Source organism: Cnephaeus nilssonii (assembly GCF_951640355.1).
Source record: "Cnephaeus nilssonii genome assembly, chromosome: 5".
Lineage (NCBI taxonomy): Eukaryota > Metazoa > Chordata > Mammalia > Chiroptera > Vespertilionidae > Cnephaeus > Cnephaeus nilssonii.
In genome coordinates this window covers 5,906,900-5,976,979 of record NC_137076.1, presented here as the reverse complement: position 1 = coordinate 5,976,979, position 70,080 = coordinate 5,906,900, and the positions used below count along the sequence as shown (strand labels likewise).

Here is a 70,080-nt window from a genome sequence, read left to right as displayed (position 1 = left end):
CCAGAGCGTTATCTCAATACATTGAGATTCTGCTTCCTGGCAATTGTTGACAGTTTGGCTCAAATAAACTCACAAAAATTGCAGCTTTGAATTTTTTTATGTTAACACTAGGGGCCCAGTGCACGAATTCATGCACCTTGAAAGGAACTATGGGCCAAGAGGCTGCAGTGGGCACAGGGGCGGGTCTCGGCCCATCCTCCATGCCCCCTACCCAACCCTTCCCGCTGCGGCCCCCAGCCCCAGTCTGCCAGCAGCCCCACTCCCACTCCCATGCTCTGACGGTGCGGAGAGATCCAGGCTGGTGCCAGCAGAGGGTGCAAGCAGCAGCTGCTTCCCTGATCACCTCTCAGGAGAAGGGGGAGGTGGAGAAGCCCTCAGGGGCGATTGGGGCTAGCAGCCGCAGCTTGCACCCACTGATGGCACCGAGCAATCAGGGCCAGCACTGGGTACCGGCAGCAGGTGCGAGTGGCGGCTCCGGAGCCAGCTGTGGGTGTGAGCAGGGCCGTCGTTGGCAGCGGATTCGAGAGGCAGCTGCCAGCCCTGATCGCCCCTCAAGAGCAGGGGGAGGTGGAGAAGCCCTGAAGGGTGTTTGGGGCCAGCAGCCACCGCTCGTACCTGCTGACGGCACCGAGTGATTGGGCCAGAGCTGGGCACCGGCAGCGGGTGCGAGTGGCGCGCAGGACTGCAGCGTGTGGGAGCAAAGAATTTTCAGTAACCACCAGAAGCTCTCCCTGATGACAGCAACTGGCACCCCACCTTGTTCTGGCGCCCCCGCTCACCTGCTCCACCATCCTGCCGCAGCCAAATGCCCTCCATGTTCTGCACTCTGCCACCTGCTGTCAACGCCCTCCATGTTCTGCGCGCACCCTCTGGTGGTCAATGCACATCATAGCAACTGGTTGTTTGGTTGTTCCGCCGTTTGGTCTATTTGCATATTAGGGTTTTATATATATAGACTAGAGACCCGGTGCACAAAATTTGTGCACGAGGGGATGTCCCTTAGTCCGACCTGCACCCTCTCCAATCCGGGAGTCCTCAGGGGATGTCCTACTGATGGCTTAGGCCTGTGGGCCTAAGCTGCAGTCTGGCCTCCCTCTGCAGGAGGTGACTGGGCTGATCAGGGGAAGGCGCTGCCCCTATTACCCCACTGCTGCTGCCACTGCCGGCTGCCGTAGCCACCAAGGTGTTTTCATCAACACGGATTCCAGTTCCTTCTCCACAAAAAAACAACTTTCTTTAGGCATTTTCAAGATGTGTTTTTCATAGGATATGACCTACCTTTCTTTCTTCCTTCCTTCCTTCCTTCCTTCCTTCCTTCCTTCCTTCCTTCCTTCTTTCTTTCTTTCTTTCTTTCTTTCTTTCTTTCTTTCTTTCTTTCTTTCTTTCTTTCTTTCTTTCTCCTCACCTGAGGATATTTTTTCATTGATTTTTAGAGAGCATAGAAGAGAGAGGGAAAGACAGAGATAAACATCAATGTGAGAGGGACACTTCGATTGGTTGCCTCCTGCATGAGCCCTGACCTGGGCTCTGGCCAGGGAGGATCCTGCAACCTAGGTACATGCCCTTGTTCAGAATCGAACTCGGACCCTGCGGTCAGCAGGCCGAGGCTCTTTCCACTGAGCCAAACTGGCTAGGGCAGGATATGACATTTCTTAGCCCCTCCAGAAGCAGACCTTAGTTTTTTCCTCCAGGAGTGAAGTGGAAAAACCCTAGATCACCTTCTTGGATTCTTATTACCCGAGTTACCAAGAACACTGTGAGTGGCGTACGGGGAGCTTAGCCAATGAGCGGTCAGAAAAGGTGTTTCCTCTGCAGCTCACGCACAGAGGCGGGACTGCCGGTGTGTCACAGCTGGCAGGCTCTGTTCTCTGTGGGCTGCTCCATCCGTGGCTTGCCTCATTGCGCACAGTCCCCTCCCGCCCACCTGCACGCGCAGCCTCCTCCTCAGCAGTTGTGACATTATGGCATCCCAGACAATTTGCATATTACCTCTTTATATATATATATAGATTACTTGGCATAGTCAGCAAGATTCTAAAGAAGCTCACCCAGGACCATTCCACGGACCCAGACCCGGTGCTAGGATCCTGCAAGGGGCCCATTGAGCCTGCCAGTTCTCTGCCCATTGGGTGAACTTTGGTGAGCTGTTTCTTGGATCCAGGACCTTCCCTTGCTTCTTGATAGAGGGTCTGACTTTATCTGAGCTGTATATTTTTTAATTGATTTCAGAGAGGGGGTGAGAGAGAGTGAGAGACAGAAACATCAGTGATGAGAGAGAACCATTGGTTGCCCACCTTCTGCATACCCCACCCTGGGGGTTGAGCCCACAATCCAGGCATGTGCCCTGACTGGGAATCGAACCGTGCCCTCCTGGTTCATAGGTCGATGCTCAATCACTGAGTCATGCCAGCTGGGCTGAGCTATATTTTTAAAATCCTGGAGGTGGAACTAAGGTTAAGGGTTGACAGAACCCAGGCTAAGGAGAGAGTGGAGGAAAAAAATGGGTGGCTGGATTTGATTTTGGCTTTTCGATTGGAATGTCTTTCTGAGAGTCTGAGCAAAACAAAAACAAAAAACCCCATAACAACACGTTGCTGTATAAATGAGAGCCGAACTCGTTTAGCTCCAAAGATAAAGGGGTGCGTCTGCCCTCCAGCCCGACTCTCAGGTGTCCTTAGGCAACTAAGAGTCTCTGTGGAACGGCCATAAGTCATTCCTCACGACTGCAGGAGCCCCATAGGGCAATACCAACTCAACTGTAATCAGCTGACTGGCTCCGGGGGCCCCATAAGGGCCCCGAGCCCTCCCAGTTGTCTTAGACAGCAGGGAGAGAAACTGAGACACGTAAGAGAGCTGAATGTGAATTGAGGGGTGAGAGCCTGGTGGAGCTCAACACATAAGCAGCACACTCTGACCCACAACGTAACATCCCCAGAAAAGCTTCTCACACTGCAGCTCTCCGAAAAATAAAATAATAATAATAATAAAAAAGAACATGGGAAATGGTGCCTGTAAGGCCGGCAACTCCCAAACCCAGCCCTCATCTGATAGTCCTGATAGGAAGCCTTGACTTGCAAGTGCTATACAGAACGGGAAGATTTAACTAGAAAATACCAACTTTAAAAAATGGCCAAAATGCAGTTGTCTTTGGGTACCTGCGTTAATGTTCTGCCTGCAGAAAGCAGAGAAATGCCGGCTCTAAAATGAAACTGAATGAATACGTAGGAAATTAGAGCTTCCAAGGAGAAGCACAGAAAAAAAAATTTCCAAAAAAAAAAAGGAAATCAGTAAGAGATTTTGGAGACTGCTTTGGAACTATTCTGAAGCTAATGAATGCCAGCACCCCACCCCCCTTCTATAGCTCCTCCTTGATGTCCTTCGCTCTCTGAGCTCCCTTGTCCGGACTTGCCCTTTCCCCTCCCTTCTTCCTTCCCTTCCGCCTCCTCCACCACCACTGACTTGAGGGAAAATGAGAAGAGGGATTCCAACAGCTCCCTTTGGAAAAAGCTGGTCTCAGCTAGAGGGGAACCAGCAATTGTTCCCAACTTTATCCCGATCCCTGAGGGATTCCCACAATGTAACTGTTTTTTTTTTTTGTTTGTTTGTTTACAGATGACTTAAAAATAACGAGTTTATTTAAATGATTCCAAATGCAGAGCTTTGCCTTAGAATAAGTACAAGAAATTATTAAGTTTTTTCAGAGATGGTAAGTACTAACCAATAAGAGTACATTTTGTTCATCTTAAATTACATTGCATTTTAATTGTAAAAGTACAATTATTCAGTCATCTTAATAATGCTGTGTATGGTAATTTATATATTCTACATTAGAGATCAGAGATTAATCTATATATATAAAAGGCTAATATGCAAAATGTCCCCTCGGGAGTTCGACCAAGAGACTGGGAATTCGATCACTCGCTATGATGTGCACTGACCACCAGGGGGCGGCGTGGAACAATGGAAGGCCCTGGCCAGCAGCCGGCAGCCAGGGAAGGAAGGCCCCCGCCCAGCTGCCGGAAGGCCCTCAATGTAACTGTTAGGATGTGTAATCCTGGCTATTCTGACCTGTTCCAATGAACACACCCACTGGTTCCTGAGAGCAAGGCCACAGAGTTGCCCAGGAAGGTGTGCTGTGCAACGTAGAGGAGTCTTTTGCTGTAGAAGCCAGGCCACCAGAAGAAGGATTGTAGAAAAACTGAAATGGTTTACAAAGAGAAAACCGAAGTAAACAGGGCTGCTCCAGGACGGTGAGAGGTATTTTCCCCTTCTCCTCGCTTATACTTTAGGGCAGTGGTCGGCAAACTGTGGCTCGAGAGCCACATGCGGCTCAGGAGCTGCGGTTTGCCGCTCTGCTGACTAATGAGTTTGCTGGCCATGGAGTTAGGGGCTTAATCACAAGGAACAACAACAGCCTGTAATTATTGGAATCAAGAGTCTAGGCCAGTGGTCGGCAAACTCATTAGTCAACAGAGCGGCAAACCGCGGCTCGCAGGCCGCAGTTTGCCGACCACTGCTTTAGGGGAAGTTGAAATTTATCATAAAAAGGTAAGTTACTAAGGCCCTTGTAGATACCTTATCTGTTATTAACCCTACCCACCTAAGTGTCCCTCCCCCTCGGAGTGAAGCTTATGGTGAGGTATCTAAGCAACCGACGGCTGTTTTAAAATCAGAACCTGTCCCCTTTCAACTGGGGCATGTTATGGGCAACAGATACTTTCCTGGTCAAATCGGCTCCAATTCACCTGATAGGAAGAGGGTTTTGTGTTTTGTTTTTAATCAGTGATGCCCACATATATATATATTTTTCAGAAGGATAATATGTATTTAGAACTAAATGAACCAGATACTGAACCAAGAGGAAACTAACTTTGAGGCTGACCGAACGTTTGCTAACCACCTTTTCTTCACGATTAACTTCCATGAGAGCCTGAGAGACCACTTAGTGGGGCCGCCCCGCCCAGAATGGCCCAAACGGAGGCTGGCAGAGGTGCCCCCGCCTCTCTCTCTCTCTCTCTCTCTCTCTCTCTCTCTCTCTCTCTCTCTCTCTCGGCTCGCTACCCATCTCTCTGTAGATGGGGAACCAGGCTGCAGTGCCTTGAGAGTCCCCTTGGTGGGGGTACATGCTCTCTAACTGGGAGAAACTGGACTCGGGGTCCCTCAAGAAAAAGGCTAATCTTTTGCAACATCACCTGGCCCCACTATAAGATGGACAATGGAGAGGTTTGACTGGTTAACGCACCATTAAGTTGAATGCCACCCTGCAGCCAGACCGGCTTTCCCATTCCCAGGGAAGTGAATGGAGAAGGAGGCGCTGGGGGCTGCAGAGGCGGGTGCCTCCGGGACTGGATGGTGTCAGACATGAGGTTGTAAATCTTTCCATAATGATAGCGAGAGAAGTTAGCTTGACAGGCAGGCAGACAGGGCAGGGGTCCAGTGGAAACCAGGCAGGTGAGGCATAGGCAGGGCAGACGTGGCAGTTGGAGCAGCCTGACCACAGGAACCGACCAAGCAGAAATAATAGAATGCTTCTGGACTCAAAGCGGGAGGCGTGGGAAACCAAGGGAGGGCCTGCAGCAAACCAGATGTAGGAACACGGAGAAACAGAGAAAGTTCAGGAGAGGAACAGAGAGAGAACACACAGAAACAGGGAAAGTTCAGGAGAGGAACAGAGAGAGAACACACAGAAACAGGGAAAGTGCAGGAGAGGAACAGAGAGAGAACACACAGAAACAGGGAAAGTTCAGGAGAGGAACAGAGAGAGAACACACAGAAACAGGGAAAGTGCAGGAGAGGAACAGAGAGAAAACACACAGAAACAGGGAAAGTGCAGGAGAGGAACAGAGAGAAAACACACAGAAACAGGGAAAGTGCAGGAGAGGAACAGAGAGAGAACACATAGAGACAGGGAAAGTGCAGGTCCGTTGCTGGGCAAGAACAATTGAGGGAATCAATCAGGTGAGGACACAGGCGACATAGAGCAGGCTTGTAGCAAATATATACCCTGGGCTACACGGCTTTAACGGGCAGCCCATTACTGGGCACCTCCCCCCCCCCCCCCCCCCGCCCCGTGGAGAGTCTGAATCTACTTGTAATGAATTTCCACACTTTTGCTTAAATCTTCTGTTCCTTGTAGCTCATTCTTAGGCTCACCGTTCAGGTTATCACTAGGCAGTTCTCGGGACCGGAGGATGGACCGCATTGCAATGTGAGCTCCCTTGCCCCAGGGAGTACGACTCCCAGCCAAGTGAGAATGTGCTTTCTCTAATCAGAACAGAACCATCGCGGTTAACAGCATGATTAATATTCCTTATAATTGTAGCTGGTCCCCAATATTCTGTTTCTGCCCCAAACAGCTACAGAGCCTGAGAGGGGAAAAAAAATACTCAAATGGAAAGAAACATTTCAAAAACGAGTGAATGAATTTGTTAGTCTTTTGCCAACATTTGCCAATCCTTGAGGAATTAAAGTACTGTCCTTGTTTTACTACCCAGTCTTTACAGGTCAGAGGTGTGGCTCCAGAATATCAAAGCTCACTAAATCCTTTTATATTCCCCAAAACCTCCCCTGGTCAGCTCAAAATGCTTAGAGATAGTTGACTTTCAAACCAAAGTCCCAGAACCTTTGAAATGCAAATACCAAGAACTCTTGCCTGTGCCATTTTTTAAAAAAATATATACTAGAGGCCCAGTGCACAAATTCGTGCACCAGTGGGGTCCCTCAGCTTGGTCTGCAGGATGGGGCCGAAACCAGCTCTCTGACATCCCCTGAGGGGTCCCAGATTGTGAGAGGATGCAGGCCAGGCTGAGGGACCCCACCAATGGACAGTTGGGGTCCAGGAGGGACGCAGGAGGTTGGCCAGCTGGGGAGGGATTGTGGGAGAGCTCCAGGGAGTGTCTGGCCCATCTCACTCAGTCCCAATCGGCCGGACCCCAGCAGCAAGCTAACCTACCGGTCAGAGCATCTGCCCCCTGGTGATCAGTGCATGTCATAGTGAGCGGTTGAGTGGCCTTAGCATATCATTAGCATATTATGCTTTGATTGGGCAGAGACCACAAATTCCTTCATTGTTATTGTTATCACTAGAGGCCCAATGCACAAAATTCGTGCAAGGGGCTCAGCCCTCGAAGCCCTGGCTTCGTCCAGAAGGTCGTCCGGAAGGACATCCAGAAGGTCGTTCGGCTGTTCTGTCTAATTAGTATATTAGCTCTTTATTATATAGGATAGTAATTGTTGACCCACCCAAGTAAAAGAAGCTATGTTTATTATTTTACTTTTTATCTAATCCCAGAGGTTTCCCTGCTTTGCTTTCTCCAGTGGGTTTCATGTAACCCACCTACATCTCCTCCTTTGATTGTAAGGTATGAAACAAGGTAAAAAAAACCCACCATTCCCTGGAGCATTAGCTCAATGCATTGAGATTCTGCTTCCCGGCAATTATTGACAGTTTGGCTCAAATAAACTCACAAAAATTCTTTACAGGTTTGAATGTTTCTTACGTTAACACGCTAAGACTTCTTTTTTCAGATTAAGCTTCAGCTGCCTTTGTTTACCCATCCGACACTCTCCTCCCTCAGGACCCCGCTCTGTGCCAGGCCAGGCAGGCACCCTGCGGAACAAACCCATGGCATTCTGTCTGCTACTCGCGTGTCTGCTCCAGAAAACCGAAGAGATCTCGGGTCAGCTCAAGCCAACTCCATATTCAGACCTGGAACAAGTGCAGGTTCAGAGCCACTCAAGCTGTGGTGGGTAAATGAGGACCAAACGCACGTTTCTGAACTCTCAGAAGGCAGGGCTTGTGCCGGATCACAGTCCCGGGCAACATGGCACCAGGCAGCACACCAAGAATAACGGGGCAAACCAGCAGAGGAGGGGTCTGCGGCCCACTGCCCATCTCCGCGAACGCCCCATTGTTATATTGTAAATCAGAAGAGAACTTAATCAATACACCAAATTTATTTGGAGTCCTGTTCGCTAGCGCTAGCGGGCCCAGAGGAAAATCTTGATTCTCAAATTCTGGGCCCAATATGGTGGAAGTCTCCCAAATTTATACGTTTTTCAGCTCTTTGTCTCCTAAATTTGGAAGGAGACTTCCGGACCTTCTGGGAAAAAGTCCTATGTGCTGGGACTGGGCTGTGAGATCACATCTCAAAGCCTGGCCTGGCGCCAGCACTGACAACTCTGTCTGGGGCATAGTTTATGGCCTCTCTGGAATGGGGAGTACTCTTATTTTTCCCTATTATTTAAGCAAGCAAGCGTTTACAGAAGCCAGAATAGCAGGGTTACATTTTATTTTTATTTTATTTTATTTTATTTATTTATTTTTTTAAAAATATATTTTATTGATTTTTTTACAGAGAGGAAGAGAGAGGGATAGAGAGTTAGAAACATCGATGATAGAGGAACATCGATCAGCTGCCTCTTGCACAACCCCTACTGGGGATGTGCCCGCAACCAATGTACATGCCCTTGACCGGAATCGAACCTGGGACCTTTCAGTCTGCAGGCCGACGCTCTATCCACTGAGCCAAACCGGTTTCGGCAAGCAGGGTTACATTTTAAACAGCAGTTTTTACCCAAGACGGAGGTTACTCTGCTTCACCATCACCCCATCACTCCATCGCTTAGACTCGGACCGTCCCTGACCTGGGCCTCCGGAGGATGTCTGTTTCTCATCACTAGGCCCTGGGGTGTTGTTTTGGTGATGAAATGCTCACCCCCAGAAGTGAGCTGCTTCCCCCTTGTGTTTGGTTGGTCATATTTTTACCTTCAAAGATGTAACTCTATGGATGCAACTTCTTTCCAAAACTGAAGGATCCTTAAAGGACCAAGTAATATTCAAGGTGGGACCACATGACATAGCAGCTGTATCATTTACTCTGAAGGAAGAAGAGAGAATTAAAGCAGCATTACTGGTGTGAACATTTTGCCAGGAAATGCACGAAAAGGTCATGTGATTTTTAAAAAATAAGCTTTTAATTTTAGAATAGTTTAAGATCTACAGAAAAGGTTGCAAAGGTGGTACAGAGCTCTCTAGCCCCTTCACCCAATTTCCCCTTTTATTAACATCTTACATGAGTATGGTGCCCACGACACAATGAAGGAACTCACACTGACACATTATTATTCACCAAAGTCCTTTCTTTATTCAGATTCCCTCTGTTTATCTCCTGTCCTTTTTCTGCTCTGGGATTCCATCTAGCACACCACGTGACACGAGTCATCACGTCTCCTTAGGTTTCTCTTGGAGCGGCAGTTTCTTAGCCTTTTCTTGTTTTGTCTTTCAAATCTTTATTGTTGGAAGTATTACATATGTTCCCTTTTCCCCCCATCGACCCCCTCCAGCCTACCCCACCCCCGCCCCAGGCCCTCACCACCCCACTGTCTGTGTCCATGTGCTATGTACATATGCACACAAAGTCTTTGGCTGGTTACCTCCGTCCACCTACCCTTCTCCGCCTTCCCTCTGAGATTCCGAACTCTGTTCCATGCTTCCATGTCTCTGGATCCACTCCATTCATCAGTTTATTTTGTTAATTAGATTCCACATATGAGTGAGATCATGTGATACTTGTCTTTCTCTGACTGACTTATTTCACTTAGCGTGATACTCTCCAGGTCCCTCCATGCTGCCTCAAAGCCTTTTCTCGTTTTTGATGACCGTGACCACTTTGAGAATTATTGGTCAAGGGTTTTGTCTCTCAGAGGACCTGTCTGATTTTTCCCTTGTGGATAGACTGGGTTTATGGGTTTCTTGGAGGAAGACCACAGAGGTAAAGCATACTTCTTGACAAATTGTATCAGAAGTTGAAATGCGGAAAATTGAACTGGAACGCATGGTGTTCCTCTGGGCAGGATGATTCCGGTCCTTGTCCAGGTGGAGTTGAAGAATGAAGCCACGGACAAAAGGTGGTACTGAAAAAGATGGAAATTTATTGAGAAACAAGCACAGACTCCCACATGGGGAGGGGGGAGAGTCCCATTAAGTCCCTTTTTTCTAAGGTTTATAAAGGCTGCCGTTCTTTGTGTCTTGATAGTCCCTCTGATTGGTCCCTGTAGCAGCGTCAGAGCTCAAGCCTCACCTGAGGTTCCCCTCTTCTCCCTATTGTGTTCCTGTTCCCTTTGGCTTTCCTCTTCCCTCTGGGAATGAGTGGCTTCCTCCCCTTTATTCTGTGAATGTGTACCTTCTGCAGCTCCCAGCTCCCTTATTCTATGGAAATGTGTACCTTCTGCAGCTCCCAGCTCCCTTATTCTATGGAAATGTGTACCTTCTGCAGCTCCCAGCTCCCTTATTCTATGGAAATGTGTACCTTCTGCAGCTCCCAGCTCCCTTATTCTATGGAAATGTGTACCTTCTGCAGCTCCCAGCTCCCTTATTCTATGGAAATGTGTACCTTCTGCAGCTCCCAGCTCCCTTATTCTATGGAAATGTGTACCTTCTGCAGCTCCCAGCTCCCTTATTCTATGGAAATGTGTACCTTCTGCAGCTCCCAGCTCCCTTATTCTATGGGAATGTGTACCTTCTGCAGCTCCCAGCTCCCTTATTCTATGGAATGTGTACCTTCTGCAGCTCCCAGCTCCCTTATTCTATGGAAATGTGTACCTTCTGCAGCTCCCAGCTCCCTTATTCTATGGAAACGTGTACCTTCTGCGGCTCCCAGCTCCCTTATTCTATGGAAACGTGTACCTTCTGCGGCTCCCAGCTCCCTTATTCTATGGAAACGTGTACTTTCTGCGGCTCCCAGCTCCCTTATTCTATGGAAACGTGTACCTTCTGCGGCTCCCAGCTCCCTTATTCTATGGAAACGTGTACCTTCTGCGGCTCCCAGCTCCCTTATTCTATGGAAACGTGTACCTTCTGCGGCTCCCAGCTCCCTTATTCTATGGAAACGTGTACCTTCTGCGGCTCCCAGCTCCCTTATTCTATGGAAATGTGTACCTTCTGCGGCTCCCAGCTCCCTTATTCTATGGAAATGTGTACCTTCTGCGGCTCCCAGCTCCCTTATTCTATGGAATGTGTACCTTCTGCGGCTCCCAGCTCCCTTATTCTATGGAATGTGTACCTTCTGCGGCTCCCAGCTCCCTTATTCTATGGAATGTGTACCTTCTGCGGCTCCCAGCTCCCTTATTCTATGGAATGTGTACCTTCTGCGGCTCCCAGCTCCCTTATTCTATGGAATGTGTACCTTCTGCGGCTCCCAGCTCCCTTATTCTATGGAATGTGTACCTTCTGCGGCTCCCAGCTCCCTTATTCTATGGAATGTGTACCTTCTGCGGCTCCCAGCTCCCTTATTCTATGGAAATGTGTACCTTCTGCGGCTCCCAGCTCCCTTATTCTATGGGAATGTGTACCTTCTGCGGCTCCCAGCTCCCTTATTCCATGGGAATGTGTACCTTCTGCGGCTCCCAGCTCCCTTATTCCATGGGAATGTGTACCTTCTGCGGCTCCCAGCTCCCTTATTCCATGGGAATGTGTACCTTCTGCGGCTCCCAGCTCCCTTATTCCATGGGAATGTGTACCTTCTGCGGCTCCCAGCTCCCTTATTCCATGGGAATGTGTACCTTCTGCGGCTCCCAGCTCCCTTATTCCATGGGAATGTGTACCTTCTGCGGCTCCCAGCTCCCTTATTCCATGGGAATGTGTACCTTCTGCGGCTCCCAGCTCCCTTATTCCATGGGAATGTGTACCTTCTGCAGCTCCCAGCTCTCTTATTCTATGGAATGTGTACCTTCTGCAGCTCCCAGCTCCCTTATTCTATGGAATGTGTACCTTCTGCAGCTCCCCGCGTTGCAGCCCTGTGGTTTTCCCATGGACCCCCTTACTTCCTAAAATTTCCCAAACCTGCCTATTTTACCCCTAAAAACTCCTTTCAAAGTGATGCTATCGCCATGACCTACAACTGTTGATGTTGACCTTGAGCCCCGAGCTGAGGTTGTGTTTTTCAAGTTTGTTCCATAAAGCTACTCTTTCCCCCTTTCCATGCTGCATTCTTTAGAAGTAAGTCACTACACGAGCCCACACGCCTGGTGATCCTATGGTGACCCCATGACCCGCTCTGAGCGACTGTGATGACATGTGTGAAGTCTGATTTCATTTGCTTGTGCGTATGGATGTGACATTGCTGCAGCTCCGCTTAAAGGCTGCCCTTTCTCCGTCGCATTGCCTTTGAGCCTTTGTGAAAACCAGTCCACCATGTCTGCGTGGGCAGTTCATTTGACATTGAGGGTACACTGGACAGTGACTCTTGAGGAAATTAGTTGACTTTGATTTTACTTGCACTAGTTTGTGTAACTAATTTTGAAACATCCATCTTATATAAAAACTGCTGTTTGAAATTTTAACCCTGCTATTTGGCTTCTGTAAATTCTTCCTTGCTAAGACTACTCCCACTTCAGAGAGGCCATAAACCTTCCCCAGACAAGGTTATCAGTGATGGCACCAGGCCAGGCCTCTGATTGAGGTCTCAAGGCCCCAGTACATACGGGTTCTTTAAGAACTTGCAAAAGGGGCCAGAAACACTCCATATTTGGGAGACAAAAGAAGGTAAAAACATATAAATAGGGAAAATTCCTGCATGTTGGGGCCCAGAATTTGAGAGACATTTTCCTCTGGACCCTTGCATAATAAATGTAACTCCATCTCTCTAAGTATTGCTTTGTTCTTCTTTGGTTTTCTGTAACAATTTCATTAATGACTTCTATCTCCATATGCAGCTGTCATCTCAGCCGTTGGAAGTGGCACTTCTACATAAGAAACAAAAAGTCTTCACTTTCTTCTCCCGAAGGCAAGAGTGATGGACACCAGGGTGAGAATGGACGTTAGAACCCTCCTCTAACCATATTGCTCATCCTGAGAGAAAAGGCAGGACGTGAGTGACTCGCTCCAGGCCACACACCCGGTAAGTGACAGGCACACTTGTCAGTGCCCAGTGGCCCACTGAGGAACCCAGCCAGGCGTGTCACTCTGCGTGGCCTCTCGTTTAAACAGAGCTCCTGCCTTTTTAGAGCTCTCAGCCACACTCGTTTGTAGCGCCAGCCTTCGCGGGTGACTCAGTGTGGTGTCATCCACACGGCTGAGCAGAAAACCAGCCCCGGGGAATCAGAGAAGCCGGTTGCCGAGAGCAAGGCACTCATTAGGCCAACTCCCGAGTTCTCACGTCCCAGGAGCCAATGCCTTTAGTTTTGAACGATAGCCAAACTGTTCCTATGAAACCTCTTCACCAGCTTGGAAAGGTTAACTCTGGTCACAAAAGAAACGCGGTGAGAAAGTGCTGGATTGTATGTACAACCCACTGCTGTTATTGGAAAAAATGGCTCAGGGGGCATATCCTGCTGCTACTGAGCCAGGAAGATGGGTTTCATCTGAGAAAGACCCACCCCTGTGTGCTGGGCATGTTAGGTGATTGCTTTGTTCTCAAGTAAATAGACAGGGATTGTGGGTCACTCGATAAATGGAGAGAGATTTTAACTACAGACTTGACATTCCGATTCCACCGAATTTCTTAAGTGCACGAAGTAGATTTGTAAGATTGTGAATATGTAGGCCTGTAGGCAGGACAGTTAGCACCCAGGATGCTCCAAGCCCTCCATCCGTACCCGAAGCGGCGGAGGCTGCAGGACCAGGACATCTAGCTCTGTGAATCGAGGGGCTGATTTTACTCTTTTACCAACTTTATTCGGACCTACCACCATCACCATCCTGCCGGTTCTTTTCAAATACATTTGATTCCTTTAAATTTCTCCATTACTGCCAAAGCCATTACAGTGTATTATAAAGCCAGCTCATTTATTAAGCACCTACTGTGTGCCTAATATTATCCTTTACATATTTATGTTCATAATTCTCATGCAATCCCCACAGTAATCCTATGAGGTAGGCTACATAATTGTTTTCACTTTGTAGTGATTGAGAAAACAACAACAACCCCATGGTTGATGTTCAAAAATTGTCATGACTTGTGCTTACCACACCCCAGTCAAAGCTTCAAGTTCCCACTGCTAACGGAACAACATTCAAACCTGTAAAGAATTTTTGTGAGTTTATTTGAGCAAAACTGTCGACAATTGCCGGGAAGCAGAATCTCAACGGATTGGGATAGTGCTCCAAAGAATAAATGGTTTTCTCATCTATTTTTATACATTGCAGTCGAAGGAGGGGATGTAGGTGGGTTATATGAAATCCGTTGGTGATAGATTAGAGAGGCGGGAGAAAGCAAAGCAGGGGACCCCTGGGATGGATAAAAAGTAAAATGATAGACACACACTTAGGTGGGTGCAGGATAGTTAACAGTCAACAATTAACATGATAACAGTAACAATGATGGAATTTATGGTCTCTGTCCTGGCGCCCAGGGCATTTGGTTGTGCCCCTGGGGTAGGTGGGTGGGTGGGTGGGGGGGAGATAGAGACAGTACATTTCATAGGTATGTTATCTTAGATGCAAAAAGAAATAGGCTCAGTTAAGGCAAAAAATTGACCTCTGGGAAAATACCGGCCTAGGACATGACTACCCGCCATCATTGCTTTTAGTTAAAGTTTAATTTCAAACCATCCTTGGTGGTGACTTTAGGTCTCTGAGTTTGCAAGGCCGCCATGCAGGCCTCCCCTGAGCTTGTCAGGTCAGCATGTGGCCTTTTTATTTTGTCCTCACCAATGTCCCTGATCACAGGGAGCTGCCGGAGAGACGTGGTCATTTCATCAGCTCACACGGAGGTAAGAATGATGGCCAGTGTTTGGTTTCTCCCTATAGAGGGGTTTGGAGAAGGGAAATGGAGGGGCAGGTTTTTCTGACAGTGAACAGGCATCGCTGGGAAAGGGGGTGTGGGAGACAGAGAGGCTTCCTGCTGCTGACACCACTGTCCTTTCTTTTTTAAAAAAATATTTTTATTGATTTCAGAGAGGGAGGGAGAGAGAGAAACATCAGTGATGAAAGAGAATCATTGATCGGCTGCCTCCTACACACCACACACTGGGTATTGAGCCCACAACCCGGGGATGTGCCCTGACCAGGAATCGAACCAGGACCATCTGGCTCTCAGGTCCACACTCAACCACTGAGCCACACCAGCCGGGCTCCACTGTCCTGTCAGTACATTCTTCAGACGGCGCCTGGCTAGATGGCAGAGCAGGCGTGGGTGGCTGTCCACAGACCAGTGCGTGTTGGGGTGGAGCCGGCTATTCTGGGAGTGCCGGTGGAATTTTCTGCCGGGGACCCGCCCGGGCGGGGTCAGTGAATGAATGAACTGTGGTTCTTGCAGCCAGGAATTCAGAGGTGGTGATTTTAATACTTGCAGTGTTCAGGCGAAGTTTACAGAGTAGAGCTTAGACGGCGGTCAGTGCTGAGCACTGTTTTTGGTCAAATGCTACATGCTTGTTTTTATTTTCTATTTTCAGTCTACTTAAAATCACACACTTTTCTCAGTCTCCCACCCCTTCAGCAAACTTTGGGCAGCGTGGAGTCAAGAACACAGTTTAGGCTGAATGGAACTCTTACTTTCTTGTGAGAAAACAGCAAACATCTTGGTGACCTAAATAATTTGGACAGCCTGGGGTCTGTGTCCCTTTAACCAAACATTAGGAACCTCTGGCCGTTGTGGTTGTGGGAGGAGCACGGCATTAAAAGCGAGGGCTCTGCGCTGAGGACCTGAGCTCAGATTCTCCCTCCGCCGTTTACCAGGTATTTGAGTCCTTAGCCCTCTTGTACAAGCTTTTCCTCATTTGTAAAGCAGGAGGAGGGCAATAATCCTACTTGTTTCAGAGAATTGTTGTGAGAAATCAATGATCACTTGGAACAAAGCCTGCCTGGCACAAAATGAACATTCAGGAAGCCCGGAATATTATTATTCTGACCTTTTTGATATACGCTGCACTTCAAAGCTCATGTCTGTATTTAGTTTTAACGGATATGTTCTTTCCATCTATTTTTCCTGAGCATCTTAACCACAGGTGAATGTTTCTCGATAACTTAACCATCTGGATCAATGTATCCGCTTACATTTTTTCTGTATGGTTTTTAGTAATCGTTTCTGTCTCCTGGAGTGCCTGGTAGGTGTTGAACCAATGCCAGACATTGTGGTTCAAAGTTTATAGAGGCTTTGGGGTGCAGTCTTCCTCCAGGGGCTGCACCCCCTCCTCTGCCAGGGGGCTGGTCACCCCAATCCCATCGGAGATGGAGCAACTGTAGGCAGATTGCAGGGTTTTTATTTTTTATTTGTTTATTTTTTTAAATTGATTTCAGAGAAGAAGGGAAAGGGAGAAATAGAAACATCACTGATAAGAGAGAATCATTGATGGGCTGCCTCCTGCACGCCCCCTACTGGGGATGAAGCCCACAACCTGGGCGTGTGCCCTGACCAGGAATCGAACTGTGACCTCCTGGTTCATAGGTAGATGCTCAACCCCTGAGCCATGCTGGCCAGGCTGATTGCAGGGTTTTTGTTTTTACTTTATTTCTTGGAGCAGTTTGAAGTCCACAGAAACAGTGAGCAGGAAGAACAGAGTTTCCGCGTGTCCCCTGCCCGCCCATGCACAGCCTCCCTCCTCAACACCCCACCAGAGGGGTCCTTTTTCTTTCTTTCTTTTTTTAAAAAATATATTTTGTTGATTTTTTAAAGAGAAGAAGGGAGAGGGGTAGAGAGTTAGAAACATCGCTGAGAGAGAAACATCAATCAGCTGCCTCCTGTACACTCCCCACTGGGGAGGTGCCCCCAACCAAGGTACATGCTCTTGACCTGAATCAAACCTGGGACCCTTCACTCTATCCACTGAGCCAAACTGGTCAGGGCGCTACTTTTTCTTTTTAACCAAGAGTGACTGCACGTTGACACGTCATCCCCCACAGTCCCCATTCACATCAGGGCTCCCTCTGGGTTGCGCATTCGGATGTGTGACACCATGACCCACCGTGGTAGCATCTTGAAGAAACACCACACCCCATGCTCCTGCTCGCCCTCCCTCCCCAAGTCCCAGCAACACTGGCCTTGTCATTGTGCTCAGGGTCCTGCCTTCCGAAGGTCCACGGTGCACTGCAATCTTCATGAGGCGTTTCCATCTGAGCCTCCCCGCTCCGAGGGAGGAGCCTTTGAAGCATGGTAGCAACCACGCTTGGGTAAAAATTGCTGTTTCATATTTTAACCCTGCTGATTTGGCTTCTGTACTTATTTGCTTGCTAAAATAATTGAAAAGTTATTTTGATTTTCTGAACTTAGGTAAGTTATCCCATTCGATTGAATACCTCATTGATTGTGGTTTGAATATCCCATTGATTGTGATCTTACTGGTCCTTCGAAACACATTCCTCTGCACCTGGAGACCAGGACAGCACAATTACTCTGAATTGCCTCAGTGGCTCCAGATAATGTGTTTCCGTTGACTCAGTGGTCCCAAGACCCGAAACTATAATTAATCTTTGTAGATAACTAACTTGCTCAATTTAGCTTCTGTAACTGCATTTTGCAAACCAGGTTCCTCATTCCAAACCTTGAGATGTAATCGAAACCTTTGTGATATTTGCCTATATAAGTCTGATGTTTCGGCCAAAGGGTCACTACGAGATTTGGAGAGCATTTGCCCCCTCGTAGTCACCAGCTTATGAAATAAATGTGGCTCCTTAATTCAACTTCTTGAGGCGTCCTTGTGTGATTCGAGGGTACACTACAACACCTTCTGTTCAGACTAGATGTTTATGTTCCCCCCAAATTCATACTTTGAAACCCTGACCTCTGGCGTGATGTATGCAGAGGTGGGGCCTCTGGGAGGCGCTGAGGTCAGCAGGGGGAGCCCTCGTGGGTGGGATCAGCGCCCTGATAACAGAGGCCCCGGAGCTCCCTTCCCCTTCCATTGGGGGGCGGGGGGGGGGGACACAGCAAGGACACGGCCATCCATGACCAGGAAGCCGCCCTCCCAGGCCCCGAGCCTCACGCTAACCTTGGACTTCCTAGCCTCCGACTGCGGGCTGTTTGTCAGAGCAGCCTGACCTGACCTGGCTGCGGCAGCCTCCCAGGTCGGCCTGCGCCCCCCCTCCAGGTGAGCTCTGAGCCGGCAAATGCCCAGCTCCCCCGTGCAGACACCCCCTCCCCACCTCGGCCTCCTAACACCCTGCTCCCCAGCAGGCAGCCTGGGGACCGGGGAGAACGGGTTCAGTGGCAGACGCCGCCGATTTCCACCCCCCTCTCCCTGGCGTCCCAGCCTCACAGATTCCCTTTTCCTCCCCAGCTCCCCAAACTGCCCCGAATTCTGCTGCCTCTGTCCCTGGTGACCTCCTGCCCAGATCTGCGGCCTGGATTCCGGGCTCCCGCCCAGGACTGGGAGGGCCAGCGCCAAGTCCCTGCAGAGCGCCCACTCCCCCCGTGCTCCCTCCCAGGCCCTGTTGCTCAATCCCCTCCCAGCAGCCGGGCGCCTCCAGCCCCACGCTGTTCTGTGCACTTCATCCAGCTTCTCCAGTCCGTAGTGCGAGCTGGCCTTCGCCACCGCGGAGACAGGGCCTGCCGCGCGCCCCTGACAGGTGTTTCTCCTTTCCCTCGTTTGCTCGGTTGAGATGAGCAAATAATGCCGTTCGACCACAAGTCCACCTGCTGCCTCACCGCCCTTTCCATGCTCCAGCACCGTGAGCACAGGGGCATCTGTGTGTAAAAGCTTAGGAAGCTTTTATAAGATTTAACATCAATGCTGCTCATGCAACTTATATGATTTTCCACCAGCCAACAGAGGCATTGGGGAAATGTAACTTTATTTATTTTTTTACAATATATTTTATTGACTTCAGAGAGGAAGGGAGAGGGAAGAGAGAGAAACAATGATGAGAGAGAATCATTGATGGGCTGCCTCCTGCACGCCCCACACTGGGGATCAAGTCCGCAACCTGGGCATGTGCCCTGACCGGGAATCAAACCGTGACCTCCTGGTTCATAGGTTGATGTGCAAGCACTGAGCCAACCAGCCCGGCTAATTTTATTTTTTTATAACTCACCTTAATTTCAATCTTCAGCTCCCCTTTACTTAAGTGGCAGAAACTTAAGCTCAGCCAGTTTGGGGATCTCCTGAGAGTTGTGTTTAAGTAACGAGGGGCTTGCGTGGTGCAAAGCGTCAGGCTGGGGAGGGATCTAACGCTCCGTGTCCCCTGTCTGTGATGCACCCGCTGACGGGCTTCATGCTCTCTCCACCAGGGCCCCAGTCTGGCATCTCCTGACCTTCATTCTTACCGCAGGGCCGCGTTAGACGCACCGGTCTCTCCGCTTACCACGTCCTCATTCTTTGAATGCAAAGGAGGCTTTCAGCTGCTTCCCAGCCGTCCCCCCTCTCCCCCCCTCCCCCCCCCCCGCTGGGTGAAATGGTCCCAGGGGCCGGGCCACACGCTCTGTTCTTCTAGGAGACGCTGCTGCCTCCGTGAGCGGAGCTCTAACTCCTCAGGGTCGGCCGTCCGGGTGCAGGGAGAGCAGATGTCGGCGTCAGTGCTCGCACAAGCTTCTGCCCCGATATTCGCTTAGGCCACAGCCCTTTCAATTTTACTAAAGAACTAAGATTCTGAAACAAAATCCGGCATAGATTGCTTCCTGCTGTCCACGCGCCCCTGAAGCGGTGGTTGCGGATTAGCCTCGCCGAGGAGGGGAGAGAGAAACACTGGAGGGAAACAGAGCAAAACACTGACGTGTTTCACAAAACGACTGCCTACGAGTGAGCATCCATTCCAAACCCTCGCTTACGCATTAGCCCCGTGTGCCAGGCAGCGTGCCAGGCCCGACAGCCACACCAGGGGCAGTCCGCCCCTCGGCTGTCTCCAGGCCACAGGGAGCACACACAGGCGAGTCCACGCTTCTGTTCATAGGGCAGAGAAACATGCAGGCTCACCCTCCTCCCAAAGCACAGGCAAGTGACGGCACAGGGGTTTCCAGGGGAAACAATGGAACACTCATGAGCGGAGGCTGTGGCGGCCCCGGAACGTTGGAAACTGGGAGGCAGATGACTGGCAGGCAAACCGACTTCAGAGCGGAGCCCACAGGGGCCCGGGGGCTGCGGCAGGGCCGGGCCGAGCCACAGTCTCTGGGATATTGAGAAATATCAGAGCAGGAGCAGCTGGTGCACTAGCTGCAGGCCTATAAGGAGAGGCGTCGCAGCCAAACGTTGGCTTCCAGGCCAGTGTGGCTGAGGCCTCCTCTGTGGGGAGCTGGCTAAAAGCAGAAGCCAAGAAACCAGAAACAGTGAAAGGACCCAGCCAGATCGCCCGAGGGCAGCAGGAGCTTGGCAATTAGTTTATGAGTGACATGAGTCGGAAACCGCTGCCCTACAGGGCCGTGTACCCATCTGTTCCAGCCACTTTTTAAATTGCTTTGTTTTAAAAATATGAGCCAAGGGCTACCGGCCAGTTAAGGAGAGTCGGTGCCAGGACAGATAGAGGCAAATCTAGCCAACAGTGGGCGCCTAGAAAGGACCATGGAGCAGAAGGAGACTCACCGACAAGCCCACCCTCTGGCCAGTGTGCTCCCGCGGCCAGCAGACCCAGCTGGGAAAGGATGAGAGCAGCTACAGAACGGAACATCCAGGGAGCCAGTTACAAGCAATAGAAAGCTTCCCAAGCAAGTTGGGAGGTATTTCAGGAAATCTCCCAGAAAGTCAATCAAAAATAAAGGACCATGTTAGCGTGCAGGAGGCCCAACACCCTGATCAACAGAGCTGCAGCACCAGGGGATGCAAGCAGAGAGGCACCGTGTTTCTGAAGAACGGTTTCCCTGAGCGGAAGGAGTGCGTTTATCATTGAGAGCTCAGCACCCTGCACACGCCTGCAGAGAGAGAAACCCGCCCCAGGGCATGCGTGTGGAGTGTCAGAGCCTCGGGCATGAAGGTCCCGCACTCCCAGAGGTCAGCGACCGAGCTCCAGGCCAAAGGCACCAGGCTTCTCACCCTGCAGCCCACAGGAAGCTCGAGGCCGCAGTCCCTTAGAAGTTCAGATGGGAAATGACATCAGACCTTGATCTCCGTCTTTGTCACATTTTCTGACAAGTGTGAAAGCCAATCAAAGACACTTCCGATACACAATTACAAATGCCTTTACCTCCTTTTTGGAAAAATACTGGAGAATGGGATTCACAAAATGAGGAAATAAACCAAGAAAAAAGAGAACCCAGAAAATAAGACCTAAATCAGGAATGAGGCAAAGGGGCGTCCAGGTAGGTGGACCAGTCATTCCTGTCCGCCTGGGCCTGCAGGGCCCGAGGTGGGGCTTTCAGCGTTGAAACTGGGCCCACCCCTGGCAAATGGGATGAACTGGTCGCCCTGTGTCCAGGATAGCCGTGAGGGGACTCCCACGCGGAGAGCTGGCCACAGATATAGGACAACTGGACCAGACAGGGAGAGAGAGTGCGCCAGAAGGGAGGCCCGGAAAACTCGTCCAGGGGAAAACACACACACACACACACACACACACACACACACACACACACACATGTCTATGCGTGTGTGTGTGTATGTGTGTGTGTGTGTGTGTGTTTCCTGGTGAGTTTTTGGGGAGAGTTTCAAGATAAATAGTTGTAGGCACACAGTCGGTGAAAGCAGTGAGGGTAGTGGGATGACAGGGAGAACCAAGCCCTAGAGGAAAGTGAGGTCAGAGCACAGTAAACCCACATGGCCCTTCGTGAGTGACTGACTGTCCACGTGCTCATCATGTGAGCACTGAGCATTGCTCCACACAGAAATGAGAGCAGCTGACATGGGGAGAGGGAGCCTGTGAAGAAAGCTCACAGGCTGTTATCACGGGTCATTTCTCCCACGGTATGGAGTTAATAGGTGCTATCCTAAGGAGGAAAAAAAAAAAAAAAAAGAGGATGATATTTGAAAACATAGACGCCAATTCCAGAAAAAAAAAAAAAAAGTTTAAAAAGTTGAGAAAGTCGCCCAGCCAGTGGGGTTCAGTAGTTGAGTGTTGACCTGTGAACCAGGAGGTCACAGTTCGATTCCTGGTCAGGGCACATGTCCGGATTTCAGGCTGGATCCCCAGTGTGGGGCGTGCAAGAGGCAGCCAATCAATGATTCCCTCTCATCATTGATGTTTTTATCTCTCTCTCTCTCTCTCTCTCTCTCTCTCTCTCTCCCTCCCTTCCTCTTTAAAATCAATAAAAAAAATATTTTTGAAAAAGTTGAGAAAAATCTACATGGAGAATGGAAATTAATAGTGGAACCAAGTAAGGCAAGAGACTTTTAAAATTGAAAACATATTAGAAAAACTTGACTTTTAAAATTGTGAGCAAGAACATCTTTGAAAGAATAACCTATATATATAAAAGCCCAGTGACTGTTATGGCAGAACAACCAGAATGACCAGTTGCTATGATGCACACTGACCACCAGGGGGCAGACGCTCAATGCAGGAGCTGCCCTCTGGTGGTCAGTGAGCTCCCACAGCAGGAGTGCTGCTCAGCCAGAAGCCGGGCTCACGGCTTGTGAGGGCAGCAGTGGTGGATGGAGCCTCTCCCACCTCTGCAGCAGAGCTAAGGAGCAGCGAGCCAAGTGGTAAGGAGTGAGCAGGCGGGCAGTAAGGAGCGAGGGATCCCAGATTGCGAGAGGGATGTCTGACTGCCAGTTTAGGCTAAACCAGCAGTCAGACATCCTCCAAGAGGTCCCAGATTGTGAGAGGGCACAGGCTGGGCTGAGAGACCCCCCATCTCCCGCCCCCTGCACAAATTTCGTGCATCAGGCCTCTAGTCCTATATAGTAAAACCCTAATATGCAAATTGACTGAATGGCGGGCCTAAGCTGGCAGGCAGACATCCCCCGAGGGGTCCCGGACTGCGAGAGGGCACAGGCTGGGCTGAGGGACCTCCCCTTCCCAGTACATGAATGTCGTGCATCAGGCTTCTAGTATATTTTTAAAAGAAGTAATTACAGCCCTGGCCAGTGTGGCTCAGTTGGTTGGGGTGTCATCTGTGTAGCAAAGGGTCACAGGTTCAATTCCCGGTCAGGGCACATACCTAGGTTGTGGGTTCAATCCCGATTGGGGGTTGTACAGGAGGCAGCTGATTGATGTTTCCCTCACATCGATGTATCTCTCTCTCTCTCTTCCCCTTACTCTTTCTCTAAAATCAATGAAAAAAAAGATGAATTACAGTCAGCAGCTTGTATTTTAGCTTCATTTATATAATATTTTATCATCATTACTTTTTAATTTTAATGTAGTCAAATGTGTTAGTGATCTTAATATCTTCATTAATATAACACCAAAACACAATGTAGAGTGAAAGAATTGCTAGAGTCTAAATAGTACATCACTAATTATATGAAATTTGAAACATACCAAGCAATGCTGTATATATTGCTCTTTATTAGATACATAAATAACTAAGATACATAAGGAGTAATAATGGTAATACTATTCTGTGTCTGAAACATTTTATTTATTTATTTTAAATCTGTTTAATTAATGAGGTATCTTTACTAATAATAACCTAGGTGGTGTCAGGCCCTCACATTGTCACAAGATGGCCGCCACAAGATGGCTGCACGCACAGCGGGGTGGAGCCCAGTGGCTACTCCACACAGTAAGGCCTGCAGGTCCCATGGCTCTGCGTGGCATGAAGGAGGCTGGTCCCGAGAGGGTGCAGGCCGGGCTGAGGGGACCCCACCCCCCAGTGCATGAATTTCGTGCATCGGGCCTCTAGTCCTTACATAAATTCCCATGATTCCGCTGTCACCCACTGAGTCTGCAGGCTGGGTGCCCTCCTGGACAGAGTCTGTGAATCTTTTTTTTTTGTAACCTCAGCGCCTGTCACAAGGTCTGACACAGTAAAGCTGCTGAGTGACTGAAGCAGTGCCAGGGAAAGAAGCAGTGCTCAGAGGACCTTACCGGCCTGGTGGGAGTGGGCTGGGAGGCAGGGCTGGGAAGCTGGCCTGCGGCATGGCCCGTGGGGTCACCGAGCCTGCTTTTTGGTGTTTGAGCGGGATGGGTGGGGCCGAGTTCTCAGCATGGAAATGAGGGTGGGGTTTGGTGGTGAGAGTTTTTGGACGAGAAAGCGGGATGAGAAATGGAAACCAGCCTTCCTGTTATTTCTAGGCATTAAACAAGTGAGCTCATCTAGTCCCCACCACCACCCGAAGCAGGGGAATCAGAGCGCTGTCCAGGCCGCATGCTGGCCAGACCATAAAACAAACTTTATTCCCCCAGAACGAGTCCTCTCCGGAACGAGGCCCTGTCTGAGCACACATGTCTGTCCCTCTGCTGCCATGCCTCCTACAAGGCTTCCTTTGGACTCGTTCGCGTATCTTCCTCGTCATCCTGAGTATCAGTGGTTTGCAGTTAATAGCAGCCATTGTTCAAGACAAAAACCGCACACCAACCACAGTGGGTGCGTTCACCCGTCGATCTTCCACTTAAAACACTCAGGCCCTAACTGGTTTGGCTCAGTGGATAGAGCATTGGCCTGCAGACTGAAGGGTCCCAGGTTCGATTCCCGTCAAGGGCATGTACCTTGGTTGTAGGCACATACCCAGTAGGGGGTGTGCAGGAGGCAGCTGATCGATGTTTCTCTCTCATCGATGTTTCTAACTCTCTATCCCTCCCCCTTCCTCTCTGTAAAAAATTAATAAAATATATTTTAAAAAAAAACACACAGGGAGCAGCGACTTGGCCTCAGGGCCAGGCGGGGCAGGGGCGGGAGGGGCCGGCAGGGGCGGGCAGGGGCGGCAGCAACAGGCCAGACCCACCCGTCCTGTGCAGGGCTGAGGACTTCTGTGGCTCCTTCCTTCCGCTCACAGCCCCAGAATCTTCATCAGGCGCAAAACATTCCACCCTGAAGAGCCCCCTGAGAATCTTTCTCACTAATTGTTTACCCAAGACCCACAGTCCAGCCGCCTGCTGGGAAGGTGACTTATGTTTCACTGGATAAATACAAATATTGTTTTGAATAGAAACAGGGGAAGGACATCTAAAGCTAAAACTCCGAGGAGCCTGCTTTTAGTTTCCGGTGAGCACTGGGGTCCCCGGATCGGGAGGGTAAGTCGCCTCCTCGTGGTTCAGCCCTGTTGGCGCAGGATGCGGTTCTGAACCAAATCTGGATCCATCTCCCCAAAGGGCTCTATAACCACTTACATCTGAAGAGCAGGTGGGATGCCGCGACCTCCCGGGGCCGCGGGGACGGGGCTGGGACTTAGAGGCCAGGCAGCAGGAGGTGGAGGCCGGCGGGTGAGAAGAGGCTGGGCGGGAACTGGGGAGGCGACCGGGGCGGGGTGCGCGTGCAGCAGCCCCCACGCCGCCCCGCTCCGCCGCCCTCCCCGCAGCTCCTGGGTCCGGCCTCGTGGAGCCCGTGCTCACGCGCGCAAGCAAACGAGAACTTGCAGGCCAAGGGCCACACCAGTTCTCCCTTCACGATGACAAACCCCTTCCGGAAATCGAGCAGATTCTTGTCTCTGACCCGCAGGCGTGGCCCTTGTCCAGGCCCCCTCCCGGAGTGGCCTCGCAGGCGAGTCCTGGGCCCGTGGCCACACCCTGTGCCTCCCCGGCCCCGGAGTCCGAGGAGGCGCCCTCTCCAGCTCTCTGTCTACGCCGGCCTCCTACTCCACCCCGCCGTCTCTCTCTCATCTGGGCTCACGTTGCATGAGTTCACAGGGGACATCCATCAAGTTTAAGTGATACTACAGTTTTCGGCTGGTTCTGAAAAGGAAGCTGGCCCCGCAGAGGTTTTGAAATTTCCCTCCTAAGACACGGAGGCTCTACATTTAAGAGAGGGCTACTGGCACTTAAAGAGAAAAAGAAGGAAAAAAAAAAAGGCTCATAACTTAAAAACAAGTTGGGAAACGGCCCTCAAAGCTTCACGCTTTTTCTATCCCAAGGTCAAAGATGTCCTTGGCGCAGTGACTGGCTGGCCCTGCAAAAGGACACCCACGCGCCGCGCTGCCCGAGCAGCTGCTGGGACCCCCGTTTCCGCGGCCGCAGAGGCCAGGGAGTCCGGGACAGCTCCCCACGCCCGCCCCGCCCTCGGGAGCGGCGCCCCGTCTGGGTCCCACCGCAGCCGCTGCCGCAGCCCCAGCCCCACCCGCTGCCTGGCCGCGCCCCACGCAGGCGCACGGAGGCCGGGGGCGGGGCGGGCCCGGCGGGGGGGCGGGCCCGGCGGGGGGGCGGGCCGGTCGGGGTGTTTCCGTTGCCTGGAGCTGGAGCAGCGGTCCGAGCGCCCTGCTGGCATCCCTGACCGCCTTGCTGCGCGCCGCACTCGCCGCTCTCCCGGAGGCTCCTGCTCCTGGTCCCTCTTTGGTGAGTGCGCGCCCGGCCCGGGAAGGGGCCCTCCGAGGGGGAGAGGGGGGCACAGACCCCGGGCGGAGGGCGATCCCCGGCCGCGGAGGGCGGGTCTGCCTCCGGGAACCAGCGCTGGCCCCTGTCTTGCAGGCCCACGTCCCTTCGTCTCTTCTCCGGACCTGAGCAGTCGCCATGGCGCAGGTAAGGCCGTGCGCCCCGCGCAGCGCCCCGGTTCAGCGCCTTGGTCAGCGGCGCCCAGGGAGCTCTAGAATGTGTGAGAGCCGAGAAAGTTTGGGAGTGGAGAGACTCTGCCCCGGGGAACGTGCACGTCCCTGGGCCCCCTGCCGGTCCTCGGGGCTCCCTCCCGCCGGTCCCGGACCTGCCCAGCCCCGCGGGCGCGGCCCGGGTGACGTGGCCGGGCTTTGCGCTCTGCCTCGTCGCGAGTGAACGTGGAGAAGGGGCCTCCCCAAAATCCGAAGAGTCGCTAAAATTAGAACCGGAGCAGGAACAGCCCAGCGCGGTCATGTGAGGGGAACGCATTTTTTTTTTTTTTTCTGGCTTCCTTCGTGTTTTTCCGCCAACTTTCCTGCATTTTAATGCCGTGGATGGGCGTCGGCTTTCCCTGCTGAGCTTGCCCGGCTTTCCCCAGTTGCTCAACCCAGTTTTACGAAAAGGAACTGTTCGTCTCAGGCACTGATTTTTTTTTTTTTTTTATCATGCAAAACATGAAACAGAAAAGCCGCTTAAGTAATGAACTCGCGGAACGAGTTCTGAATTGAATTTCGCTTGGGTCTGTTTCAGAACTGGATGACCTAATATCGGCTTTCGTTGTCTCCTTAACATTGAGCAGAAATGTAGGGAAGAAAGTCGTGTGGTGTATAGAGCAGTCTTTAAACGCGGACCACGTTACGCCGTCTTTTGTGAATGAAACATCGCTGCCTCGCAGCCCCACCCAAAACTACTTTTGCAGACCTTATCCTTCCAAATGGCTTGTCAGAGTCCAGGCCATTTTTTTAAACAAGCGTTTTCACTACTCAGACAATGCCCTTTCTCACTGAGAGTTCTTTTTTTTATTAATCAGATTAACTTATCAAAATTGAGTAAGGTTTCCTAGCCCTTTCCAAGAGAAAATGGGAGGATTAAGATGGGTTGGCAACTATTAAATTCACACAGTACTCCATTCTTACTTCCTCTTTTTCACTTAAGAAATCTTACAATAAACCGATTCTTAACGTTACTTCAAGTGGAAACTTTGGTTTAGGTTCTTCCCCATGGAAAGGATACTTTTATGTGGAATTAACTTTCCTGAGAATAATTTGTCCTATCTTGATATGCTGGTGTGGTGATATAAATGATGAGTGAGCAAGTTTCAAAGAATAATTCTCTTTATCCTTGCTCGTTTGCTGTTTCTTGAATCTCTCCTGTACGTTTTCCCAGCGATGTCTGAAGTTTTTCAGTCAATGCCTTTTAATTATGTAGACACTTGACCCAAGAGAGCATCAGTGAGCACATTTTTCCGGTGCGGACATTAATACCTTCAAAGAATGGAACTAGTGTAAGGGCCCTTATCTGTACAGAACATGGGAGAAGGCTGGTTTGTATTATAAGATGATGTATGTGATTTCTATGTCAACATAACACCAGGCCTGTTTCCAATCAAAGCCACATTTTTTAGTTATCATGAAAGTTACAGCTATTAAAGATACAGTGTTGAATTCACACTGGCTTTGTCATTAGTTATCCTTGGGAGCCATTCAAGCAAAACATTTAGGTAAAATATGTAATATTGCGATGGACTTTGGTTGTCTGTACTGGCATTATGGAACTGACTTTCCTGTCTGCGTGTCCTCTGGCCCCAGGGCACCTGGAGGGGGCTTCCTTCCGGGTCAGGTTCAGACCGTTTCCAGGGCGGTTCCTCGTGTTGACCTGTGGGTGTGGGGACCGGAGACCTCACTCTGTGGCCACCTGTAGTAGACTCATGCGATCAGATGCCCGAGTCTCTCCCAGGTGCACATTTTAGCAATTTAAAACATATTATTAAAAATCAGTGTCTCTTGCCCAGCCCGGTGTAGCTCAGCGGTTGAGTGTTGACCCAGGAACCAAGAGGTCACCTGTTCGATTCCCGGTCAGGGCATATGCCCAGGTTGAGGGCTCAATCCCCAGTGAGGCGTGCAGGAGGCAGCCAATCAATGATTCTCTCTCATCATTGATGTTTCCATCTCTCTCTCCCTCTCCCTTCCTCTCTGAAATCAATAAAAATATATTTAAAAAAATCAGTGTCTCTTTTTGAAAAATTAATATGTAGCCTTCCACAGTGGCAGTTTTTTAAAAAATGATTCAGAGAGAAGGAAGAGGGAGAGAGAGATAGAAACATCAATGGTGAGAAAGAATCATCGATCGATCGGTTGCCTACTGCACCCCACACCCCACACTAGGGATTGAGCCCGAAACCAGGCCATGTGCCCTGACTGGGAATTGAACCGTGACTTCCTGGTTCATAGGTTGAGGCTCAAGCACTCAGGCACGCACAGCGGCAATTCTTCATGTTTATGAACCATCTTCCGAACCAGTGTCTTCTCTTTCTACTTAACGTTGGAACCTCCCGATTTGCTCCCATGGGTTTTCCATCTCACTAGTTAGCTAGAGCCAACTTTTCCCACAGATACTCTGTTACTTTAAATACATTCTGCACTCTTGGTTTGGAAAAAAAAATCAAGATTTGGCTGTATTTCATAGATGAATGATCTATTTAACACATTTTCATTCAATTTAAGGCTTTTATCTTTAATTTTCTTTAAGGTGATGGAACTTTAAAATATTATACTGGGGCCGTCCGAGCTTAGTTTCATTTATAAGGTTGTTTATAAAGAGTGAACATATTCAAGGGCAGCAGGAATGTCATCAAGGCAAAATCAGGCTCCATAATTTTTCTAGAAACTTCATGAAATTCGGAGTTCATGATGTGAAGGTTGGATTAGGAAATCCTGGGTTGGTTTGCAGTCTCTGAGCTGTGGTGATTTACGAAGGGCTGGCGCAGGGGCAGGGGCAGTGTGGGTGGGGAAGCTGCGACCAGGCTCAGTCCAGAGGCGATGCCCGCATCTGATGCACTTTCCTGGCCCTGCACCCGAAGTCGGATCCCTCGGTGGCGAAGGATTTCCCCTCGGGTCTCAGGTCAGGGTTATCCGATACCCCTGGCCTGTGCTGCTTCCGGCTAGTCTCACTCAGGTCCCCATTCCTTTGAGTCTTGTCTTTGTTTTGGATCCTGTGGAAGAACTGGATCCAAAAGGGCTTGGCTGCGTTGCAAGCCCCTGAGTTCCCTGGCAGCCGGCCCTTCATGCCCTCCTGGCAGCTCCTGCCCGGGAGACCTGCCCAGTGGCGGGCGAGTTAGAGGTGGCCATCGGTGATGACTTCTCTTAGTGACTTAGAGGTTTAACGTGGTAGAAATGTCACAACATTTTTACATCATAGATCCATTCCTGGAGTAAATTCTACTCCTGAAACCTGTATACTATTCTAAAACTTCACAAACACAGCAATTGATTAAAAGATAAATAAATTAGGACTCCTGAGACCTTTCTTTGCTTTACTAGCATGTGGTTTTTGGACCCAGCCTTTCTGTGTCTTTAAATTCTGTGTAAAGAGCAACCCTTCCCTTGCTCTTTGGTTTGATTTTACCCATTTTATTTTGGCGTGCCTGGTCTGTGAAGGCAAAGAACTTTCCAAAAAAGCCAACAAAATGATAGAGCTGGAGGAGCGGGTAATTTTGAAGGTGAGCGTTTAGAGTGAATTGTATGTTTGGCCAGGTATTGTCTGAGAACGTGTACAGTTCCCTGTGAAGGCACTGTGGCCGGGGACGTGGTGACCGAGGTGACAGCATGGCTGGGGGACAGCACCTGGTGCATTGAGCTCTCCCGGGGGAGGCCCGATGTGTGCCCCGGGCGAGGGGGCGCACAGGACGGAGGGAAGCCCTGACTGAGTCACGGGAAGTCACCCTGCCCAGCGCAGCCCGCTCCGTGTGGGCGGGGCGGGCGGGGGCAGGATGTCCCCACGAGGGCTGTGGCCTCTGACTCACGTCGGTGACTCACGTCTGGTCCCTACGGGGCTCTGCTAGCGTGGACGGTGACTCTGGCCGTATGGAATGTAGCAAGTATTTCCCAATTTCTAGAAAGCTCTCTAGCCAGCAGTTACTCATTCCTCCTTCAGAGGTAGTGGCTGAGGTTCTGAGGACACTTCTCTCCCAGCTTTCCCCGGTGTCCTTCATCTCAGGGGTCACAGGTCTCTTCTTTTTAGGCAAATCTCTGCTGTCTCCTCTGTCGTTCACCTCACCCCTGCGTTAACGGCTCTGTTTGTAACTCCTCCCTAGCCCGTAGACGGGAAAAGTGTTTTTAAGTGTGTTTTTAATGTTTTACTTATTTGTTGATAAGAGGGAGGAAGGAATGCATCAGTAGAGAGAGGGGGGGGGGGGAGAGAGAGAGAGAGAGAGAGAGAGAGAGAGAGAGATCTGTTCCACTTACTGATGCCTTCATTGGTTGTTCTTGAATGTGCCCTGACGGGGGATCTAACCTGCCACCTTGACTTCTCAGGTCGACGCTCCAGCCAGCTGAGCTACCCGGCCAGGGCCCGAGTCTGTCCTTAAAAGCATGCTTTAATAAACCACCGTTTGTAAGATGGGGGCTCCCGGAGATATCCGCCCCCCCGCCCCCCCTCTCTTCACTGCTCGGTGTCTCCAGTCCATTGTTCCCGCCGCCAGGACCCAGTCTCCCAACCCAGGCCCTGTTCCCCCAGCCCCCCTCCTTTTCTTCCTCTGTTTTGGACACGCCTGCCTCCTTCCCTCCTGGAACACGTTTCCCTCCGGCCTCCATGCCAGGGCCCTGGTGAGCCGTGCAGGTGCTGGCGGCCTTCCGAGGCAGGTGACGTCCCCTCTCCTCTGCTCTGGTTTCCGTCCCCCCTTCTCCTGTTTCTGCCCTTGGTGACCGCCTCCTCCCCGGCTCCAGTTCCCACCCACGTGCTGTCACTCACAGGCCTGCTGTGGGGAAAGGAAAGCAGCCGCCCGCTTCCCTGCCAACAAGGAGCCGGCCTCCTGCTTCCTTCTGCCGGCCCTGACCCTGTCTGTCCGGCCCTGACCCCGTCTGTCCGGCCACGACCCTGTCTGTCCGGCCCTGACCCTGTCTGTCCGGCCCTGACCCTGTCTGCCCGGCCCTGACCCCGTCTGCCCGGCCCTGACCCCATCTGCCCGGCCCTGACCCTGTCTGTCCGGCCCTGACCCTGTCTGTCCAGCCCTGACCCCGTCTGCCCGGCCCTGACCCCATCTGCCCGGCCCTGACCCCGTCAGTCCGGCCCTGACCCCCTGACCCTGTCTGTCCGGCCCTGACCCTGTCTGTCCGGCCCTGACCCCGTCTGCTGGCCCTGACCCCGTCTGTCTGGTTATGACCCTGTCTGTCCGGCCCTGACCTGACCCTGTCTGCCGGCCCTGACCCCGTCTGCCGGCCCTGACCCCGTCTGTCCGGCCCTGACCCTGTCTGTCCGGCCCTGACCCCGTCTGTCCGGCCCTGACCCCATCAGTCTGGCCCTGACCCCGTCTGTCCGGCCCTGACCCCGTCTGTCCGGCCCTGACCCCGTCTGTCCGGCCCTGACCCCGTCTGTCCGGCCCTGACCCCATCAGTCTGGCCCTGACCCCGTCTGTCCGGCCCTGGCCCCGTCTGTCTGGCCCTGACCCCATCAGTCTGGCCCTGACCCCGTCTGTCCGGCCCTGACCCTGTCTGTCCAGCCCTGACCCCGTCTGTCCGGCTCTGACCCTGTCTGTCCAGCCCTGACCCCGTCTGTCCGGCCCTGACCCTGTCGGCCAGGCCCTGACCCTGTCTGTCTGTTCCTTTCTGCCTCAGCGGCTCCTGACCCGGAGTCTTCCACCTTCTTGTGCTGGTAGCTCTTCACAGTCTTACCAGGTTTGCAGGGTCCATTTTGTTGTCTCCACCGCTGCCCTGGTAACTGGGTGCTGAGTGGCTGCTCCTCCCGAGTCCCTGAGGGCTGGCCTGGAGCACGGAGGAAGCCAGCATTCCTGAGCTGACCTTCCAGCGCCCCCACGGAACCTCCCCTGGTTGTTGAAACACTCACCCTTCACCAGAGCCGCATTCTTCCCGGTTTCATGCTTCTGAAACACCTCCCTGCACTTCTCCACTTTCCCAAACCTGCCTGGTGTCGTCTCAGGCCACTTTCAAGACATTTTGGGGAAGTTTTTCCCATTTCTTCCCGCTCTTCCCACTCAGTCCCTCCCCGAGTGCTCATGTCACCCCGGAGAACCCTCTGTGTGTGTCCTCCTCAGTCATACCCTCTTGGCTGTAGAGGTCCTGGTGTTTTCCTAGTGAGTGTGCAGTGCCCGGCATGTGGGAGGCATTCAGAAATGGTTGTTGCTCAGCTGGTGTGGCTCAGTGGTTGAGCATCGACCTATGAACCAGGAGGTCAGGGTTCGATTCCCGGTCAGGGCACATGCCCTGGCTGCAGGCTCGGAAGCAGGAGGCAGCTGATCAATGGTTCTCTCTCATCAGTGATGTTTCTATCTCTCTATCTCCCTTCCTCTCTGATATAAAGTATATATCCTATATAATAAAAGCCTAATATGCAAATCGACCGAACGGCAGAGCTACTGGTCGCTATGATGCGCACTGACCACCAGGGGGCAGACGCTCAATGCAGGAGCCAGTGCAGCTGCAGTGGTGGGAGCCTCTCCTGCCTCCGCTGCAGGTGGGTGGTAAGGAGGGAGGGGTCCCAGACTGTGAGAGCCCTGGACTGCGAGAGGGATGTCTGACAGCCGGCTTAGGCCCAATCCCTGGAAGGGATCCCAGGTCCTCACACTGGGAGAATGCGTGTGTTTCCTCATTGTTATGACGATGCTGGTGGTGCCGGCAGAGGGTTTGAAGCAGCCCCACTAAGCGGCTGCACGTGGCCCGAGAGCAGCCCCACTAAGCGGCTGCACATGGCCCGAGAGCAGCACTTTCCCTCCCAGTCTGGATGGGCCGTCTTCCCAGCCTTCCCAGCTTATCTCCTAAGCGGTGCTCCCTGTGACCTTGTAGGACCACCTGATGTTGCCCGTATCAGCCGCCCAGTTTCTCGTGGCTCAAGCCGTGGAACCAGGGGAGGGGACCTGTGGCTCTTCGTGCATCTGCCGTGCTAGAGGCGGGCGGTGGAGACAGCCTGGCGGGGGCATGTTTCCCGGGGAGGTGGGGGGAGTGGAGAGCTTTGACTTAGCTTCCTGGCCTCCCGATGAGACTCGGGGAATGAGCTGCCCCTCCCCCTCCCTCGCTGGCCACACCCTTTCTTTAGCTCGGGGATGAGGAAGGAGCTGCTGCCAGCCTACGCTCCAGCCTGGCAGTCACGGGGAAACAGCCCTTCCTCCGGCTGTGTTCTTTGGGCCCCGGGAGCACAGCCCTGAGGTCCCCTGGAGAGTCTCAGGGTGACTCCTGTGGCCAGGAAGGACGAGGAACCTTTCTTTCCTTGAATGAGAGGAGGGACAGGAGGGAGGGTTATCCTGACCCCGTTACGGTGGTGAGGGAGACTGTTCAAGACGATTGCAGTGGGGAGAGAGTGGGTTCGAGTCTGAATACAGCAAAGACTCTGGGGGTGCAGTAGGGGAGGGGTCGGCAGGCGGAGATTACTGAGAGGGGACACCCAGGGCAGGGGGTCTTGTTAACCTGGCCCAGGAGGGTTCTTGCTGGAGACAGCCCACGATTTACTCCTCAAAGGGGGCGACTTACTCCTCAAAGGGGGGTGTGAGGGCCGGACAGATGTGGAGGGCGGGGCTCTCCCTAAGCTGACTTGGCAGGTCCCTGCTGCCCCTGGGAGGGACCAGGCCTCGCCATTAAGGGGCTCAGAGGAGCAGCCTGAGGGGGTCAAGGATCCGTGCGCTGCTCTTTCAGGAGGCGGAGCTCGGCCCGGAGGAGCGGCCTCCAGCTGGCCTTGGCACTGTGTCCTGTGGCTGCTCTCGGCATCTGTGTTGTTTGGCTGGTGTAGGGTGTCGCTGGCCAGTGCAGCGGTTGGAGGCTGGGGTGGGGAGTGGGTGACCGGGCTTGCCTGTGTTCATAACCCAACACGTGTGATTGCAAACCCGACGGGGGTCCTCCCCTCCCCTTAGGGTCCCTCAGTTTCAGATGGAACCCTAAGGGGAGTTTGGAGGGACTTTGGAGACATTTGTGGGTAGAAGGAAATGCTGCAGCCTCCCTTTATCGTAAGATAAATGTTTGGCTCAGTGTTAGTAGCCTTCTTCCGCTAAAGATCGGCTGATGTACAGGCATGAAATGTGTTGATGTTTTAAGTGCTGTGTGTATGATCAAAGGATGGGTAGCAGGAAACCGTAGAGAGAATCTCCCACAATGCACCTTTGTCATTCAAAGATTGCCTTCTTCTGGCGCACACATTTCCCTTAACTTCCAGGCGTTGCCAGATTACCTTAAAGTCCCTAATAAGAAATAGGGCTAGATGCAAAGTCCTGTAATGAGAGCATAGAGCATGTGGGTTAGGGGTTCCATCTAGAATGTGGGTTCCGCCGGCTCCTGGATCAGGGGCCAGAGGCTTCCTGCGAAGGGGACCTGGGAGGAGGCGAGTAAGGAGGTGGGAGTGGGGGGGTCCTCACGGGGCCACACCCCAGGGAAGAGGCCTCCGGAGCCGGCCTCCGGCTGCAGACCCTGAATTGTCCTGCTGATCCGCCCATTTCAAATAGGATGACTGTTCCTGTGCTTGCTTTGTGTAGAGTTACTCACACTGTGAATAACGCCCCTGTTCCCGCCTCAGGCTCTCAGAGGCACCGTGACCGACTTCCCCGGGTTTGACGAGCGGGCGGATGCGGAAACCCTCCGGAAGGCCATGAAGGGCCTGGGTAAGCCCCTTCCTTTTGTTCTAAAGAAACGGGACCGTTGTTTTCCCAAACAACACGTCATCGATTCACAGGAGGATTGATTTTGGAATATTTTGATCTGGAGAGAGGTGCACTGAGATAAGGGAATCAGGCGCCTGACCCCCCGGTGTTCAGTGTCTGCACTGAGCAGCTTGTCTGCAGCCGCCAGCCAGCTCTTCTGTGGCGGGTGACGGCAGAGGAGCAGACCTGCCCCAGGCCCACCCTCGCAGTCTTCGCTGTCCGTGCCCAGCACCACCCGCTTCTTCACGCCTCCTCCATGCCCGTCTCCTCTGTCCCAGCCTCTGTGCCAGCCGCTTAGTAGCCTCTGTCCTCAAGGATTTCCACATACACTGTTCCCCGTCCCCAGGCCCTGCACCAGGCTTCCCCGTCCCCAGGCCCCTGCACCAGGTGCTCCCCGTCCCCAGGCCCTGCACCAGGTGCTCCCCGTCCCCAGGCCCCTGCACCAGGTGCTCCCCGTCCCCAGGCCCTGCACCAGGTGTTCCCCGTCCCCAGCCCCTGCACCAGGTGCTCCCCGTCCCCAGGCCCCTGCACCAGGTGCTCCCCGTCCCCAGGCCCTGCACCAGGTGCTCCCCGTCCCCAGGCCCCTGCACCAGGCTCCCCGTCCCCAGGCCCCTGCACCAGGTGTTCCCCGTCCCCAGGCCCCTGCACCAGGCTCCCCGTCCCCAGGCCCCTGCACCAGGTGCTCCCCGTCCCAGCCCCTGCACCAGGTGCTCCCCGTCCCCAGGCCCCTGCACCAGGTGTTCCCCGTCCCCAGGCCCCTGCACCAGGCTCCCCGTCCCCAGGCCCCTGCACCAGGTGCTCCCCGTCCCAGCCCCTGCACCAGGTGCTCCCCGTCCCCAGGCCCCTGCACCAGGCTCCCCGTCCCCAGGCCCCTGCACCAGGTGTTCCCCGTCCCCAGGCCCTGCACCAGGTGTTCCCCGTCCCCAGGCCCTGTACCAGGTGCTCCCCGTCCCCAGCCCCTGCACCAGGTGTTCCCCGTCCCCAGGCCCCTGCACCAGGTGTTCCCCGTCCCCAGGCCCCTGCACCAGGTGCTCCCCGTCCCCAGGCCCCTGCACCAGGTGCTCCCCGTCCCCAGGCCCCTGCACCAGGTGTTCCCCGTCCCCAGGCCCCTGCACCAGGTGCTCCCCGTCCCCAGGCCCCTGCACCAGGTGCTCCCCGTCCCCAGGCCCCGGCACCAGGCGTTCCCCGTCCCCAGGCCCTGCACCAGGTGTTCCCTGTCCCCACGCCCCTGCACCAGGTGCTCCCCGTCCCCAGGCCCCTGCACCAGGCACTCCCCATCCCTAGGCCCTGCACCAGGCACTCCCCGTCCCCAGGCCCCTGCACCAGGTGCTCCCCGTCCCCAGGCCCCTGCACCAGGTGTTCCCCGTCCCCAGGCCCCTGCACCAGGTGTTCCCCGTCCCCAGGCCCCTGCACCAGGTGCTCCCCGTCCCCAGGCCCTGCACCAGGCACTCCCCATCCCTAGGCCCTGCACCAGGCGCTCCCCGTCCTCAGGCCCTGCACCAGGTGTTCCCCGTCCCCACGCCCCTGCACCAGGTGCTCCCCGTCCCCAGGCCCCTGCACCAGGCACTCCCCATCCCTAGGCCCTGCACCAGGCACTCCCCGTCCCCAGGCCCTGCACCAGGTGCTCCCCGTCCCCAGGCCCCTGCACCAGGCACTCCCCATCCCTAGGCCCTGCACCAGGCACTCCCTGTCCCCAGGCCCCTGCACCAGGCACTCCCCATCCCTAGGCCCTGCACCAGGCACTCCCCGTCCCCAGGCCCTGCACCAGGTGCTCCCCGTCCCCAGGCCCTGCACCAGGTGCTCCCCATCCCCAGGCCCCTGCACCAGGTGTTCCCCGTCCCCAGGCCCCTGCACCAGGTGTTCCCCGTCCCGAAGCCCCTGCACCAGGTGTTCCCCGTCCCCAGGCCCTGCACCAGGCGCTCCCCGTCCCCAGGCCCCTGCACCAGGTGCTCCCCGTCCCCAGGCCCTGCACCAGGCACTCCCCATCCCTAGGCCCTGCACCAGGCGCTCCCCGTCCTCAGGCCCTGCACCAGGTGTTCCCCGTCCCCACGCCCCTGCACCAGGTGCTCCCCGTCCCCAGGCCCCTGCACCAGGCACTCCCCATCCCTAGGCCCTGCACCAGGCACTCCCCGTCCCCAGGCCCTGCACCAGGTGCTCCCCGTCCCCAGGCCCCTGCACCAGGCACTCCCCATCCCTAGGCCCTGCACCAGGCACTCCCTGTCCCCAGGCCCCTGCACCAGGCACTCCCCATCCCTAGGCCCTGCACCAGGCACTCCCCGTCCCCAGGCCCTGCACCAGGTGCTCCCCGTCCCCAGGCCCTGCACCAGGTGCTCCCCATCCCCAGGCCCCTGCACCAGGTGTTCCCCGTCCCCAGGCCCCTGCACCAGGTGTTCCCCGTCCCGAAGCCCCTGCACCAGGTGTTCCCCGTCCCCAGGCCCTGCACCAGGCGCTCCCCGTCCCCAGGCCCCTGCACCAGGCGCTCCCCGTCCCGAAGCCCCTGCACCAGGTGTTCCCCGTCCCCAGGCCCTGCACCAGGCGCTCCCCGTCCCCAGGCCCCTGCACCAGGTGTTCCCTGTCCCCAGGCCCTGCACCAGGTGTTCCCCGTCCCCAGGCCCCTGCACCAGGTGTTCCCCGTCCCCAGGCCCCTGCACCAGGTGCTCCCCGTCCCCAGGCCCTGCACCAGGCACTCCCCATCCCTAGGCCCTGCACCAGGCGCTCCCCGTCCTCAGGCCCTGCACCAGGTGTTCCCCGTCCCCACGCCCCTGCACCAGGTGCTCCCCGTCCCCAGGCCCCTGCACCAGGCACTCCCCATCCCTAGGCCCTGCACCAGGCACTCCCCGTCCCCAGGCCCTGCACCAGGTGCTCCCCGTCCCCAGGCCCCTGCACCAGGCACTCCCCATCCCTAGGCCCTGCACCAGGCACTCCCTGTCCCCAGGCCCCTGCACCAGGCACTCCCCATCCCTAGGCCCTGCACCAGGCACTCCCCGTCCCCAGGCCCTGCACCAGGTGCTCCCCGTCCCCAGGCCCTGCACCAGGTGCTCCCCATCCCCAGGCCCCTGCACCAGGTGTTCCCCGTCCCCAGGCCCCTGCACCAGGTGTTCCCCGTCCCGAAGCCCCTGCACCAGGTGTTCCCCGTCCCCAGGCCCTGCACCAGGCGCTCCCCGTCCCCAGGCCCCTGCACCAGGTGCTCCCCGTCCCCAGGCCCTGCACCAGGCACTCCCCATCCCTAGGCCCTGCACCAGGCGCTCCCCGTCCTCAGGCCCTGCACCAGGTGTTCCCCGTCCCCACGCCCCTGCACCAGGTGCTCCCCGTCCCCAGGCCCCTGCACCAGGCACTCCCCATCCCTAGGCCCTGCACCAGGCACTCCCCGTCCCCAGGCCCTGCACCAGGTGCTCCCCGTCCCCAGGCCCCTGCACCAGGCACTCCCCATCCCTAGGCCCTGCACCAGGCACTCCCTGTCCCCAGGCCCCTGCACCAGGCACTCCCCATCCCTAGGCCCTGCACCAGGCACTCCCCGTCCCCAGGCCCTGCACCAGGTGCTCCCCGTCCCCAGGCCCTGCACCAGGTGCTCCCCATCCCCAGGCCCCTGCACCAGGTGTTCCCCGTCCCCAGGCCCCTGCACCAGGTGTTCCCCGTCCCGAAGCCCCTGCACCAGGTGTTCCCCGTCCCCAGGCCCTGCACCAGGCGCTCCCCGTCCTCAGGCCCTGCACCAGGTGTTCCCCGTCCCCACGCCCCTGCACCAGGTGCTCCCCGTCCCCAGGCCCCTGCACCAGGCACTCCCCATCCCTAGGCCCTGCACCAGGCACTCCCCGTCCCCAGGCCCTGCACCAGGTGCTCCCCGTCCCCAGGCCCCTGCACCAGGCACTCCCCATCCCTAGGCCCTGCACCAGGCACTCCCTGTCCCCAGGCCCCTGCACCAGGCACTCCCCATCCCTAGGCCCTGCACCAGGCACTCCCCGTCCCCAGGCCCTGCACCAGGTGCTCCCCGTCCCCAGGCCCTGCACCAGGTGCTCCCCATCCCCAGGCCCCTGCACCAGGTGTTCCCCGTCCCCAGGCCCCTGCACCAGGTGTTCCCCGTCCCGAAGCCCCTGCACCAGGTGTTCCCCGTCCCCAGGCCCTGCACCAGGCGCTCCCCGTCCCCAGGCCCCTGCACCAGGCGCTCCCCGTCCCGAAGCCCCTGCACCAGGTGTTCCCCGTCCCCAGGCCCTGCACCAGGCGCTCCCCGTCCCCAGGCCCCTGCACCAGGTGTTCCCTGTCCCCAGGCCCTGCACCAGGTGTTCCCTGTCCCCAGGCCCCTGCACCAGGCGCTCCCCGTCCCGAAGCCCCTGCACCAGGTGTTCCCCGTCCCCAGGCCCCTGCACCAGGCGCTCCCCGTCCCCAGGCCCCTGCACCAGGCGCTCCCCGTCCCCAGGCCCTGCACCAGGTGTTCCCCGTCCCCAGGCCCCTGCACCAGGTGTTCCCCGTCCCCAGGCCCTGCACCAGGCGCTCCCCGTCCCCAGGCCCTGCACCAGGTGTTCCCCGTCCCCAGGCCCTGCACCAGGTGTTCCCCGTCCCCAGGCCCCTGCACCAGGTGTTCCCCATCCCCAGGCCCTGCACCAGGTGCTCCCCGTCCCCAGGCCCTGCACCAGGTGTTCCCCATCCCCAGGCCCTGCACCAGGTGCTCCCCGTCCCCAGGCCCCTGCACCAGGTGTTCCCCGTCCCCAGGCCCCTGCACCAGGCGCTCCCTGTCCCCAGGCCCTGCACCAGGCGCTCCCCGTCCCCAGGCCCCTGCACCAGGTGCTCCCTGTCCCCAGGCCCTGCACCAGGCACTCCCCTCCCCCAGGCCCCGTGTTAGGACCCACCTTTCTCAGTGTGGCTGCCCTTGGGGAGGGTTCCTGGTGGGGCAGGGGTGGTGGGGGGTTCTGGCCTGGCCAGGCCTCCGTGGAACCCAGCCCGCCTGTCTGACTCCTCCCCTGGTCTCTGAGCCACGCTGTACCTGCTGTTCCTCCTGCTGCCCTTTCCTCTCATCCCAACAAAAGCCCGTCCTCCTTCCTCCTGGCCTTTCATCCTTCAAGACTGATGGCTGCACCTTTTCCCAAACCCCGCCCACCTCCTGTCGCTCGGAGAACCTCCTTGGGACCCCACTTAGGCCGTGTCACATTCTGCCGTAGCTCACGGTTGTGTGTGTCTGTATTTTCCCCTAAACAGTCTGTCACTTGAAACCGGGGTGTCCGTCTTTGCCTCTCTCAGTCCCTGGAAGGCCCACGGCTTCGTGCGTGGGAATAGCCACTGTTTGCTGCAAGGAAACCGGTGCCCTGAGTGTGTGAAAGTCAGGAGTGTTTCCCGCCTGCTTCATGGAGCAGCAGCGACAGGGTCGAATGTGCTGGCAGTGTAACATCGGCTACGTGGTCAATGCTCCAGTTTATTTTATTTTTTAAATATATTTTTATTTTATTTCATAGAAGAAGGGAGAGAGATAGAGAGATACATCAATGATGAGAGAGAACCATTGATCAGCTGCCTCCTGCATGTCCCCCTACTGGGGATTGAGCCTGCAACCTGAGCACATGCCCTTGACCGGAATCGAACCTGGGACCCTTCAGTCTGCAGGCTGACTCTCTATTCACTGAGCTGTGTCGGCCAGGCTCAATGCTCTAGTTTAATGCTTTTCGTAACACGACATGTTGTATGAGGTGAGGCCCCAGGGCCCTGGGCGGGTGAGTGTGCAGCCAGGCCTGACTGAGCGCCACCCGCAGGCACCGATGAGGAGAGCATCCTGACCCTGCTGACCGCCCGCAGCAACGCGCAGCGCCAGGAGATCGTGGCCGCCTTCAAGACGCTGTTCGGCCGGGTAAGACATGCCTCCCCTCCGCTGCCGGCAGCTGCGAGTTTTAAGATGAGTTTGAAATCTGCTGTGTTCTTTGGCAGAAATTGTGTATTTAACGATTCCAGCTTTCCTCCTCCCCCACCCCCATTTGCTTAATTAGCAGCTGTTGGTGAACAGTGCTCACCTCCTTGTCCCCACACATTGCCTTTCCTGCCTGAGGCTGGACCCCGTCCTCCTGCGCCTCCCCAGTGTGTCCCACGTGGTCCCGGCCTCCCCAGGGTGTCCCACGTGGTCCCATCCTCCCCAGTGTGTCCAACGCGGTCCCGGCCTCCCCAGGGTGTCCCACGGGGTCCCATCCTCCCCAGGGTGTCCCACGTGGTCCCATCCTCCCCAGTGTGTCCCACGGGGTCCCGGCCTCCCCAGTGTGTCCCACGGGGTCCCATCCTCCCCAGTGTGTCCCACGCGGTCCCATCCTCCCCAGTGTGTCCCACGGGGTCCCATCCTCCCCAGTGTGTCCCACGGGGTCCCATCCTCCCCAGGGTGTCCCACGGGGTCCCGGCCTCCCAATGGTGTCCCACGGGGTCCCGGCCTCCTCAGGGTGTCCCACGCGGTCCCGGCCTCCCCAGGATGTCCCATGGGGTCCCGGCCTCCCCAGGGTGTCCCACGGGGTCCCGGCCTCCCCAGGGTGTCCCACGGGGTCCCATCCTCCCCAGGGTGTCCCACGGGGTCCCATCCTCCCCAGTGTGTCCCACGGGGTCCCATCCTCCCCAGTGTGTCCCACGGGGTCCCGGCCTCCCCAGGGTGTCCCACGGGGTCCCGGCCTCCCCAGTGTGTCCCACGGGGTCCCATCCTCCCCAGGGTGTCCCACGGGGTCCCATCCTCCCCAGTGTGTCCCACGGGGTCCCATCCTCCCCAGTGTGTCCCACGGGGTCCCGGCCTCCCCAGGGTGTCCCACGGGGTCCCATCCTCCCCAGGGTGTCCCACGGGGTCCCATCCTCCCCAGTGTGTCCCACGGGGTCCCGGCCTCCCCAGGGTGTCCCACGGGGTCCCATCCTCCCCAGGGTGTCCCACGGGGTCCCGGCCTCCCCAGGGTGTCCCACGGGGTCCCATCCTCCCCAGGGTGTCCCACGGGGTCCCGGCCTCCCCAGGGTGTCCCACGGGGTCCCGGCCTCCCCAGTGTGTCCCACGGGGTCCCATCCTCCCCAGGGTGTCCCACGGGGTCCCATCCTCCCCAGGGTGTCCCACGGGGTCCCGGCCTCCCCAGGGTGTCCCACGGGGTCCCGGCCTCCACAGTGTGTCCCACGGGGTCCCATCCTCCCCAGGGTGTCCCACGGGGTCCCGGCCTCCCCAGGGTGTCCCACGGGGTCCCATCCTCCCCAGGGTGTCCCACACGGTGTCGGCCTCCCCAGTGTGTCCCACGGGGTCCCATCCTCCCCAGGGTGTCCCACACGGTCCCATCCTCCCCAGGGTGTCCCACGGGGTCCCGGCCTCCCCAGTGTGTCCCACGGGGTCCCGGCCTCCCCAGGGTGTCCCACACGGTCCCATCCTCCCCAGGGTGTCCCACGGGGTCCCGGCCTCCCCAGTGTGTCCCACGGGGTCCCGGCCTCCCCAGGGTGTCCCACACGGTCCCATCCTCCCCAGGGTGTCCCACGGGGTCCCGGCCTCCCCAGGGTGTCCCACACGGTCCCATCCTCCCCAGTGTGTCCCACGGGGTCCCATCCTCCCCAGGGTGTCCCACGGGGTCCCATCCTCCCCAGTGTGTCCCACGGGGTCCCGGCCTCCCCAGGGTGTCCCACGGGGTCCCATCCTCCCCAGGGTGTCCCACGGGGTCCCATCCTCCCCAGTGTGTCCCACGGGGTCCCGGCCTCCCCAGGGTGTCCCACGGGGTCCCATCCTCCCCAGGGTGTCCCACGGGGTCCCGGCCTCCCCAGTGTGTCCCACACGGTCCCGGCCTCCCCAGGGTGTCCCACGGGGTCCCGGCCTCCCAGGGTGTCCCACGGGGTCCCGGCCTCTGTTTCCCAGCTCTCGGCCTGGGCCACGATGCGTGTGGTCAGGACACAGGCACAGTCTCGATGGAGAGTGGCATTTTGACGATTCAAATGGAAATTAAATTTGTTACACAATGAATGGGTGCCTACATAAACCACTTAGATGTCATCTTATCATTCTGCAAATTTTCATTCGTCCTTTCGTTTAGAAACAAATGCAAAGCAAAAAAAAAAAAAAAAAAGGAGAAGCAGGTACTTTGAACCCAGTTTCCAGCTGTCGGGAGGCCCAGGAGGGGTGGGAATCCTGCTCTCCTTCTCACCCTGAGCGCGTTTCCCACGGTGCAGGCCCCGTCGGGGGCACAGTGCGTCCTCCGTAACACTGAGAGAAAAGACAGATGTTCGCATAGGATGGGCCAGATTTTACCCTTTGTCAAAATACATTTACGATTTTTTTGGGGGAAGTTTTTTTTAAAGCTACACGTGTTTCTCAGAACATTTTTTTTTAAAAAACAGAATTTTATGTGTCCTTTTAAAGTTTTTATTTTTTTAATTCCTGAAGGAAGAGAAACATCTCTTGAGAACAGCGACCTTGACACGGAGGGCGTGGCCTTGCTTTCCCCGCAAGCAAGCCCAGGCCCTCAGGCGCAGCACTTAGAGTCTCGGCTTTGGCTTCACTCCCCGCCTTCTGCTGGGGAGCCCTCAGAGCGCCCTCTGCTGGGGAGCCCTCAGAGCGCCCTCTGCTGGGGAGCCCTTCAGAGCGCCCTCTGCTGGGGAGCCCTCAGAGGGCCCTCTGCTGGGGAGCCCTTCAGAGCGCCCCCTTCAGAGCGCCTTCTGTTGGGGAGCCCTCAGAGCGCCCTCTGCTGGGGAGCCCTCAGAGCGCCCTCTGCCGGGGAGCCCTCAGAGCGCCCTCTGCCGGGGAGCCCTCAGAGCGCCCTCTGCTGGGGAGCCCTTCACAGCGCCCTCTGCTGGGGAGCCCTTCACAGCGCCCTCTGCTGGGGAGCCCTTCAGAGTGCCCCCTTCAGAGCGCCTTCTGTTGGGGAGCCCTCAGAGCGCCCTCTGCTGGGGAGCCCTTCAGAGCGCCCCCTTCAGAGCACCTTCTGTTGGGGAGACCTCAGAGCGCCCTCTGCTGGGGAGCCCTCAGAGCGCCCTCTGCTGGGGAGCCCTCAGAGCGCCCTCTGCTGGGGAGCCCTCAGAGCGCCCTCTGCTGGGGAGCCCTCAGAGCGCCCTCTGCTGGGGAGCCCTCAGAGCGCCCTCTGCTGGGGAGCCCTCAGAGTGAGGGCTGCCATTCACGGTGAAGAAGAACCGCAGCGTGTGCGCCCGGTAACGCGTCTGTGTTCTCTGGGAGCAGGACCTTCTGGATGACCTGAAGTCGGAACTGACGGGGAAGTTCGAGAAGCTGATCGTGGCTCTGATGAAGCCCTCGTGGCTCTACGACGCCTACGAGCTGAAGCACGCCCTCAAGGTACAGGGGGCGCCCACGCGCCTCCCCAATGTGGTGACCATCCCTTCTTCATAGGAAAGATATTCAGTTATTCCTGCGAGGGTTTCCTGGAGAACACAGCTGTGGGAGGCCATCGGGGAGAGGAGGGAGGCAGTTACAAGTGTGTCCTTTAATCCTTCTTGTATAGTTTACTCAATACTAGTGGCTATTTACATTAAAAAATATATATAAATATTGTTATTGATTTCAGAGAGCAAGGGAGAGGGAGAGAGAGAGAAACATCAATGATGAGAGAGAATCATGGATCGGCTGCCCCCTGCAAGCCTCACACTGGGATTGAGCCTGAAACCCGGGCATGTGCCCTTACCAGGAATCAAACCAGGCCTCCTGGTTCATAGGTCGATGTTCAACCACTGAGCCATGCCGGCTGGGTGCTATTTACATTTTTAACATTTTTTACAGCCTTTTAGATCTTTTAAGCCTGTTTCTAATTTTGAGATGTGTCTGTTCAGGTTAGGTATTTTGTCTTATAAAATAGGAAGTTGGCGGGTTGGGGAAAACAGTATCGTTAATCATTAGAGGTTAAACAACGAAGCTTCGGGAATTTTCAGATCAGAAAGTATTGTTACACCCTTCCTCGGAGTACCGGGTAAACTTGTTATACTTGCGTTGTGGCAGGTAACTCACTGCCTGTGTCCTTGCCGGGTGCTGGAGTATTGTGTCCGTCTGGCTACACTGAGACAGTGGTTTGGACCGATGGCACTGGAAACTTCATTCATTAGCAGCTTTGAGTTGGGAGGAAAAAGGAAACAGATTGAATAACAAAGAGATAATGTGGCCAGGGATTCTCCGTGGGAGTGGAGGGAGGAGGGGGACCAAGTTCGGGGCCTGCCTGGGCTTAGGCCTGCATTTCCCTGCCGCGGCTCTTTGGGAACAAACACTGTCCGTGGCACTGGGGGCAGGTGTCTTTGTGGCGTGCTCTGCAGTGGTGGCAGCAGCTAAGGTTCTGCCAGAGCGTAAATCCAGGTCTTCCAAGGGCTTGATTTTTGGTAAAGAAACAGAGATATGAAGAGAATAATGCTTAAATATACTACTTTTTAAAATTAAGTTAGGTTATATCATTTCTTGTATCTTCTAATTTATCAGTGTCGTTATGGCTTTTATAATCAGAAAAAGGAAAACGGATTACAATTATTTTTCAAAACTCCAGAAAGCAAGTCCCAATCCTGTTACTGATTCAGTTCCTGCTCACTGAGCCACGCTGCTCAGACGTCCCCGTGTGCCCACAGGGAACTGAGCTGGGGGCAGGGCTGATGTTTAGATATAGATTGTTTACGTATCAGTGCTTCTCTATATAAATCCATGTAAGAGTTACATTTGCACTATTTCAGCCTTTGTTATTTTTCCATGTTTCATGAAAATGTTTTACTTTTGAACTATTTAGAATTAAGCCGATAAAATTACAGGGTGTGTAACCTGCTATCTCTGTATGCACACTGACATACAATGAAGCTTGTTTTTCATTAGAAAACAAGGGATAACATTGTCTTAGGAAAGAAAATTAATTTGAAGTTTCTTATTTCTGTAACCAACGGAACTCATGCAAAGCAGTGAGTGTTACGTTGGGCACTCTTTATACAATTCTGCAGTTTGGGTAACGTCTATTCTAGGAAAATCACTTTCTTTTTAGTCTGTTGACATGTTCTTTTCATTAAAAATTAATCCCACACAGGGAGCGGGGACGGATGAGAAAGTCCTGACGGAAATTATTGCTTCCAGGACCCCCGAGGAGCTCACAGCCATAAAGAACGTCTACGAAGAAGGTACAGGCTTCAGCGTGCGATTCTCGTCTCCACTGTCCCTCCTTCATTTCTCTAGCAGTGGTTCTCAACCTTCCTAACGCCGCTAATGCCGCGACCCTTTCATACAGCTCCTCATGTTGTGGTGACCCCCAACCATAAGATTATTTTCGTGGCTACTTCATAACTGTAATTTTGCTACTGTTAATGAATCGTAATGTAAACATTTGTGTTTTCCGATGGTCTTAGGCTCTACAGCAGCGGTTCTCAACCTGTGGGTCGTGACCCACAGGGTGGCCTAAGACCATCGGAAAACACAGACAGCAAATGGTTAAAAACCTCCCTAAGGAGAGGATGCAGAGAGGGCGGGAGGGGAGAGGGAAAAAGGGCAGTTTCACTCCGTAAGCAGAGAAGCCTGCAGTCTCAGGCTGGGAAGATAAAGTTGCAGGTGCTTCTCATGAATTCTGGGAAGGCCACAACACAGTAAAAGAAAGGGGCCCGTGGTCACCTGAGAGCCGTATTCCATGTCACAGTCAGGTACCTCTTTCTGACACGGAAGGGTGAGCCGTGTGCCGCCCGTGACTGCCGGGTGCCTCGAGGGCACAGTGCCTGCGTGTGGTTCCCTGCCCGGCCGTGTCGCCGAGCAGGGGCTCTGGGTCTGGCAGCCTGTGGGCTGTCGAGAATGACTGGGAAGGTGTACCCGGCCTAGTTCGCCCTCAGGGCATTTGCTGCCTACTGAGGGGTGACAGTCTTTAATGTAAGAATTCACTCAGAGGAGAGAGGCTTTGGGTGTTGGGAGGGTCTTCAAGGTGTAGTCAGGCGTTGGGCAGGGTTTCGAGACGGGTGGGGGTGGGGGGTGGGTAGGGGGAGGAGGAAGGCAGTTTTGGTCGCCCCCGGCTTGCAGTGCCATGGAGACTGGGCTGTGGGAAGTGTGTGGAGGGGACAGAACCCGACCGTGTGGAGGAAATGCGTGTGTCCGGGTGGAGCAGCTGAGGTTAGGCTGTTCGAGGGGGATTCGCCTGGCGGGTCAGCAGGTTGGCCTTGGTTCAAAGGCACAGCGCCTCCCGCGTGGGCGAGGGGTATTGAAGGACCAGGAGGAAGGATCTGCCTCAGGTGGCCGCGTGTGGGTGGGAGGTAAGCTGGGCAGGTCCCACCCGTCCAGGTGGGTGCAGGTGGGGGAATGACTCCTAGATTGCACGTGTGAAAGGCATTGGGGTCGAGAGAGCGAGGAGAGTCCTGCGGGTTTTGTATTTGGGTAACGGATTGGAATAAACATGCAACGCTCTTGGACCTTTCTAAATAGAAGTTTCAGGCTTTTAAGTGTTGGCTGCTTTCAGACAACGATGACGTATTTAAATGCCTTGGAGTCGTGCCTCCTTCCTGCCGGGGCGCTGCGGGCTCCTGGGTCCGTTCTCCCCTGCCCTCGGCCGCTGGGGAGGAGCCGAAATGTGTGGCGGGCAGCGGCCTCGGTGAGGCGGTCACTGCTCTCCCTCAGGGTGCACTTTATTTGCTGCCGAGGAAAAACACCCTGTTAGTGGAGGACGGCCATTCCCCGAGAGAGAAAACAGAGGATCCGAGCAGCAGTTTTCCTCTGGTGTGCCGCATGAGTATTCAAACATGCAATCCTGACCACTGAGCCAGGGGCACCGACCTCTCCCCTTGGATTGTCAAACGAAAACATGACAGCAGCCACACAGCACTAGCCGTCCGGTGTGAACGGATCAGAATGATGCCTCCTTTTGTGTGTGTCAGACTGGCAGGAAGTATCATATCTGCTGGCGTGATTCGTTTATGCCGTGAGACGGGGGAGGTTGAAAATTGCTGGTCTGGAGGGCGGGAGACCTTTGGGACCGTCCTGTGCACCGTCCGGAAGGAAGGGGGCAGCTGGCACGGGGTCGCTTGCGCTGGAGGCTCTGGGTGCCGCCGTGTCCGCGGGCTCACAGCGACAGCGACAGTGCCCGGAGCACTTGTGAGCGCTGAGTCATGGCTCAGGCGTGGACCGAGGGCTTCTGGGAAACCGAATGCCTCTCCGTCCGGCACTCACTCGGAGCCTTTGCTGTCACAGTCCAGAGCACTCAGAACAGAGGAGAGAACATTTATGCTAACCAGATACTTAATGTTTTTATTGATTTCAGAGAGAGGAAGGGAAAGGGAAAGAGAGATAGAAACACCAGTGATGAGAGGGAATCATCGACTGGCTGCCTCCTGCACGCTAATCCCAATCGCCGTTTCAGGCTTTTAAATGCCGCCTGCTTTCAGATAACGATGAAATATTTAAATGCCTGGGAGGTACCGCCTTCCCTCAGTGGCGGCTGCACATTAGAAACAAGGGCTGCGGGCTCCTGTGGTCCTGGATGGAGCCTGCAACCGGGCATGTGCCCTGACCGGGAACCGAACCGCGACCTCCTGGGTCATGGGTCACGCCCGCTGGGCTGATTGGGCACGGCTTCCTGTGTCTCCTCCGTGGGCGAAGGGCCGGGATCTCCCTCCTAGCCGACGGAGCTGTAAATAAGCCTGACGTTGTTCTGTTGCAGAGTATGGCTCGAGCCTGGAAGACGACGTGGTGGGGGACACCTCGGGGTTCTACCAGAGGATGCTGGTGGTTCTCCTTCAGGTATCGGTGGACGCGCTACAGGGTGGTAGTCAATCCGACGCCAGCCTGGCCTGATCCGTTAAGCGAGGCCACTGACAATTCTGTCAGTCATTTCTGGTGCTTGCTGGGGGTTGGCTGTGTGGTGTCTGTTTGCGTCAGGCCTGACCGGAACTCCCAATAGCTAACTGGTAGTTTTCTGGGGTGTCACGTCCTCTTTTCCTCGTAGAATGTAAAACCGAGAGGATCGGGTTGGGTTGGACCGCGGCCAGCAGGTGGAGCCATTTCCCTTTTCCTGGAAACTCAGGGATGTGTGTTCTCTCTCGCAGGCTAATCGAGACCCCGACGCCGGGATCGACGAGGCGCAGGTTGAACAGGACGCTCAGGTGAGTGGCACCGTGTGTGACGGCTGCATGTGACATCTGAGTGACGCGGGCCCATGCTCATGACATTCTCCGTGTCGTGTCGCCATGGCCTCTGTCTGGTCTCTCAAAGCACAAGGCCCGTGTACATTTCTCTTACTTCGATGTGGCCCACAAAGTCTTCTATCCCAAAGCCGAAGTGAAGTGAATAAATGACATATAGAGTGAGGCGCACCGAGGTGCAGTTTTTCTGGGATCAGGGAACGCCCACAAAACGGAGAATTTGACAAAAACACCACCCCAGGTATTATTGATCCCACTGCCGAGGAGGCGGTAGGTCTGGGCAGAGGGATAAGAAGAACGTGTTCTAGTGATGAGTGGTATTTAGTATACAGTAGGTGACAACTAATTGTAGGATTGGGAGGTTGCCCCCTCTCCTTTGATGGAATTCTGCCGAGCGGATGCCATTGTCACCGGTTTCAGTGCCGTCGCTCCGCAGAGCGCTCCCTGTCAGTGCGTCTCAGACTCGTCGACTGGGTGCCCGGCCCCCGAGCCCTGAGGGGAACCTGTGCCTGAGGGCGGGCAGCGGACTGTCCCTCACGGGTTAAGATCTCTGTGGACAGGAAGCAGACAGCTCGGCCCTTCACAAGCGTGTGACGTGTTCTCTCCTGGTCCCCGGCCCGAGCGCGTCCTGTGTCTCAGGATTTGGTGAGCGGTGCGTCGTGGCGGGCACTGAGCGCGCTGGGGTGGCCGCTGGCCTCGCACGCGTGCATGTGGTGCCGAGCTCGCCTCCTCCCCGCGCCCCTGTGCTCTCTCGGAGGCGGTGGCCCGGGAGGGAGGGGAGCAGGGCGCCGTGCTCACTGAGCGTGCGGGTGACCTGCCGCCCTGGCGTCCATGGTGGAGCCTGTGGAAACCGTCCTGCTCCGCAGGTGGGGACCTGAGGCTCCAGAAGACGCCAGGGCCTCATCTCAGGCCCACAGACAGGACCAGGGAGAGGGGGAGGGGGAGGGGAAAAGGGAGAGGGAGGCCAAGGCCTTTCTGACTCCGAAGCCTCGTATGTGGCACTGAACCAGGGGTTCCCCAGCTGTGCTTGGGTGGATGCAGGTGGGGGGGCGGGAAGGCCCCTCACCGACAGCCACGTGTGTGGATGCGGCAGCCTGGGGGGGGGGCGGGGGGAACAGACCCGCCCATCAGAGCAGGACGCGGCGCGGCTTCTCAGCGTCTGCCATCGTGAGGCGCCCTCATCTTATTGCGGGATTTCCTGCGAGTAGCTATAGAACAGATACCGATCCAGACACAGTTCTTCCACGAAAACCAGGATCGTGCGGTTAAAATAGCTGTTTCCCGTGATTCCCGGCTGCAGGCGTCATGGCTCCCTGCCTGCGAGGGAGCCGCCCTCGAGGTGCGGGGGGTGGTGGGGAAGCAGGGCTCCTGGCCGGCCAGCGACAGGGTGCAGGCCCCGCCTATTAGAGTGTGTGCGTGTCTCTCTGTGGGAAGCGCAGTAGGTGGCTTTACGACGCTGGTATTGTGGTAATTTCATTTCATGTATGTTTTCCTGTGTTTATAGCACTCTTCAGGGAACACATGTTGTTTCTGTGAGGAGATGTGCAGGCTGTGTTGAGGGGTCTGAACACCGGGTTCTAAGCTGGAGCTCAGGGCTGACCGCTGAGGGTCTTCCCCATTGTTGTTGTTGTTTTAAAAAAATACTAGAGGCCCGGTGCACAGATTTGTGCACTGGTGGGGCCCCTTGGCCTGGCCTGCGGGGACTGGGCTGAAACTGGCTCTCCGACACCCCCTGAGGGGTCCCGGGTTGCGAGAGGGCACAGGCCAGGCCGAGTGACCCCACCCGTGCACGATCGGGACCTGGGAGGGACATAGGAGGTTGGCCAGCCGGGGAGGGACCGCAGGAGGGCTCCAGGGCATATCTGGCCTGTCATGCTCAGTCCTGATCAGAGCTGATTGGGGCGATCGGGGCCGGCCGGCTGGGGAGGGACCACGGGAGGTTGGCTGGCCAGGGAGGGACCGCGGGAGGGCTTCAGGGTGTGTCCAGCCTGTCTCGCCCAGTCCTGATTGGCCAGACCCCCAACAGCAAGCTAACCTACCGGTCAGAGTGTCTGCCCCCTGGTGGTCAGTGTGGGTCCTAGTGACTGGTCAAATGAATGGTCAGACACTTAGCATATTAGGTTTTTATTATATAGGATTTTTATTGATGTCAGAGAGGAAGGGAGAGCGAGGGAGAGAGAAACATCCATGATGAGAGAGAATCATTGATCAGCTCCCTCCTGCACACCCCCACTGGGGATCGAACCGTGACCTCCTGGTTCATAGGTCGGCGCTCGACCCCTGACCCACGCCAGCTGAGCAGATGTTCCCCATTCTAAAGCACGTGCTCACAGGCCCAGGACTGACGCTCTTCATTTTTATCATTAAAGTAACTTCAGAATTGAGTGTAAAGATGGAGCTCATTTGTCTCGTGCTCTGGAGATGAACTGCAGTCTCTATCTCGAACACAGTGGGGCTGAAATGCCCACGTGCCATGCCTGCCGCCTGGCCCCATTTGGTGTGCCACGTGGGGGACGCTCAGCCAGGGCGTTCCTCTTGGCTTCCTGGGTGTGCTGCCGTGAAATGCGTAACCGAGAGGGCAGCACAGACATTGTGAAGGTTGCTTCTCTGGGTTTTAAAAGTGTCCAGCTCAGCAGTGGGCTCCGGTTTAATGCTGATGTCTGTACGTACGTCATGCTTTCCGTAATTACATGGATCCTGGGAGGCACGCATTCCTTCCCTGTGCAGAGGTAAAGGTGGAACATGAGTGCCTGCCAGAGGCCTTGCGGGCCCCACCCACAGCCTCTGACATTCATGGTGATCTCGCAGCCACGGAGGACGGTCTGTGGCTAACGGTCAGGTGTGAAGAGAAAACAGGAAGTTACTTTCTACCCGGTGTCACTGAACACCAAGCAGGAGAACAGAAAGGCAGGGGACTCAGCCCCTGGTCAGGCCGCTCCCTCCCGGCCTGTGAGTGGGCGCTCGGAACTTGGCCAACCCCGCCGGGGCCCCGGAAAGACCGGTCACGGCCCCACTGGGGACGCTCACCTCGGGCCAGTGCTGCGTTAAGCTCTGACCCATCCGTCTTCTGTGACAGGTCATCCTCAGGGTCCCAAGTAGCTCCAGACTCAGGTCATGGGTTCAGAACAGGAAACATTAGAGTGGAAAAATACCAGACGATGCACTGGGCGGGTTAATGTTCGGGGAGAGAAACCCAAGTGTGATGCAAGCGAGGAAGGAGCCGGGGACTGACCGAGCGGGACTCTTCCCAGACGCTGTTCCAGGCCGGAGAGCTGAAGTGGGGCACGGACGAGGAGAAGTTCATCACCATCTTCGGGACGCGGAGCGTGTCTCACCTGCGGAGGGGTGAGTGCAGGGAGACGCGGAGGGAGCTCCGGTTACCTGCGAGTGCGCCTGTGGGATGGGTCCGCGCCTGCTTGCTTCTTGGGGACCTTGAGGCCTTGCGGCATTCTCTTCGCTGCTGTAGCTTTTTTACAGCGAGAGCTCCTTGTCCGCCTCTCGCTGCAGGAGGGAGCGGCAGGCTCGGGGTTGTCGCTCTCAGTCACAGACCCCCGAGTGTGGGCCCTCCAGGCATTCCCTCCCACAGTGGTAACCTCGCCCTCTTCTCCGGGTAGGTCGGCGCTCCATGGCTTCTCTGGGTCTTAATAAGTTGTCCCCAATTTATTACATTGGATAGTCTGCGTGGCTCACGGCGGCAGGCGGGAATGAGTTCCGGGGCAGATGGCGGGAATCCCTGCCGCAGTGGCCGGCGGCCTGGCCTCTGTTCTCCGCTCCCGTCCTCCGTGCTTGGCTGACTCCCTCATTGTCACAGGATGGCTGCTGTGGCCCCAAACGTAGCGACCGTTTTCACAGCGAGAAGAAAAGGAAGATGTAAACGCGCTTCTATGACTTTTAGTAAGGAAAGGAAGGTGTCTCGGAATCTTCCGGATTCCCCTGTAGGTCCCACTGCTCAGGGGCTGGGAGATCAGTGAGCAGGACAGTCGCCATCAGGGGTTCAGGGCCCTCGGAGGCTCGGACACGTCAGGCTCCGTCAGGAAGGAAAAGAGCTTTGTGTTCGGAAGGGCGGTGCCTGTTGAGGGGAGGTGTCCTCTGTGGGCAGAGGGGGCCTCGTGTGCTGAGACCGTCTTTCTGTCCTCCAGTGTTCGACAAGTACATGACCATCTCGGGCTTTCAGATCGAGGAAACCATCGACCGGGAGACTTCCGGAAGCTTGGAGCAGCTGCTGCTGGCCGTCGGTAGGTAACTGCACGGAGTCGGTGACATGCGTGGCCTCGAGAGCTTGTCTGTGTCTGTGTCTGAGCACAAACGCCGATTCCTTGCGAAAAGAAGAGCTTGTGAGGTTTGGGTGGCGCAGACGCCTGCCTTTCCCGTGTGATGTCTGCTTCGGAGGTGGAAATCCACGATGGCCTGGTTAGCTCCTGTGGGAATACACAGGGGATGGTGTGAACACCCTTACTGCTTCCTGATGAGCCCGGAGTGTGGGCATCATCTCGAGGCCGGTCCACGTTATTGCTGATGCTGCGGGACGCCATGCGCTCCCTGCACCGTCCTCACAGCTCCGCGGCGGCTGAGACACGGCCCGATTTGGATGAACCGGGAGCTGTGACCGTGGTCGTTTGCAGATAAACGATGGGGAATTTCATGTTAGCTGCACATTCAGGGTAATCTGGAAGAACGGGGGAACCGAGTGGGTGCAGTTTCCTGTAGTATCACATGCTCTCCAAGTCCAGGGCAGGCCTAGGTGGCGAGGCCCAGGCCCGGCTTCCCCGCGGGTTCGCGCGGCGCTGCACATGAGCGTTACGACGTGTAGTCACTGGTGGCTGGGCTCTGTCTAAGCATTGGAAAAGAAGTTTGCCCCGCCCCATGAATTGTAAGGGACTTTCATCTAAACGTTCTGCAGCTCAGCAGCCTGAGGGCCGAGCGGCCGCCCCAGGAGATGGAGCGGGCAGGTGCCCGTCCGGGGAAGGTGTCCTTTCTGCCACCTGTTTACCTGGTGTTCCTCGGCCCCGTGGTGTGCAGGGTGCAGACAGAACACCTGTTACGACGGCAGGGCACAGTCCGGGGTTTGCAAAGACCAGGGAGGAGAGTAGTCCGTGTTACTGGCTTGAATGTACGGGAATGAGACCTCCAGGATGCTTGTAGACTTTCTCGGGGCTGATGAAGGTTGTGCCGTAACAACCAACGCTACCAAAACTGCCAGAAGAGAGGGTGCTGGGAACAGTGGCCTCAGACCTGCCCCCAGCGCTGCGCCCCCTGCTGGTGAGCGGGGCCTGAGGGAACCGCCCCCCCCCCCCCCCCCCCTCCGTCTGGGGAAATACTTGGAGCTCAGCTCCCAGGGGGCTGCGGGAATAAACAGCCGTGGGCGTGAGGGGGCCTGGGACTTCTAATTAGTCCCTTTTAAAAATAAATATATTTTTATTGATCTCAGAGAGGAAGGGAGAGGGAGAGATAGAAACATCAAGGATGAGAGAGAATCATTGATCGGCTGCCTCCACATGCCCCACACTGGGGATCGAACCCGGGACCCTTCAGTCCGCAGGCCGACGCTCTACCCACTGAGCCAAACCGGCCAGCACTACCTCGTCCCTTTCTGTCAGATTAGCACCTGACCTGATGTTCTCGCTCCTAGTGAAGTGCATCCGGAGCATCCCTGCCTACCTGGCGGAGACCCTCTACTACGCGATGAAGGCAAGTCCTCCTCGCTCGCTTCTCTCTGCTTGTCTTTCTCCGACTGCGGTTACGGATTAGGTGATGGCCTGGGGACGTCTCTCTCCTTAAAGCATGTCGCTGCATTTCACTAACGGCTTTCCTCTGCCATGCGCCCAGCTCGGGGGCGGCGTCTGTAAAGGCCGGCCTGTCTGTTCTCTCTGCAGGGCGCCGGCACCGACGACCACACCCTCATCAGGGTCATCGTGTCCCGGAGTGAGGTCGACCTGTTCAACATCAGGAAGGAGTTCAGGAAGAACTTCGCCACCTCGCTCTACTCCATGATTAAGGTGAGGGCCTTGCTCTGTGCTCCGAGAAGAAATCCACAGCAGACCCATGTCACACGTGGCAGGGAGAGCCGGTTCTGTGAGAGATTTCATGTGGGATGAAGTGCGGGGGGAGCAGTGCGGGGAGGCTGTGCGGGGCAGGGGGCGGGGGGAGGCTGTGCGGGGAGGCTGGGTGTGGGGGAGGCTGGGTGTGGGGGAGGCTGTGCGGGGGAGGCTGGGTGTGGGGGAGGCTGTGCGGGGGGAGCAATGCAGGGAGGCTCTGTGGGGGAGTCTGGGTGTGGGGGAGGCTGTGCGGGGAGGCTGGGTGTGGGGGAGGCTGGGTGTGGGGGAGGCTGTGCGGGGAGGCTGGGCGTGGGGGAGGCTGTGCGGGGAGGCTGGCACGCTGTCCCTGGAGGCCGTGATGGCTGTGGTCAGGCTGAGGCCTGAAGAGCAGGGAGCCTTGGTTAGCAGAGGCCACAGATGCCTCGGCAGACCCGCCCCTTGGCAGGTAACAGCGTGTTCTCTCTCTGATCAGCTCCAGCGGCCTTTATGGCTCCTCCTGTCTCACGTCTGAATTCCTTTCTAGTCTGTGTCACCACCTTGTCTGGTTCATGGTTCAGGAAGGAACCGACCAGGTCATAGGAGTGAGTCAGGGGCTGAGGTGTCGCTGCCGTCCTGTCCTTGTAACGGCCTGGGCACTGCTGCCTAAGTGCGGCTTAGGGCTTTGGCTCTCCCTCCTCTCCCCTCTCCCCCTCCCCTCCCCTCCCCTCCCCTCCCCTCCCCTCCCCTCCCCTTCCCTTCCCCTCCCCTCCCAGCCAGGTTAGGGTTAGGGTTAGGGTTAGGGTTAAGGCTGCCTCTTCCTCCCCGCTCCCCGCTTGGATAAAGGGGATGTGGCCTGCGTGCGTGCGGAGGCAGCCTTCAGCTCCCTGTGTGTGGTGAGGTGGGCGAAGGGCGCCTGAGGCCCGTACTCTCCTGCTCTTGTGCTCTCGGAGCCTGAAGCGTCGGTCGCCACACACACCCGTGCCCGATCGCCACACACACCCGTGCCCGATCACCACACACACCCGTGCCCGATCACCACACACACCCGTGCCCGATCGCCACACACACCCGTGCCCGATCGCCACACACACCCGTGCCCGATCACCACACACACCCGTGCCCGATCACCACACACACCCGTGCCCGATCACCACACATACCCGTGCCCGATCGCCACACACACCCGTGCCCGATCACCACACACACCCGTGCCCGATCACCACACACACCCGTGCCCGATCACCACACACACCCGTGCCCGATCGCCACACACACCTGTGCCCAAGCCAAGCAGAGGAGAGCCTGGCCGCCCTGTCCTGGGGCAGAGCCACAGCAGCCAGGCGTCCGCGTCGCCCTCAGCAGGCGTGTCAGTGGGACACGGGCTCCAGTGTCCAGACAGCGGTGTGAACGGGTGTGGGGGCTCCCATCCTCTGACCCCAGGGAGACCAGCTTCTCTGACAGAACCGCGCCTTGGCGGGCCGAGCCGGGGAGTTAGACAGAGGCTGTGTCGGCAGGACACCCGTGACCTCCCGGGGTGACAGTCGGGGTGGGAGGGCGGGGGGCGGCCACCGCTGGCTGGTTCTCTGTTCCCTGCGGCCGCCGTGAGGGTGGCGCTCACGGAGAGCCTTTGGGTTTCAGGGCGATACCTCCGGGGACTACAAGAAAGCCCTCCTGCTGCTCTGCGGGGGCGAAGACGACTGAGGTGCCCAGGAGGACCCGCCTGTGCCCACCCCGTGCCTGCCAGTGCTCGCCGCTCCGCAGCCCGAGCGCCACTCGCTGCCTTACCCCTGCCCGACGCCCATGCCCCCACGCGTGTCGCAGACGCAGGCACGGGCTTCTGCTCGCCCTTCCTCTCTGACTCGCCCTCAAGCCCCTCCCTCGCTCAGACCAAAGCTGCCTCCTTGTGTCCCTGAAGAGGTCAGACGGCCCCCGCACGCGGCTGTGGGTCACGGTGCTCACCGAGCGGCCGAACTGGACGCAGCTGGAAGTTGGGGACCTGGAAGGCTCGTCGGCCGCTGGGCCACCAAGTGACACCTGGAAATCATGCGGTTGCCCTCAAAGGGTTCACGAATAAACATTTCCTTCCCTGACCCGTGTGTGTGGAATGTAATTGATCTGACAGTGAGGGGTGTGCAGCGGGCCTCGGGGGTGAGACGCCCACACGCAGCCGCCCGGACTGCACGCCCCCTGCTGCGGGAGCGCGAGCGCCAGTGCGGGGCCAGGGTCTCGGCCCGTGGGCCGCGCGCTCATGTGGCACCATTTCCGGGATGCTTACGATGCTCTGTAGAAACGCTAAAACTTCACCTACACATTCAGAGGGCTAGTTTTCTTCTATGGTTAACTCATGTTTGCTATTTCCTTTTTTTCTAGTCTATTTATTTACTTAAAAATTTTCAATTCCAGTTGACATTCAATATTATATTAGTTTCAACTGTACAGCATAGTGGTTAGACTTTTATTTTATTTACTAGAGGCCCGGTGCACGACATTCGTCCCTCAGCCCGGTCTGCGCCCTTTCGCGGTCCGGGAGCCCTCGAGGGATGTCTGACTGATGGCAGTCCCACATCCTTACTGCTGCCAGGGAGGCGGGCCACTGCACTGTCCAGCCTTCAGCCCGGCTTCTGGCTGAGTGGCGCTCCCCCTGTGGGAGCGCACTGACCACCCGGGGGCAGCTCCTATGTTGAGCGTCTGCACCCTGGTGGTCAGTGAGTGTCATAGTGACCAGCCGTTCTGCTGTTTGGTCGATTTACATATTACCCTTTTATTATATAGGATAGGATTTTTAAAAAATATATTTTATTGATTTTTTTACAGAGAGGAAGGGAGAGGGATAGAGAGTTAGAAACATCGATCAGCTGCCTCCTGCACACCTCCCACTGGAGATGTGCCCGCAACCAAGGTACATGCCCTTGACCAGAATCGAACCCGGGACCCTGCAGTCTGTAGGCCGACGCTCTATCCACTGAGCCAAACTGGTCAGGGCTATATAGGATTTTTAAAAAATATATTTTTATTGATTTCAGAGAGGAAGGGAAAGGGAGAGAGAGAGAGAAACATCAATGATGGGAATCATTGATCAGCTGCCTCCCACACGGCCCCTACTGGGGATCGAGCCCATAACCCAGGCACGTGCCCTTGACTGGAATTGAACCCGAGACCCTTCAGCCCACAAGCTGTCGCTCTATCCACTGAGCCAAACCAGCCAGGGCAGGCAGCGGCTTTTGAAGGGTGAAATGTACCTCTTCGAGGGGAATGCTGGGAGATGGCGTTTCTGGCTGCGCCCTCTGCGCTGAGCTTGGGGTGAGGGCCAATGAGGAACTGCTTCTTCGTGTGCATTTCGTTGAACCTGTGACCTCCCGTTGGCCGCTGGAGCCAGGCTGTCACAGATGTGTCCTCTGCTGGCAGCCACCAAAGCCGGGCCACGACGCGTGCACAGGCTCCTCTCAGAGACACAGGCACCGTGGGCGAGGCGGGGTGGGGCGGGGTGGAGCGGGGCGGTGGGGCAGAGTGGTGATGTTGCCCCCAGTCCCCCTGGTCCCTGCAGAGGCCTGCAGGCAGCCCCTCCATGTCTAGTTTAATTAGCAGCCTGGCCCCCAGGCCGCAGCTGTGAAGATAAGCTGGTAGCCCTTTCCCAGGAAGACTGGGGTGCATCTCCCTGTGTGGTCTCTGCTGTGCCCTGGGGGACGGGGGTGGTGGTGGGGGAGAACTGTCCTTGCCTGTAGAGGTCCTGTGCGGGGCTCTGCCAGGAACTGTTGGTTTGGTGTGTCCCACGGGCCCGGAACCGGAGGGCCCTGGGCAGCAGCCGCCAGGCGGGGCACCAGGTGCATGGCAAGCTCCCTCCCGGAGGGCGCTCGAGCGGCGGGGAGCGCGTGGCCCTGCTGCTTCCCCCGTCTCTGGAGAGGACGGGCAGCCCTCCCTGTGTTTGGGCCGCTGCTCTGAGGGTACGGGACACTGGGTGCCTCTGTGGGGCGGTGGCCGGCCAGGAGCGCTCTCCATCTGTCCAGTCCCCGGGACCCGTGAGCAGGAGCCCGCGGCCCCAGAGCAGGCAAAGGACAGGTGTCTCCCGGCTCCCCAAAGTCAGGGCTCCTTCCCGGAGGCCCCTGCGGCTCGGTGTGGCCTCCGCCTGGCTGGAGGTTCCAGGAGGCCGGGAGCCGTGTTCTCTAGAAGCCGCCCTCGCGCTGGCTCCTTAGGATAAGCGTACAAGTCCAGCCGCCGTGCGCAGTGGTGGAGCCTCGACCTATGAACCAGGTGGTCACGGTTGATTCCCAGTCAGGGCGCATGCCCAGGTTGCGGGCTCCATCCCCAGTGGGGGCGGGGGGGGCGTGCAGGAAGCAGCCAATCAATGTGTTCACTCTCATCAATGTATCTCTCTCCTTCTCCCTTCCTCTCTGAAATAAATTAAAAAAAAAAAAAAAGATAAACACAAGCCCTAGCTGGTTTGGTTCAGTGGATAGAGTGTTGGCCTGCAGACAGAAGGGTCGTGGGTTCGATTCCTGGTCAAGGGCGTGTGCCAGGCTCCATCCCTGGCCCCAGTTGGGGTGCATGTGGGAGGCAACAAATCGATGTCTCGCGCATTGATGTTTCGCTCTTTCTCTCCCTCTCACCCCCTCTCCTGTTCCTTCCTCCCCTCCACTCCCTTAAAAAAAAAATCAATGGAAAAAATATCCTTGGGTGAGGATAAAAACAGACAAACAAAAAGAGAAGCATAGAAGCCTCTATCCCAGAAGTGGGGGCGCTTTTCAGGGGCTGCCTCTGTGCTGGGCCCCGGTCGGGGCGTCTGTGCCGGCCCTTTAAGCTGTTTCTCAGTTCGCCTGAGCCTTGGGGGTCTCGTGGACGCCAGCCCTGCTGGTTTTGAAAGCTAGATATTACGGAGGCTTGTATCTCAGGTGCAGGCTTTAAAAGTTGGGGTGCCAGATGTGGGGTTCTGGCCCTTCACTCCTCAGGGAGAAGCTTGGGCTTTGAGTTCCTTCCTGGCTGAGGCCGCCCTGGGCTGGGGGAGCTGCTGGTGAGGTTGGTCAGTGTGGGGGTGCCTCGTTGGCCTGGGTGCAGTTTATTCCAGAAGGAAGTGCTCAGCACTCGCTGTGTGGCCGGGAAGGAGGTGAGTTCACGGTCCTCGTGCCGCTCCGTCTTGAACCGGACTCTGCGTCTCTTCTTTTCCTACTGATAAGGTGAATTGCATCAGTTGATTTTCTTAAAAAACAATTTAAAAAATAAAATAAGTTTTTATTGATTTTAGAGAGAGCGGAAGGGAGAGAGAGATAGAAACATCAATGAAAGAATCACTGATCGGCTGCCTCCTGCACGCCCCCTACTGGGGATCAAGCCCACAACCTGGGCTTGTGCCGTGACGGGGAACTGAACTGGTGACCTCCTGGTGCAGGGATGGACGCTCAACCACGGAGCCACGCGGCCGGGCTACGTCCGTTGATTTTCAAATGCAGCACAATGGTGCATTCGCAGGACAGTGCCCTTTGTCAGGGTGTGGCATCATTTCTGTATGTCGCTGGATACGACTTCTTTTTTTAAAATTTATTTTTATTTTTTAATTTCTTTATTGATTAAGGTATCACATATTTGTTCTCATCCCCCCATTCCCATCCCACACCCCTCCCCTCGCATGGATACGACTTCTGATACATTTTTGAAAACTATTGTTTCTGTGTTCATGAGGGCTACTGGCCTGTAGTTGTTATTTTTTTTCTTGAAATATTTTTGTTCGGTTCTGGTATCAGAGTAATGCTGGCCGCATGAAATGAACTGACCCCATGACAGTATTTCTTCTTGTTCTATCCTGGGCCCGAGTCTTCATCAACCTGGCATGAAATTTTTTTTCTGTGTTTGGTAGATTTGCCCGTGAAGTCAGTCATGAGCTTTTGTGTGTGTGTGTGTGTGTGTGCGCGCGCGCGCGCGCACACGTGTGCGCGGCGGCTCCTTAAACTACAAATTAAAACACACACACACATACACACACACACACACACACACACACTGGGTGTTCCCCCAAACCACACTTTTTTTTTCATTCCCCCCCCAAAAAACCACACTTTAACAGTTTATAGCTCAATTGATGTTTCTTTCTTTTGAGATTTAACCCATTGGAATTAATAATTATTCAAAGTGTATATACATTTTTGGGACATTACATACACACTTTAAAGTATATAGATATCAAATATACATTCATCCTATCACAAACTTGTTGGCTTAAAATAACAGATTATTATCTCAGCGTTCTGGAGGTCAGAGGTCCAACCAGCCTCGGGGCTGGAGTGAGGTGTGGGCAGGGCGGGCTCCTCTGGAGGCTCAGGGAGAAGTCACCTGTCTGTCCCAGCGGCGGGAGGCACTGCCCCTCAGCTCCTGGCCCCCTCCCTGCCCGAGCTGGCCCTGGTCACACCAGTTTCCGCGTTCGTGTTCCGGCCTCATCTCTCTCTGCCTGGGACTCTTCCTCTTAAGGACCCTGCGGATGCCCACCTGCATAAACCAGGTGCCCTGTGCATGTGAGGGACACATACGCAAACTCCCTTTTGCCGCATGAGGCCACGTATTCACAGATTCTGGGCATTAAGACGTGGACATCTTTTCTTGGGGGGGGGTGAGGCATTTTTCTGCCTACTCCAGGTGGTTTCAAGGAAACGCCTTGGTGATATGCACAGCATTTTCTCCTTGTTAGGGTAGGAGTGATGCTCTCCATCCGAGGTGTCAGGGGAACTTCCAAACAATACGCCTCTAGCTAGTCCATTTGGCGCGGAAATGGGGAAAAACCGTTCCATCACTTGATTCTGTGCTTGGGTCTAGTGGTCATGACACTGGTCTCTCCTCAAGTGGGCGGCAGTGCCTCTCGTGCCCAGTAGGTGGTGCTGTTGGCACAAACTTACTTCCATGACATTCAAACTGCACTGTGTTTACACTGAAACTTGAAACCTTTTCAGCACCAAGGGGTCTAGATTCTTACCCAATCTTCCTCAGCCCCACCCTCGGACAGAAAGAAAATCTCAGCTTCAATCCCAGACTGGGTCCCTCACCTGTGACCCTGATTAGGATATTCTGTTGTGATCTGAACGCACTGGCTCGTTGTCCCAGGATTTTTTATAGTCGAATCAACTCCCACCTTCCCTCCTGCTCCCCACCCTTCAGTGGAGCGTGGAGCACCGGGCACGTCTCCTTCCCTGGGAAGTCTTTGGGTATTTCTACATTCTTCTTCTTTTAAAACCTGGTGACCATTAGACACACAGCCGGAGGTGCCCATCGGGAAAAATCCCCCCATGCAGAACGGATTAACCCTCTGGGTTTTGATATTTGAAATGAAGGAATGTTTAAAAAATTTAAATTCGTTTTTCCCTGTTATCTTCTCCTACACAGATGTCTAAAGCTACTTCCATCCTGAATCCCACGGGCACGGTGCCGACCCAGACTCCCTGTTTCTGGTAGTGGCTCTACTATCCTAACACTCATCAGTTTCAAAGCTTTGGGAATGTTTTCATATCCTCCCTCCCTTTGTCCTTCCTGTGTAGTTAATGACCAAGTCCAGACCGTCTTCCCTCGTTATATTTATCCCACCCGCCCCTCCTTCCCGTTCCCGCTGTGAACCTGTGTCCGGAATGACCTTATTTGGACTACATAAATGACCTCTTTTTATTAAAGAAAAATTCCTTATTTTTATCAAAGCAATAATGACACCAGTGTAAAATGTCAAGTAGCCCGAGAGTATAAGGAATCGAAGCCCGACCCGCTCACTTCCCCAAGCCCACGGGGGTGGGTGTCACAAGCCTTAAACGTTGTTATCATTTTCCACGTCAGTGTTTTCCAGGCCGATCCTCCCGCATTTCTGAGTGATGAGTGTGTCTCTATGGACCACTCCCTCACTCGTTCAGTTCAGGTTCCCCTGCTGGCTTCCTGCTGCAGTGGGTGGAGAGTAAGCCCCTTACCCACTCGCCTCTCAGCACACTGGTTACCCTTCTAGCTCCTCTCACGTTACATGTTTACTTCTTGTTCCAACAGCTATGGAGACAGACTCCGCCTGTGGACAGGGGAGGGCACGGGGACTCTGTCCTTCATGTCTCCTCGCCCCTTTCCTCTGCCAACTCTCGTCACTGTAGCTTTGCGTTTTTAAAATTTTTTTAAAATATATTTTTATTGATTTCAGAGAGGAAGGGAGAGGGAGAGAGAGATAGAGACATTAATGATGTGAGAGAATCATTGATCGGCTGCCTTCTGCACGCCCCGTACTGGGGATCGAACTGCAACCTGGGCATGTGCCCTGACCGGGAATCGGAACCAGTGACCTCTGGGTTCATGGGTTGATGCTCAACCACTGAGCCATGCCAGCCGGGCCATTGCTTTGTGCTTTTGATCCTCCTGCTTAGAGCTTTCTCTCCGCCAGCAGAATGTCAGGCCTCCAAGAGCCGCCCGGAGCCCTGCACATGCCCCTGCACCCGCTCACCCAGGACAGTCCCGTGCAGGAGGCACCCACACTGTTTTGGTTATTGAATTACTTTGAATTTTGATGAGCAAAAGCCCAAGAATATATACTGAAGAAGACATAATAGGAGAAAACGTTTTGATGGTGTGAAGTATTGGATTTATGTGCTTTTTAAAGAAACAAAATTCTCCATCTTCCTAGTGAAGGTAACGAACACATTTATGAACAAGAACTGTGTGTGGCAGACAGAAACCAGGAGTCCACAGGAGCCACGGGCCGTGGCATTCTCATTCCCTTTGTCTGAAATGATGACCACAGCCAGACCGGCGATGGTGGTTAGAGCCGCATGGAGCTTTAGAGACCATAGTCGCTTTACCGTCTCAGAGCATAGCTGCCCCAGGAGATGCCCTGCTTGTGGGACGCATTCTTCTCTGCTGAGGAGGATTCACAGTCTGATGGGGGGGCCGGCTGGCGGGCGTGTCCAGGGACCCGATGAACCCCGTCTTTGGGGTTGGGCTGGGCTGGACTGGGCTGGACTGGATTACCCACCTGAAGACTAAGCTCATAAAGGTGCCAGAGGGGAGGGGAGGGAGTGAGGAAAAGAGAAGAGACGGAGAGAGGGGGAAGGAGAGGGAAAGAGGGGAGGAGACAGCGATCCAACATCAATAAACTTCTGTAGAATTTTTGTATCTGCCAATTTAGAACACGATGATTTTCTTAGCATTGTGTCATTTCTGAAGTACAAGCTGTTTTCAGCACTTAATGGGTGGAAATGGGGCGGGGAGTGAAGAGCGGGGCCCTCAGGTGGGGAGCCTGGGGGAGGGCTGGGCTCAGGTCCATGGGCCTGCGGGGGAGGGGCTGCTGTGGCCCAGGACAGCGGGGGGGGAGGGGGGGCACGAGGTTCTGCACCCCTTGTGGCTGGGGTGCTGCCTTGGGGAGACACCTGCCATCTCGGAACTCGGGGAGAGGCTTGCCGAGCCCGCCTGCCCAGCGGATCCCCTCCTCCACCAGCCACCAGCGCTCGACTCTGTGCTGGTTCTCCTGACTCAGTTTCCTCTTGTGTGAAGGGAGGATGCGTGTGTACTTCATCGAAAGGACACGAGTTAACACTTGTAGAGGTGCACTGGGCACAGTCCGTGCTGCACACGGGAGGGTTTAACCCCTGGGGCTGGCTGGTGGGTGAGGGGGAAGGCTGGGAGGTGAGGGGGATGCCTGGGAGGTGCGGAGGATGGCTGGCAGGTGGGGGGATGGCTGGGAGGTGGGGGGATGGCTGGGACGTGGGGGGGTGGCTGGGAGGTGGGGGGGTGGCTGGGACGTGGGGGGGTGGCTGGGAGGTGGGGGGCTGGCTGGGAGGTGGGGGGATGGCTGGGACGTGGGGGGGATGGCTGGGAGGTGGGGGGATGGCTGGGAGATGGAGGTGAGTCTGGCTGGCAGGTGGGGGGGATGGCTGGCAGAGGGGCTGGCAGGTGGGGGGGACTGGCTGGGAGGTGGGGGGGTGGCTGGCAGGTGGGGGAACTGGCTGGGACATGGCGGGGATGGCTGGTGGGTGGGGGCGGGGCTGGGAGGTGGGGGGATGCTGGGAGGTGGGGGTGTTGCTGGCTGGCAGGTGGGGGGGTACTGGCTGGGAGGTGGGGGAATGCTGGGACATGGCGGGACTGGCTGGTGGGTGGGGGCGGGGCTGGGAGGTGGGGGGATGCTGGGAGGTGGGGGAATGCTGGGAGGTGGGGGGATGGCTGGTGGGTGGGGGTGGGGCTGGGAGGTGGGGGAATGCTGGGAGGTGGGGGGATGGCTGGTGGGTGAGGCGGGGCTGGGAGGTGGGGGGATGCTGGGAGGTGGGGGTGTTGCTGGCTGGCAGGTGGGAACGTGTGGTGAGCTCTGCTGAACAGGGTGGGGCGGAGAGGAGACGCTGGGCCTGAGAGGGGCTGGAGCAGTGATGGCGGCCCTGGCCCCGCAGCTCTGTAGGGAGATGAGATCTTAGGGGAAAGGAGTGGCCACAGGCTGTTGGGGTCTGTGCCAGGTCCGGCCTCTGAGTGTGTGTGACGCGATGCTTGCTCGTCCTCACTCCCCCTGTCGCTGCTGCTGCTGGAGGCTCGCCTGAGGCTGTGAAGACCTGGTGTCCCTGCAGCCTGGGGGGGGGGGGTGGCCCCTGGGGGTCTGAGCGGACAGCAGCCTCCCTGCTTGTCTCCACAGGAGGCGGCACGGAGGTGGGCTCAACCCTGAGTGGAGGGCAGGCCTCGGTGAGGGAGAGGCCCACAGGGGCAGGGGGACAGGGGTTCCTGAGGGGCTGGGCTTGTCCCCCACTCCCGTCCCGGTCCCGTGAGGAGCTGGGGGGCTGGCGGAGGGACGGGACCTGGGAAAGTTCTGGAGCTGCCCTTCAGATGAGCCCCCTAACTTGTGTCCTCCTGGGGAACTAGGGAACGCTCACCGGAGCCGAAGACATTTTCTCTTTTGTGTTGTGAGTTATGTAAGGCCCCGCCCCCTAGTTTCTTGTGTGCCCTCCGGGGGTGGGTAATGGTGCCATTGGAAATTCTTGCCAGTGTGGGAGCTGGCATTCAGATGCAGATTTAATTTGGTCTGAGATGGAGGCCAGAGTGAGCCTCTGCCTCTCGGTGGGCGAGAAGCACATCGGTGGGTCGGCGGCTTCCTGCGGGTCACAGTCACAGCAGGAGGACCGAGCGGGTCGCCTCTGATGACAGACATCGCTTTGTAAACCTGCAGCTCCAGCTGTGTACTCGGACCATTTTCTCCGCGGAGCTGGCTGCTGCCGGTGTACGTTAGCATGAAGGCAGACAGGTAGCCAGGAACGTGCCCTAGTGATGTGAACAGAAGGCCTTGCTGGGCGCTTGTTGCAGGGGCTATTCTAGGACGTTCCACACGCCCTCGGGCTCCGTCAGCGGCTGCCTCCGAGGCCTCCGCGGGCCGCAGGACAGGCGTGCTCACTCTCACTACGCTGCTTCGTCCTGTGGCTCGCTTTCCAGACCTGTTTCTCAGCTGTGTGCAAGCCCTGCAGGGCGGTCCCGCAGAGGAGGGGGCCAGAGACCAAGGGGATGCTGTGTGCTCCCTGCACTGTGAGTAACAGAGAGCAGTGTCTCTGGCCCAGGGTCCGAGTCTCCTGCCAGCACCTTGAACAGTAACAGGCTTACTTATCAGCGTGGAGGGCGGTTCAGATCCCGGATGGACCAGCACTCTGTCCTTTCTCCCACTTGGTGTTCATGGTCCCTCCCACGGCGGCCGTGTGGACCTCAGGCACCAGACACAGACACCACACACCCACCTGCATGTTCACCAGATCCCACAACTGTAGGGATCCCCCTTTCCCATAAATGCCTGTTGCAACGTTTGCTAGTGGGTCTGCTTCTCTGACCAAACCTGATTTTCCTGCCCTAACCGGTTTGGCTCAGTGGATAGAGCATCGCCCTGTGGACTGAAGGGTCCCAGGTTCGATTCTGGTCAAGGGCATGTGCCTTGGTTGCGGGCACATCTCCAGTAGGGGGTGTGCAGGAGGCAGCTGATCGATTTTCTTTCTCATCGATGTTTCCAACTCTTTATCCCTCCCCCTTCCTCTCTGTAAAAAAATCAATAAAATCGATTAAAAAACAAAAACAAAACAAACCTGCTCACTCCTGCTGCCTCATGGCCAAGCTGTCTCCTCGGGTCCCCGCCCTTCAGGTTCTGTGTAAATGCCATCTTTACTGTGCTGGGGGTGGTAGGCACAATCCATAGGCCTAAATTTGGGGCACAAAATCTATTTGGGCAGTCAGTCTAACTGTTCTAAGAAGAAGAGAGATTTGTGAAGTGGAAGCAGATGTTGAGAATAGCTCCCCTCTATCTCAGTGTTACTTTTATTCACGTTTTGGAACACCCTCTGGTGCCCTATTTTGGCATTTCTGCATTGTCTGATTAGAGCTGGAATCCCTGGAATGCACACTATTTGAGATGGGAAGAAACAGCCAATTACAGTAAAATGCAGGCTGTCCTGCTACAATGCCTGCTTTGAAAAAATGACTGGTACATGAAGGAACAACTTGAGCGTGTGTGGCTTTCCATTGTTTGTGTGTGAAAATTGCCCACATGCAGAAAGCGCACGTGGCGATGCAGCAGGCACGCACATGCGCACATCCCAGCACCCACTGTCTAGGTCAGTGATGGGCAACCTTTTGAGCTTGGTGTGTTAAACTTCGCCAAAAAACTGAGCATAACTCAGGTAGTGTCCCTTTGAGGAAAAAAACATTATTTCGCGATATTTAGTTTAAATAACATAAATGTTTCATCCTCGGCATGCGGCCGCCTCAGCGGCCGCGTGTCATCAGAAATGGCACTGACACGCATGTCAGAGGTTCGCCATCACTGGTCTAGGTGCACCTGTCCCCCAGGTGTTCCCTCTTCTTCGGGTTCACATGGCCTCGCCCTCCATCTGCTTGGAGAGCCCAGGGCCACAGCCTTCAGACGCCGCCTGGTCCTTTCAAAGTTGAGTGCTGCCGAAGTTCTTGATCCAGCATCTTGAAGGGGCTCAGGAATCTGGAGAAGGCGCTGTGTGTAAATTAATTAAGAATCCAGAGACAAAACATAATTTTGGAAGGCATTTGGGGGGCCAGAGGAGCTTGGCTAAAGAAACCAAGTTCTTTCTTGTCTCAGAACCCCTTGCTTTTTATTAACACAAATTGTCCTATGGCAGGGTAGATATACACATCAAAGGATAAAGTTTGGTATACAGAATCCATTGTCAGATTGGAGGAATTGCCTTCAGCTGTTCAGGTGTTTGACCAGCAGGAGGCAATAAACATATAGATTGCAATGCCCTCAGCTGTCTGGCAGCAAACAATCATTTATGCATCCTTTTCAGGTTTGGTGAAATGCCCTCAGCCATCTCCAGATGATTCAGCCCTGCTGACGTGCTGGAATTGGCTTCCGGCATCTCACCCTTTCTGATTTTATAAATTTAACAAGAATGTATGTTTTAAGATTTTTAAATTCAATGGAAAGGATAGAGTTCTATCATGTCCCTTTAAATTGCTGCCAGGCATTAAAGGAATCAGCCTGCAGTAAGTTTCTTTTTGGGCCAGCAGTTCTGTGAGTCCCCTTTTCAATGTCCAACAGTTTTTTATGTGTACATGCCAGCAATGATATTCTAGTTCTGGATGGTGGACAAACGGTGGCAATGCAGGTCCAACCTTCTCTGGTTTGGTCATGGGCAAACTGCAGCGATGCACAGCTGCTGACTGCTAGCATGGCAAGGCATCTTCACCATCTTCATTTCTGGACTGTTTCTCCTCTTGTCTTGGGGGCCACTGCTATTCTGTCGCTGGAGCAATCTGTTCAGTTCCTCTCTGGGATCCATTGTTGCAGGAATCCACAGGGGCTTGGAGTTTTCTGGAAATATACAAAAATATTCTTGACCAATGATTAATAAAGGAATCTTTTCTATAAACTAGACTTGGGATTCTTTCATTTTTGCCCAAACGATTTTCTTTTGGCTTATTTTGACACCATGTGTGTCTTCATGGGTGTCTTGCTATCAGTATTACAAGTGAAAAATAATTTTCTTAAAGTAAAAAATTTAAAGCAATTAAGGCTTGATGTAATTTTCTTACAGGGGATTATTCCACTATCCCCCCTTTTTTGATTTAAATATTAGGAGGCTTTTGGAAATTTTACAATGCAGTCTTGATAACTTTTAATTTCAATTTTCTGTATAGAAATATGACTGCTTTGGATTCATTGCATGTTAAGCAATTTTTGAACCATTAGTAAAAAATTAGTTAATGCTTTAAGAACTGTTTCCTGCCTAGTACAATTAAGTTTTCTTGAATATTCACTTATATCAATTAGCCAATTTAAATCAATCTGAAATAAGGTTTATTTTTTAACTTTACTTGTCCTAGGTTATGGACAGTAAATGACATTAATTAAATTCTGCTATTAGTCTTTGAGTAACTTTACATAAACTTTGTTTTGGGAGGCAAAATCACAAATTATTTACTTTAGTTTATTAGGCCTAATATATTGACTTTTAATTACAGTTCTTCAGATGTTTGAAGGAAACCTCACTTTATTTCCTTCCAGAATAATTTTTAGGCTATATTTAGAGAGTTTCTTTTAAAAAATCGTTGTCTTTCTTTTTTTACACCAAGCAACAAATGTAACAATCACAGCTGCTTTTTGATGCTCACTGATATTGCCAGGCCATGTGGTCACATTAAATGACTTCCCTTATAATGATGGTGACTACTAGTAATGATCAGATTTGGTGCCTGAATAATGATTTTCAGTAAACATTAGCAGAAGAGATTTTAAATTTTCTCCTTTTTATTAAGCTTAGAATTATATTTTTAAAGAGTATCCCCTTTGGCTTATTTGCATATACAAAAGGATTATGGGAGGTCCTAGTAATTTTCTTAGACTTTACTAGGATCCAATTGCTTATAGAAATATTGGCTTCTCATATAACTTAATTTATATGAACCTTGATTATATTTTAAAA

General features: G+C 55.1%; 1 protein-coding gene across 1 annotated transcript; it reads left to right on the top strand.

The window, feature by feature from the left end:
- The first annotated feature begins 26,080 nt into the window (after positions 1–26,080).
- ANXA5 (annexin A5) lies at positions 26,081–57,270 on the top strand. Its single transcript, XM_079771581.1, has 13 exons — positions 26,081–26,230; positions 26,363–26,413; positions 34,994–35,078; positions 40,853–40,947; positions 44,260–44,373; positions 46,085–46,175; positions 48,686–48,765; positions 49,071–49,127; positions 52,418–52,511; positions 53,306–53,401; positions 54,796–54,854; positions 55,040–55,162; positions 56,819–57,270. The coding sequence occupies exons 2-13, from the start codon at positions 26,405–26,407 to the stop codon at positions 56,879–56,881; spliced, it is 966 nt and encodes a 321-aa protein (XP_079627707.1). The 5' UTR covers positions 26,081–26,230; positions 26,363–26,404; the 3' UTR covers positions 56,882–57,270.
- Positions 57,271–70,080: the final 12,810 nt, after the last annotated feature.

Excerpts from the sequence above, each read along its gene's own strand:
- ANXA5 (XM_079771581.1), top strand. Across the intron at positions 44,374-46,084 it reads AGCTGAAGCACGCCCTCAAG|GGAGCGGGGACGGATGAGAA; the intron begins GTACAGGGGGCG and ends AATCCCACACAG. Across the intron at positions 52,512-53,305 it reads CGTGTCTCACCTGCGGAGGG|TGTTCGACAAGTACATGACC; the intron begins GTGAGTGCAGGG and ends TCTGTCCTCCAG.